This window comes from Vigna unguiculata, chromosome 5, assembly GCF_004118075.2.
Source record: "Vigna unguiculata cultivar IT97K-499-35 chromosome 5, ASM411807v1, whole genome shotgun sequence".
Taxonomy (NCBI): domain Eukaryota; kingdom Viridiplantae; phylum Streptophyta; class Magnoliopsida; order Fabales; family Fabaceae; genus Vigna; species Vigna unguiculata.
The window spans coordinates 37556972-37629060 of record NC_040283.1 but is presented as its reverse complement, the minus strand read 5'-3'; the positions used below and the strand labels follow the sequence as shown (position 1 = coordinate 37629060).

The 72089-nt window shown below is 29.9% G+C and overlaps 5 protein-coding genes across 5 annotated transcripts; 1 reads left to right on the top strand and 4 right to left on the bottom strand.

Annotated features, from left to right (window-relative positions):
• The first annotated feature begins 626 nt into the window (after positions 1–626).
• LOC114185388 (dynein light chain 1, cytoplasmic-like) lies at positions 627–2035 on the top strand. The gene is made up of 2 exons (XM_028073085.1): positions 627–1140; positions 1479–2035. The coding sequence occupies exons 1-2, from the start codon at positions 853–855 to the stop codon at positions 1641–1643; spliced, it is 453 nt and encodes a 150-aa protein (XP_027928886.1). The 5' UTR covers positions 627–852; the 3' UTR covers positions 1644–2035.
• Positions 2036–2889: 854 nt separating this feature from the next.
• Positions 2890–9871, bottom strand: LOC114185387 (terminal nucleotidyltransferase 4A). Its single transcript, XM_028073083.1, has 13 exons — positions 9420–9871; positions 8863–8975; positions 8712–8768; positions 8524–8619; positions 8346–8416; positions 7714–7756; positions 6623–6703; positions 6481–6540; positions 6221–6271; positions 5875–5972; positions 5726–5774; positions 4490–4534; positions 2890–3829 (listed from the first exon to the last, which is right to left on the bottom strand). Exons 1-13 carry the CDS (start codon positions 9766–9768, stop codon positions 3377–3379), a joined length of 1566 nt encoding a protein of 521 aa, XP_027928884.1. The 5' UTR covers positions 9769–9871; the 3' UTR covers positions 2890–3376.
• A 14240-nt stretch (positions 9872–24111) lies between these two features.
• Positions 24112–26778, bottom strand: LOC114184684. The gene has a single exon (XM_028071998.1). It carries the CDS (start codon positions 26776–26778, stop codon positions 24112–24114), a length of 2667 nt encoding a protein of 888 aa, XP_027927799.1.
• Positions 26779–34194: 7416 nt separating this feature from the next.
• LOC114182992 lies at positions 34195–37349 on the bottom strand. The gene has a single exon (XM_028069806.1). The coding sequence runs from the start codon at positions 37157–37159 to the stop codon at positions 34403–34405; it is 2757 nt and encodes a 918-aa protein (XP_027925607.1). The 5' UTR covers positions 37160–37349; the 3' UTR covers positions 34195–34402.
• Positions 37350–40071: 2722 nt separating this feature from the next.
• LOC114185266 (probable ubiquitin-conjugating enzyme E2 25) lies at positions 40072–46023 on the bottom strand. The gene is made up of 8 exons (XM_028072893.1): positions 45880–46023; positions 45616–45720; positions 43429–43563; positions 42160–43329; positions 42019–42082; positions 41553–41692; positions 41140–41451; positions 40072–40607 (listed from the first exon to the last, which is right to left on the bottom strand). The coding sequence occupies exons 2-8, from the start codon at positions 45682–45684 to the stop codon at positions 40293–40295; spliced, it is 2205 nt and encodes a 734-aa protein (XP_027928694.1). The 5' UTR covers positions 45685–45720; positions 45880–46023; the 3' UTR covers positions 40072–40292.
• Positions 46024–72089: the final 26066 nt, after the last annotated feature.

The following is a 72089-nucleotide window of genomic DNA, read 5'->3' as shown; positions in this document are numbered from 1 at the left end:
TTTATATGTAATATAAGACATTTTTATATTAAGTGTAACAGTCATATTAAACAATTTAATACTATTAATCAATTAAAATTTCATTTAATATAAATTTTAAGTCTAAATAAATTTTTAATCCTATAAATTATTTTTTATTTTGTTTCTTAATTTTGTTCGTTTATTTATTAATTCCTTTAAAATTAAGGATTATTATTTTTATCCTAATTTTATGTGACACTAACAAACTAACGAAAAGCTTACATCATCCGCGTTATAATTTCCGCCTAATACCTGTTAAGTATATATTCTTTTAACTTTTAATCATCTTTTAGTTATGTTTATAAATTTCTTTTACTTCAACAAAATATTTTCAATTTTCAGTTTTAAAAAACATTGAATTATATTTATTTTACTATTGCTACACTTTTCAACTATGCAAATTACAGTCTGCTTTTTTAGCAGTGAGACATATCAAGGGAAAGAAAGAAACAGAGTTGCAGGTAAATGAGCTCAGTCACTCACCTAACCCTTCTTCCTTCTTTTTCTTCTTTCTTCTGCCACCATTCTAAACCTAAAACCCAACAAACCCAATTCTTCAACCTTTTCTCATTTAATTGATAAAAAGATGAAAACTTTAGAGAATAAGAAAAACATAGTTCAAAAGGGTCATGTGATTTTGAATGTCTTGGAACTGTGTGTGATCACTTTCTAATGGTACAAAAAATGCATGATATTCTCATTGTCATGTCCTACACATTTACCTAGTCAAAGTTGAAAGTTGAAAAAGCCTTACAGTACCATATGAATCAAACACAACCCACTTCTTCTCCACCTTGTCTTTGACTTGCCCTACCAACCCACTTCACATTAATGCAAAACCACTCTTCTTCTTCTTCTCTGATGCATTCCATCACCATGGAAGAACAACAACATCAACAACAACCAAAGCTCATCAAAGATCATGGCTTTAAGGAGAACCCTTCTCAAACCATCATGAGACTGGCTTCACTTGCCATCGGCTTCAACGTGAGGTTGAAATCATCTGATATGCCTGCCCACATGCAGGAACATGCTCTTCGTCACACCAGATCACTCCTTTCTCTTTCAACTCCTTCTCCAAAGCTCTCTAACACCCTCATAGCTAGAGCTCTCAAAAAGGTACACTGCAACCTTTTGGAAAACACTTACCGTGCACCCTTTTTAGGTGATTTCAACATACTCAGATATTAACGACGTCTTTGATTCTTTGTTTTGAAACGTGGTTTTCAGAAACTAATGGTTGTAATTAACTTCCATATATACTTCTTATTCTGAACATGTTTTCAGACATTTTCTACATTGCATGGAATTCCATTCTTGGTTTGAACCTTATTTCTCTCTTATATGTAACCTTCTTCGGTATAAATTTCTATAGGGTGTGTGAATAAACATTCATAATTGAATCTTTGTCTTACTGAATTAAGTTGTTTGCTCTTAATATTTTGCTTCAATTTCAGGAGTTTGATACAAAGTATGGACTAGCCTGGCATTGTGTGATAGGGAAGAGTTTCGGGTCCTTTGTGAGTCACACTGGTGGAGGGTTCATCTACTTCTCAATTGACACACTTTCTGTTCTTCTTTTCAAAACTGAGGTTCATTTGGTCAGACAACCTCCTCCTTAATTTTGTGTACTTTTGGTTAAAATTCCTTAAAAGTATTTCTTGTATCAATGACAACTCAGGTTGAGTCTTTAAGAGGTTAATGAATGAATAACTCTGACTAACGGCTGCATAACATGTTACCATGTTCTTCTAAAGGTTGACAAGTTCTTGTGAAACACCAGACACAGTGAAACTTCTGTGCATGCATGTGAAGAAGTTGTGTTAATGGACTGCTTAAGGAAGCTGAGATTGGTCATATTTGATGTGGTTTCCTTAATTGTTTATTCCTGTTTCTTTTTTAGAAGCCTGCAAATGAACAGTGTTTTTGGCATGCTGTCTAGTAGTCGTAGTAGCAGAACAATTTATCCTTGTTAATTAAAAGTTGGTGAACTTTTCCCACTATTGATTTCATTTATTTCACTTGTCCCCATTTCTACTTTCCCACTATTTTCACCCCCTATGAATTCAGAAGACTGTTTTGGTTCCGGGGTTCATGATTTCTGACTTATGTTTACCTTTTATTCTGCTTGTTTCCTGACAGAAGAATTCTTGTAATATACTGCTTGAATTCAGATTGCTATATACTTTTATTTCTTTTAAAAGAAATTAAATTGTATCTGTTCATGATAATAAGAGAAATAGTAAGAAGATTGTGCCGTTAATTAACAATTTTTTTAAAATAATCCACATGATTCAGACTTGCAATAAAAACGATTTTCATATTAAAACCAGATCCTCTGTATTTCCTATTAGCACAACTTTTTTGACTTGACTTGTCGTTTGCTCTTTGCAGCAAGCATTCACACTTTACTTTTGCATCATGACAAAACTATAAAAAAACTTCTTTCCTTAAGAAACTGGCATTAAATATGGGTAGACAGATGATGCGTCTTGCTTAATACTTTCTAACTTTATTATTAAAGTTATTCAACTAAAAGAAAATAAATCATAAAAATTTGTTGGCCACACTTTATATTTTTAAGAAGCCCCATTTCATACTGACTGAAAAAGAAAAAATTATGCAGTTTTATAACATAAAGACCACCTTTTTTTAATTGTTTAAAATTATGTGCAAGTAATTTTAAACTTTTAAAAGTATTTGGCATTTAACGACATATCATGCAGTAAAATATTGATTTTGATCGTACTGCGAAAGAGGCTCCAACAAGACAAATTAATTATGTAGATCATTATGAAATAGAATAGAATACAGCACGAAACTATAAAAACAAGCTAAATTATTGCATTCATTTTGAACAAAACCATATGGCATACTCTGCTCAAGTATTTCTTTCATTGTCAGATTGGTTACATAGCTTCTTTAACAAAAACTGGACAGACAACATAGGAATAAATCTAATAACATAAGATTAATACTGTTATTAATCCCTCCCAAAATTTTAAAGTTTATCCCCAGTTCCTAAAACAAGTTTCACACCTATATTTAAAAAAAAAAAAAAAACTAAATTTAATCTCTAACACTAACGCTCCTCTCACAATTTAGGATAAATTTTTTGCTATTTCAAAAAATACAGACATTGAAACCAATGATCTAATGGGGGAAAATATTCAAAATTAAAAAATGATAATTGGCCGGGTGGAAGGAATAGAGCTCGCATCTTGGGTCCGTGACAACATTGGACTCAAATTTGCTTTAACTCTGATGATGCCTTTGTTCCTTCATTTTCAAACACTGATCATGTTACAATCCCCAACCATTTTGTAAGAAACCTCACAGCAACTTGGCCTCTGGCCTAAGAACCGTTGTCTCCTAGTTGAGATTTTCTCTTTCTTCTCTTTTTTTTATCCTTCTCTTTTCTAGATTCATTCTCCTCATTCCCTTTTATCTGAATACTATCATTTTCCTTTAGCTTCTTACTGGAATTCTTTGAACCAGATTTTCTCTTCTTTGTTGAACGTGAGCTAGGCTCTGCACTAGCGTCGCCTCCTCGTGGTAGTGGTTCTTCTTCATAATCTAACTGCCAATTGCATAACATATCCTGTTCTCCATACTGTTGTTGTAATGGCTCGCCAGCACCAGGAAGCAACTTATCAAAAGTCACATCCCCGTTCAAGCCACCTTTACGCCCCAGCAAAACAGGATCTGGTCTAATTATAGTCCCCAGAATGCTCCTGTTCGGTCCTAAGCCCATGATTATCTTGGGATTTGTCAAATTTTTAAATGCCATTGAAAAAGCTGACCTAATCTGAGGAAAAAGAATAAAAATTTAATTTTAGTCACTTACAGATAAACACCAAAAGTAACGAATAGATAACACATATTATTATTACTAGATTTAATTGTAACTTTTATCCATAATTATAGCCCATTAGCTATTAGCATCTCCCCATAACCTTTAACTTCAATTGTCCCCCAATTTAGTGTTTAAACACGTTCAAGTATTTGTTTAGCTTTTTTTAAGAAAATAGTTGCTTGAGTTTAGAGGTTGTCAAAGGAAAGACATAAAAGGACTTTATTGGCTTAAATGGAAAATTTGGCAGACTTGTTTGGAGTAAAAATTATTACGGGACCAAAATTACAAAACACCATATGAAAAGAACAATCAAGCATCATCACCAAAACAAAAGGGGTGAATAATATGGTCTACCCTTCTAATCAAACCTTCAATGCAAACCAAACTTTAAGCAGTAAGTCAAATTTTCTACATAGCAGAGACAAGTATGCTTAAGTGCCTGAACATAGTTCCAGTAGATGACAAATTATTGACCATTGTATTTCAATTTAAACCAAGAATAAACATGTATACACCATGCACTTGCGTTGTTTCTCAACACTTTTAAGATGGAAGAACATCTTTCTAAAACTATTATCATAAATATAATTTACAATGAAAGAGTAAACAGACCTGGAAATAATTAAAGGAGTTCTTCCCAATGTCATTTTCTGGTGCCTGATTCAGCCAAAAAACACTATCAATCAACTAAAGGAATGATAATAGTTTGTCTAATATATACATAAAAAAGTAGTGTCAATATAATATATAAATGCATATGTAAAAATAATATGAAAGCGATTTAAAAAAGAAAACCAAAAAGACAGACTTCGATTTTCTAAGACAATATATTCAACTCCTGCATAGATATTTTATAGTTCACTACCTAATTATGATTAGGTCCTTTAGCATTTTAGATCGCAAATATCTCCAATTTCCACTTTTTATATACTCCATAAAATATTCAGCAGTTGTTCCAAAAAAGCAGGCAAGTAAGGACTCTGGAAATGGAAATAGTAACTCAAAATATTCTTTGTTTGAAATATTAGAAAGACCATATAAATAGAGACAAAATACTGTAAAAGAATGCAACGTAGAGAGCCTTATATGACTAAAGGAAGATTATCAAATATGCTCCCGTGTAGATAGAGAACCAAGAGATGGGAAGCTAGAGAATAAAACTCCACTAAATAACTGGCCAAAGCAACAAACAAACCCATTTCATTCCCACCCTTTAGTGAAAACTATCTTAGGTTCAGAAATTCAACTATAGTGTATTTAGATAACACAAGAATCGATTTTAATCCATAAAATCATGGTCATGGAAATGGAAATAGTAACTCAATATTCTATTTTGAAATATTAGAAAGACCATATAAATAGAGACAAAATACTATAAAAGAATGCAACCTAGAGAGCATTATATGACTAAAGGAAGATTATCAAATATACTCCCATGTAGATAGAGAACCAGAGATGGAAAGCTAGAGAATAAAACTCCACTAAATAACTGGCCAAAGCAACAAACAAACCCATTTCATCCCCACCCTTTAGTGAAAAAGATCCTAGGTCCAGAAATTCAACTATTGTGTATTTAGATAACACAAGAATCAATTTTAATCCACAAAATTATGGTCACACCATGAAAACAAAGAAGCAACTATTTGTTCCTGCATGAAAAATTGGTCGATCATCTCTCACTATAAAGCCAGTCTAAACACACTACTTATCTCATAACTGATAAATACAAACATAAGCAGTAAGGTCATGAAAAATCTATCATGTACAGTCTACATTCTTGCTTCATTTAATTGACTATAGAGACCCACACATTCATTGTACAAAATCAAAAGGGAGTTCAAATAAAACCTGAGGATCCTCAATGGAAATAAGACTTGGCCGTGATTTGTTTAAAAACCTGAGATGACAATGGGAAAAGTTCAATGACCTATAGGATAAATTATACAGCATAATTAAAAATAACGTTACTTCACAAATATACCCAAATTCTTTATTACCCTTTACTACTTTTCAAAAAAAAAGTGCCTGTCCCATTACAGGACACACCAACATCTGATGTGTTCAATTTGCGTCCATAGAAATCAAAAAACTGCACCTGATTTCAAAATGAAAAGAAAAATAACACTATCAGAATGGCAAATTGATATATTTCTTAATTCATCCTATAAAGGAAACATTTATAAAAAACAAAGGCACACAGCACACAATTATTGTGCATGTTTCTCTTCTTTAAACTGCTAAATTGCACAGAACACTCGCCAATAATGAATAAGAACCCATATAACAGCCCTGGAACCAGAAAAACAGATGCAAAACGATACTTCCGAATCAGAAGATACGCACCAAAAGGACTCCCAGGTTGTGCTCTGCAGAAGCTTGGCTCAGGCGAAGATTCTGAAGCAAACAAGTGTCACAAACTTAGACCATGATATTGGCAAAAAAGTTCCGGGTGTTTGCAAATATTAGAAAGAAAAGAGTGAATTTATTTCTTTATTATTTCTCATGATGCAGAGGTGGACTATATTCTGAGTAGGGAAAACCTCATCATGCTGCAAGCCAGTGCATAACTGTGAATTTTTAAAGCATATTCAAGAACCACTAACCCGCAACATTGCCATCAGCATGGCAAGAAGGGCATACGAGCCAATCCCACCAGAATATACCTGCAAACTTAGCAAGAATCTCAATAAGGCATACTGGAATCAGAACATTACAAGAAATATACATATTATAGAAAACTGTTACCTCGTTTAGCTCTCTTTGCTGCAGAAATACTTTCAAAATCAAACACAGGGGCCTTAGAGGTGGCCACTTAAGTACAGCTTCCTACAAAATGAACATTACAACCATGAACAAGAATACACATAATGTTCCACCCAATACAGCACACTTAGTTGTATATGTTATGTTTTGCATTCTTCTTTCTTGCATTAAAAAAGGTGCAACTAACAAAAAATAAATAAAAAACTTCATAGTGCAGCTGGCATTCTGTGATGTTTCTTTTGGTGACCTTTCACAAGCTCCTCCCTAGAATTTTACTTACCAAGGTAGTATGGATATTATATCAGTGAAATATGATATATTGAGAACAAGGGATCCCATTCCAAAATTTGAAACCAAAATAATACAATATTGAATCCAAAGACTTCCAAGCAGGAATGCTCTAGAAAAGCAAAGCAATTTCCTTTAGCAGAAGCATTGCAAATCAAGTAAGACTGACAAACTATTAATTTCATCCCAAACCACCATTCGATATTATTAACCTTTAGGCATAGAACTCACCAATTTCCATGAAATCCCTCCATAGACAGGAGAACGACCTTATAGTATAATACTATCATACCCGAATTCTTTCTGGGATTTCTATCAGACAGATAATTAACAACGACATTAATAACAAGGTCCAATATATAGCTTTAACCAATATCCATGTAAGAATCAAATACAATCATTTACTTTCTTGTTAAGTTGATTCGCAAAAGCCTAATTATATAAATTTATGTTCACATTTCCATTTATGTTCAATTTTTTAGATGGCACTGCCATGGAAGAATGGTGTAGTAAATTTTCACCATCTGCCATGAACAATTTGCGAACAGAAGCCCATATGTGGCACATTTGGCTACAACGACATGTTTATATGGCATGATTTTGGCATTCTACCATTAACAACACTGCTTATGTTCAACATTTGTAATGATTCCGTTTATGTAAAGGTCAAATAATATATTATGCAATTGGCATCAGGTATAAATTTAAAAACAAAACAGCATCACAAATCAAAATAAATAAAAAAATACATAGTGAATCAAGTGGTGGGAAATAATAAAACAAACCTGAATATACTCAGCCGCTTTGGGTCCATTGTCAATGTCAAAACTGAAATAAAGCATAATTCCTAGGTGGATAAATGAAATTCAAAAAAACATGATACTGAAATAGTTTTAGTTCTTTTACACACAATATCACAATATTAAACAACATGACAACTCTAGCTATGTGAGAACCATGGATCAATCTATAGTATAAACAAATTGACTATACTCAATATAATGTCGTCGTGACTACTTACAGTAGGTAGCAAGTGCTAATGATGTGGTTGGGTGCTAAACGTATAGATATTTAACAACTTATTAAGAAAAATGAATGCATGAAGGAAAAACTACAAGGGTCTTATCATGGAAATGCATGTACCACAGTAAATTAAACAGAATCTTCAAATATGAGAGTGATAGATAAATCTGCAGTAGTTTTGATCAGCTATTTGATTCAACTATAGAAAATCCATAATAAAGATTTAAAATATGCAAACATATTCAAGTCAAACAATTCATCCAATATCGTATAATAAAGTGGGACAAGCAAACTTAAGTACACATCATGCAGACACACGAATATCATAAAATCATATCTTGACAAAAAAGTCAAGAAGAAAAATGATGAGAAACCAAGTAGCTTAAAGTCGAACCTTATATCAAATGCAAGACCACTCTTCTTCTCAACAAATTTAATAATTGGTACCCGCGCCTTTCCAATGACCTGGCAGAAGATTCAAAAGCAAAATACTAAACACTCAAAAATTTTTACAACGTTGATTAATTTTTCCTGTCAAGAAAAGTACAGATATTTAAGCATCACAGGCAGACCTGAATCTTTTTAGCCATGTTCCTTTGGGATAAGGCTTTAGAAATTGCATTCAGTCCAATCTGTGGATTTGGCAAGCCTGATTTCAGAATCACAACCTGCATTCAAAGAATTTGGCCATAATGCATCAACTATTCAGATGCACCGATTCAGGAGAAAAATTTATTATCAGTACATCAACCTTACTTACGTCAATATCACTGGTGGGAAGATACAGCCCTGTCCTGAAAGACCCAAACACTTCCACCTGAGAATAACAGAAAAAGAAGACAAAAGAAACCTCGTTGAAACATAAAACTCAACAACAAAATGGTTCAATGCAATAAATAAAATGTTTCTACCTGGCAATGAGGCCATATATGTTTTATAACTCCAAACACGGATTCTATTGCCATGTCCCGTGCAGCTTTCTCTTCAACAGTTGGTGACAAAAACTCACAAAAATCCACTATCTCTGCACAACAAGCACCGCAAAATAAAAAACAAATTCCAAAACCATATATAACAGTAAGAGTGGTGTCTGATTTCTTGCTGGAAATGATGGAAATTGATTTTGACAATAGTCTAAGTCGATTTTATAAATATATAGACATTGAAAAATTGATTTTACTAGACCGATCAAATTTAGCTTTCCCATTGGACTGCTTCATAGCAAACTTGCTCTCAAAATAAAGGAAAAAGACATAAACCACTTCACTTGAAAATCAATTCTGGAAACCAATTCTACAAAATCAGTTCTGCAGAGCACATCCAAACACCTTAAAACTCCACTCTATCTTTCCCTAACCGGTTCTACAAAGGACCAGATAAATATAGTTCCCTATGTGTCGTTTGAGCTGTTCTTCAATTAAAATTAAAGAATTACGTCTGAGTGAAAACGCAGAAATGAATGTTTTACCTTTATGCAGTTGAAGCATAGGACTTTTAAATTTGCCATTCCCGCCGAACCAGACGCTCTCGAGCTTCGCCTCGGGCACAGGAGTGGGCGTCTTCGGTTCGGGCACTGCAGCGAGCGGCTGTGGGAGGGAGACGCCGCCGTAGGCCTCCGAAGCAACGTCGAGGGAGAAGAAATCAACGGTGGTCGTCGAGGGAGAGGCGCGTTGGGGAGTGTCGACTGAAATCTCGTTGCGAAATACGGAATAGGATTCGCCGTTGTCGGGAAATGGGGAATCGGCGGCTGATAGAGCGAGGGGACTGAGAGTGTCGTACACGAAGGTTTTGGGAATATTCAGTGATTGCTCCTCCATTGAAAACCAAGAAGGTGGAACAGTGAAGAACAGGAAGATGAAAAGGGATAATATGAATTGAAATTAGGGTTCTGATTAGGGTTTATGTCTGACGCACACAGAGACAGAGATTTTACTTCTAATGGAAGAAAAAATTATAGTAAAAGATTAATTTTTATATATTTAAAATTTTTGTCTGATTCCTTTATTTTATTTTATTTTTTACGAAAAAACTGTTTGAATAATTTATATTGTAACACCTCAATTTATAAATAGAGATTAAAAAAGTGATAATCTATAGATATGAAAAAAACATTAATAGGCTCTTTATTAATTAATTAATATTAAATAATAGTCTTTTTTCCAACCATAGTAAAATTACAATTTTAACTTTTCTTAATAATTAATATAGGTCCTTCTTACAGGTATTTTTGCTTTTTTTTTTTAGATTTTATAATTTTAAATAAAACAAAATTAATAAAATATTTTAATCTTTTAAAATATTTGACAGTTGAAAATTTTCAAAACTAAATTAAATATGAATACAAAGTTTCATTTGCTAGAATATAAAGTTTGTTTCACTCGTAAAAATATCTATTATGAATTACTAGTATATTATTAAGTTTACTATTTTATATGCACTTATGTTTATATATTATAACAATAATAATAAAGTTATATATATATATATATATATATATATATATATATACTTATATTTGTTTCGATCACAATTTAATATTTAATTTAAAACTTAATATTTTATAAATTTATCATAATAGATTTTCAATTAATTTAACATAATATGTATAAATCAATTAACATTCATGTAAATACATATATATATATATATATATATATATATATATATATATATATATATATATATAATCTAATCTAATAAAAGTACAAATTAAAGTTAACAATAATAACTAGGAATTTTGAAATTGAACAAAAATCAATTACGTCTATAGAATAAAATTGAATTTTGAAAAAAAAATATTCAATATATATATATATATATATATATATATATATATATATATATATATATATATATATATATATATCATGATAAAATATTTACAAATTTAATGATGTAATTTGATCGCTTATTACCTGGTTTAATGTATGCTAAAATCTTTATAAATTAATTTAGTTGTAGTTTTTATATTTAATAAAAATAAAAATAAATGTTAAAAAACCTAAAACAAAGTAGTTTTATATTTATCCAATTTCTTTTATAAAAAATTACACATGTATTTATTTGATTAGAAATGTTGGAAATCAAATCCTTAAAAAATTAATAATCCAAAATATTAAAATCGATCATATTTAAATTTATTTAGATTTAAATTTTTTGTTCGCCATATAATAGTCTGGCTTGCCATGAGATATGATATTTTGGAATAAATATAAATAAAATTGAACTAACAACAATTATATAAATATTATTATATTATCTACTGATCCAAAGAGATATATGTGTTAAGAAGAAATTAATGTGTCTAAATTGAATTATAATTATATGGTTTAAATACAATTTTATTCTTTATTTTTGTTTATTTTATTTAATTTAATTTTTTTCATATGTTTGATAAGGTTTTAAATTTTGTTAATTTTGTTTAATTTGAATTTTTTTAATAATGATTTAAATTATTAACAGAAGGTGATTAGTGTTATGTATAATGTGTCATTTCATATTTTTTTAGTTTTTGTAATTTAATTTTTAATTTTTTAAATTATTTTGGTAATTAAAAAAAAGTTATTTATGTCTCAAATCAATTTTGTGCCACCTAACAGTATCAATGTTACATGTCAAGTCATTATCAGTTGACGTGTCAATCAATACAAGTGTCACATGTCTTATATTTAACTTAATCCAAATTTTCATTAATTTTATTTAATTTAATTTTGATTTTTGTTAATTTTATTTAATTCAGTCACAATTAATTAGAAGGAAATTTTTCGTTATCTTTAAAATTGGAAGAAAAATATTTCATTTTTTTAATTAGATGGAAAAATCTTCATTATTTTTAAAACTAAAGGAAAGTTTTTTGTTATTTTTAAAATTAGATGAAACATTCTTCATAATTTTTTAAATTAGAAGGAAAATTCTTCATTATTTTAAAAATTAGAAGGAAAAATCTTTACTATTTTTAAATTAGATGAAAATTTATAATTTATTTTTAAAATTTTAAGGAAAATTCTTCATTATTTCTAAAATTAGATGAAAGAAAATCTTCATTGATCACACAAAAAAAAGTCATAGAAGAGTACTAAAATCTATTTGAAGTAGAAAAGATTTACAAAAAAGAAAAGCTTCTACCTTGTTTGTATTCTTGAATTAAATCATTAATCTAACAGAAAACCTTCGTTCATGACAGAAAGAAAAAGAAGCCAACCTTTGTATTCTTCAAACAGTACTTCCAAAGAGGAAATTATAGAAATTATATATGGTAGAAAAAGAAATAAAAAGCTTGTATCTTTTTTGTGTTCTTTAAACCTTTATTCATATGAAAAGATTCTACTTTTGTATGGAAGACAAAAAAATTATACCTTTGTTGTCTTCTTCAAGCAATTCATGCATCTGAAAGAAAATCTTCATTATTATCATCCTCTAGACGTAGCAAAAAAGACACACATAAGTACTTAAATTTGATAGAATCAGAAAACATGACAAAAAAATTGTACCTTTGTTGTCTCAAACAAATGAAAGATCTAGCAAAAAATCTTCATGACAAAAAAAACATACAAAAGAAGAACTTACATATGGTAGAAGAAGAACATACAAAAGTACTTACATACATTAGGGAGAAGAAGAAGGAAAGATTGTAGAGAAGAAAAAAAAACTTTTACCTTCAACAAAGAAAAGATTGAGTCGATGATTGAATGATAAAGGAAGTGAGACGGAGTGTAAGAGGAAGAAAGAGATATTGATTTTGAAATTGTGCTTGAATGATGAGAAATAGGTGGTTTTGTATATTAATCATTGATTTATTTTGTTGATCTCCAAAATTATAAAGCATTGACACATCAACGTTTTAACTGATTGTGGCAAAAGAAATTTGAACTCTTGTTTTGCAAAAATATTATTTTATTAGAAAGTTGTCTTTTCTTAAATTCTCAATAATAACTGTATATAGTATTAGATTATCCGAGATTTTAATAAATCTTTTAATAAACCCCACTAAAAATTTAGAATTTTGTAGTGATATAAGCTCGTTATAATTAAAACATGTTTTATAACTAGTTATGTATTTCAAATTATTAGTCGATTATTCGCATTTAAAAAGTTATTATCTGTAAAAATACACTCTTTATATATTTTTATAACTATTAATCAAATAAATTATCGCGTGTTTTTTTTAAAAACCTTTTCTACCCTTATAAACATAATTAAAGGGGTTTATGTTTTGTAATTATACTAATGAAAATTTAGACACAAACATACATGTGTTTTCGCTAACATATATTAAATTGTTTATATATATGTAGGACAACATGTATATATTTATTCTATATACACCTTTTGAATACGTTTTCTTTTTTTATATTTCTCTATATTAAATATATATATATATATATATATATATATATATATATATATATATATATATATATATATATATATATATATATATATATATATCCTATGTTTCGATATACATGAAATTATCTTTCATATATATTTATGGTTTGGTTATTGAAATAAGAAATAATGCAATCATGAGAAAAAGGATATAATATCTTGTTAGGTTTTTGTTGGCTATGCAAAATAAATAACTAATGCACGAACCTTCTTTCACACTCCTCGATGTCAAATTCCACTAAATTCTAGTTTTAAAATCACAATAACAATACCTGTTTTACCAAATTTGCCACCCACTTTTTCCTTCACAAACGGTCAATGCATACACACATGCCATGCCAACCACAATCCGTGTTTTACCAAAACAACATGCAGAATTAGAACGCACACACCATGCATTATCGATACACGTAACAATTCTTTGTCACACATATAAAACATTACACATGTTCTCATCATTCTCATTGACACACACTTCAATCATCGTATTCACCAAAACCAGAAACATGTCTGAGTTCACAGAAATGTTCCCCTTGGCCCAACAATTCGATGGTTTGGTGCACACGAGTGTGTATTCCATCACTTTTGATCTTCCAACGTTGACCATTCTTTTATTTGTACTGACATCGTTGTTTTTCATCGTACACCATATTATGAATGGAATGTTCTTCTGGGTAATGGAAATAGGGCCAAACGAACATGATCTTGAAGAGGGAAACAATTTTCATGGTTGGACATTGCCACCTTTGGTGAACTATGGAATGCATGGTGGGGCAATAAGTTGTGGGGAATGTGCCATTTGCTTGGAAGAGTTTCAACCCAATGAGTTATGTCAAGTTTTTCCTGTGTGCAAACACATTTTTCATTCGGATTGCATCAATCACTGGTTGCAGAGGAAATTAAATTGTCCCATGTGTCGTAGTTGTATACATACAGATAATTTGTAGTGGTTGTGAAAAGTTTGTATAATTTGGTTTTGGTATTTTTGTTATAGAAAAAAATTTAGATATTTTTATATTTGAGAAATAAAAAAGTATCAAAAAAATTAAGGCCATTGCTTCTATGTCCCTTATTTAAAGCATGTTTTAAATGTATTTTTTTGTATATATAATAAATAATTAAAGATAAATAGATAAATAAGTTGCTGTGTAGAGTGATTTCACACGTGTACAATGAATGGAGGCACATGAGAAGGATTTCAACACATACTTAAGGAGTCATACACAAACAAACGATAAAGATTAATTAGTAGATAAATTTTATCAAAATTTCACTTTAATAACATGATTATTTAAAGGAACATAATTGTGGCATTCTAATGGTTGGTAGGACTTATAAAGTCAATGTTTACTGGTTTTAAAAATATTTCAACATGAAAAAAAAATCCGTGCCAATAACTAAATTTCTTGTAAAATGAAAGAGAGAAAAAAAAGGTTAGATTATTTTATGTCAGGCTGGCTCAAGGATTTCACACAAATTTGTTTACTACTAATATTTTTCTATTAACTTAATTATAAAATTATGTTTAAGAAAAAAAATGTTTCAAATTTTTTTCTACTAATACACCTTTATTAAATTAATTATAAAATTATATTTAAGAAAAAGAAGGCCTCAAAAAAATATTTTATTATTAATATAGTTCTATTAAATTGATTATAAGTTTATGTTTGAGAATAAAATTTAAGTAAATTATTATTAGTGTTAGTTAATTTTTATTGGTATTAAAAATAATAATTAATGAGTTAAAACATTTATATAGTAAATTATAATTTTGTGTGCGAAAAAGAGAATGATTTATTATTTTTATTCTGTTATCATCAATTTAGATTCTATTCTTTTCTTTTATTTTTATGTGACTTGTCTTGTATCTTCTTACTTCATTCTCTTCTAAGAGTTATTTTTTGTAGAGTTTCGACAGATTACATTTCTTGAATCTCATATTGTCCGTGTGTACTAATTTATTCATCCTCATTTCTGGTTAGTATGTTTTTTCTTTCTATTTGTGTTGTTGTTGTTTTTACTTTGTTTTGGTTGTATTAGAATTTGAAATTTGAAATATGTTTATTTGCTTAGTTTTATTTTTGGGTACTTTTCGATTTACGAGTTTCAAGAAATCTCTTGCATATATCTTAACAAGGGACTTTAATTTTTCTACAAAACTATTAATTAGATTATGATTTAGTCTTTTGGTGGAAAATATATTAGTTGAAACATAATTCAAGGTTGGGTTTTCTGTAGAAAGATAATTCAAGTTTAGGGGGAAAAAGTACTTATTATCGGGTTGAGAAGAGCAATATATTTTTTAATTATTTTTATTAATGATTAATCTTAATATAAACTCTGCAAGTTTCTGAAAGAGTTGAAATTTAAGAAAGAACGAAAAACTTGAGACTTCAAGATACTATAACTCTACTATTGAGTTTACTTTCTGGACAACAAGAACTAGATTTTATTTTTTAACTCATTCGTTTTATATACCTATCTTGAGTAGTGTTTTATATATTATAAATTTTTATTTCATATAAAAATATATAGATATTTCAACTAAAAAATTTGAATCACACTATTCAAAAACTCAAAAGAAGAGAATAATTGAGGCTTTAATTGTATCACAAAAAGGAGCTACGATAAATTTATAAAAATAGATAAAAAGAATGAATTAGAAAATATAAGTGGGTCAACAATGCCTCAAGAAAGATTAAATAGATTAACCTTATTATCTATTGAAAACGAAATGTTAAATTAAATTAATTATGACAATATAATAAATAATTTTGAATAAAAAAATTCAAAAAATAAATTTTAAATAAAAGGCTTATTTTTAAAATTTGCTTTAGGTCTCACAAACTCTTGAGCCATCCCTAGATATAAGAGAAAAAACTATTAAAATTAGGTTAAATCATTTCAGAGGTCTCCCTTTTTGTAACGAAATCTCAAGTAGATTCCTCCATTTTTATTTGACTCAATTGAGTCCCATTTTGGAAGATTTGTTGCAATCAAGTCCTTTTTGTTAGTAGCACATTATCGGTGTTAACTATGTGTCATGTGTCAACACGTGTTTTTTTTTAATTTTTAATTTTTTAATTTTTATAATTTAAAAAAAATAAAATTGTCACGTTTCAATCTGACATTGTGCCATGTGTCAGAGACAGTGTGATGTGACAGTGACAGTTCCACCGTGTCACTATTGGATGTAAAAAGTCTCAATGTAGTCCCTGTATTTGTTATTTTGTCTCAATTTGGTCCCAATTATTTTTAAACGGAATCAATTTCATTCCTATATTAAATCTAATTTTTATATAAATTTTACAATGATATTTTTATTATAATTGATATTTTTAAAAAATTAAGTTTATTTAAATGCATATTTTGCACTGATATTTATTTAAATTTTGTTTTAAATATTTATATATCTATAATTTATAGATAAATGTTAGAATTGCTTTAAAAATAAAAACTTTATAAATTCAAATATAAAATTTTAAAATAATTTTATAACAATTTAAAATAAATATATTTATTTAAAATTTTACAATTCAATTTATAAATTTGTTATTTTTAAACCAATTCTAACATTTGTCTATAAATTATTGATATATAAATATTTGAAACAGTATTTAAATAAAGTTCAATACAAAATATACATTTAAATAAACTTAATTTTGTTAAAAATATCAATTATAATAAAAATACAATTGTAAAATTTATATAAAAATCAAATTTGATATAGGGATGAAATTGATTCAGTTTTAAAAAAAATTGAGACCAAATTGAGACAAAATAACAAATACAAAAACTACATTGAGACTCTTCACAACCAATAGTGACACGTGACATTGTCACTGCCACATCACATTGTTTGTTATGTGAAACAATGTCAAATTGACATGTGACAATCTTTATTTTTTAAAACTATTAAAAAAATAAAAAAATAATCAAAAAACCACGTGTTGACACGTGACACATAATTAACATTGTTACCGTACTACTAACAAAAAGAACCTGATTGCAACGAATTTTTCAAAATAGGGACTCAATTGAGTCAAATAAAAATGGGGGACTTACTTGAGATTTTGCTACAAAAATAGAGACCTCTAGAATAATTTAACCTTAAAATTATTAGTCCAAAATTTATGTCAAAGTTTAAGTAAAAAGAGAAAGATGAATAAGATATAAAAAATATGTTTAATTAGTCGGATGATCTCCACTTTGGTAAAGATGTATCTATTTGGTTCATGCTTTTAAAAACGTTTAAATTGCATTTCAACTTTTGAAAAAGTGTATCAATTACTTTTTTTTTAAAATTACTAACGACATTAGCGATATGACACGTGCCAATATGTGTTTTTTTTTATTTTTTAATTTCGTTTTGAAAAAAAAAATTGTCACATGTCAAGACCATGGTGTGACATGTGACACTGTCAGTGTCACTTGGTAAGACAATGTCACGTGTCGATGTCACATGGTAAGACAATGCCACGTGTTAGTATCACACGGTAAGACAATGTCATGTGTCAGTGTCAGTGTCTTAATTTGAATTTAACCCCCCATATATGTCTCTTTGATTCAATTAGTCTCACATATGTCTTTTTTATTCAATTTAGTTCCAATTTTTTTTCTTTAAAATAGAGCAATATTGTTTGTCTCTTAAATTTGAGACCAAACTTATTATTTATATAAATGTTATACTGATATTTTTTTTATTGAAAATGAGATACACAATTAAGTACTAATATTTATATTAAAATTTAGTGGTAAAAGTCATTATTAACAAAACATGGGTTAACAATTAAGAAAAAATGTAATATGTTAAAATGTAAATTTCAAAATTAAGTACTAATATTTATATAAAAATTTAGTGGTAGAAGTTATGATTAACAAAACATTGGTTAACAATTAAGGAAAATGTAATATGTTAGTAATTTTCAATAAATAAATATCAGTATTACATTTATATAAATTATAAATTCGATCTTAAATTTGAGAGAGAGAGAATATTGCTCCATTTAAAAAATGGACTAAATTGAATAAAAAAACATATGTGGAGACTAGATTGAATAAAAAAGACATATGTGGAGACTAAATTGAAATACTTGGTAATGATACCGACAGTGGGCATTGTTTTGTCATGTGACATTGACAATGTCACGTGTCAACCTAACAGGTGACAATTTTTTTTTTAAATTAAAAGTAAAAAAAATAAAAGAGTCACATATTAACACGTGCACATAACACCATATTTTTTTAAAGAACCTAATTGAGACATTTTTTCAAAAATTGGAACGTAATTAAAAAGTTTTAAAAAAAATGGAGAATAAATTGACATATCTCCACAAAAGTAAGAACCATCCGACTTATTAAATTGAAAAAATAAGACAACATATTAAAATCTTGGACTGAATATGACATTTTTTTTCTTATATAAATTTACATACTACATAAAGAATTTTTCTTATCCAGTTTTTTATTTTCCATGTCAAGTTTATTAAAATTGTAACTTTTGTTTATTTGCTTTTCAATTTGCAATAAAATATTTTCTTTTACACCTTATTGAATACAAGAAAAAAGAAAACAAGAAAAAAAATGATTTTTTTTAAAGTTCCTAGAGTTAAAAAAAGGGGTTAAGAAGAAGACATGAGTTGCAAAACAAAAATTATATAAGCTTTTATAAGTTAAAGGATGGTTTAAGAAGAAGACGCAAGATACAAGACAAAAAATATATAGTTTTAGAAGTGTTGATTTTCAAATAAAATTGAAAGTTTTATTGGTATCATTTTCAATTAAATTGAAGTTTTATTTTAATATTATGCATTGACCTTTATCGATAATATATCAACTAAAATACCAGAATAAGGTTTTAACTTTAATTTGAAAAAAAAATGAAAAGTTTGTCAAATTTTCAAGTATATTCTATTTTCAAACCATTAGTTGGAATAACAATACTATAGATGATTTACCCAAGTAAATGTCAAAAAACAACTAATACTTAAACTTGTTACCACCATAGCAAATATGGTGTAATAATGTCACAATATTCTATGTGAAAAGTTGTCAATCTAACCATATACGTCATAAAAATTTCTATTAAAAACCAATCATCTTTGCCAGATAATAATTTTCTAAAATAATGATTTCATGTAAATTCGAACATCTATGTTTGGTATATTTACAACAAATTTAATACGTCATGTTCCAATTATTCATCTTATTTTTTCAACAAAACTCAAGACATTTGACATTCAACTCACAATGCAACTTTCGTAAACAAAACAAAGTTTTTTTCTCAAATCATGGAGATGATTACCGTTTCTCAAGATCTTTCACCTGAACCTTCTTGGGATCCTCTTACCATGTCATATGTTACTGCCAATGCTTCCAATTTGATTCTAATATTGTTCTTCTGTCTTTTAGTGGTAACCATATTTTCTACAATAGTTGTTCTTCTCCTACTAAAATCATGCGAAATTGTATCAGATATTCTTCTTGAAACACTTGAGGATGATGTTGAAGATGGAAGAATAACTTTGGTAGTTGAGTCTTTTCTGAATTACCAAGATTCTTTGACTCAAATAAGTCATAGTAGAGAAAGATTTCAACCATATTCTCAAGCATTTGGGGTGAGATCAATCAACAAAGGTTCGTCAATGAAACTGCCACAAATTATGATCTATGGACAAAATCAAAATGAGTTGAGTCCATTTTGTAATAATTGTGTCATATGCTTGGAGGGTTTCATCACAGGGGAGTCTTGTCAAATTCTTTCACCTTGCAATCACTTGTTTCATTCTTACTGCATAAAGAATTGGTTGAAAGACAATGACACTTGCCCGATTTGTCGAAGTGTTTATTATAAATATGATAACTTACGAAGTGGATGATGTAAGTTTTGTAGCAAAAAACATTGATAATATAAACATATTCAATTATTTCCTTTCATTGAGATATTTCATCATTGTTTATATTTTCTATTAAGTACTCATTACGTTATTCATCTTATTGTCGAATGCTAACAAAAACCAAACCAAATTAATTTTGAATTGTATTCAATTGAATAGAAAACCTTAAGAAAATTTTCCTTAGTCAATTCTCACAATATAGAATCAATATATAATACAATTGAGAACCTAACAAAGAGCGGATTTTTATTAAAACAATATATTTGCAATACTTGAATTTTGAATTTCTTTTCCACTTATAGCAAAGAAGCTCACCTGACAAGCAAACAAAATTTTCAACAAAAAAATTAAATGAAAAATCAAATTTTAAAACTTAAAATAAAACGTAAACCCTCCCACCCCATCACTCATGCAGGAAATTCTTTTCATTTCTTCTCGGTCTTTTCCTCCCACCCTTTGTCTCACACAATGCTCACACACAACATTCTTTTCTCTCAACACAACATCTTCTTCACTCCAACGCTTCTTCGTCAATGCTTCTTCTGTACAAGTTTTTTTTTCTCTTTTTTCTTCTACACGATGTATGTATTTTTTTTATGGTTTTTGTTTTCTAATGAAAGTTTCGATTTTTAATGAATGAACACATTCATTTACTTCTTTTCTTTTGCTTTTATCTAGGTAAAGATTGTTTTGATTTATAACTTTTGTTTCTTTATGATCAATGAACTCTTGAACAAAGATCAAAGATTTAAGAGTTCTGAAAAGTCACAGTCAAGTCTCTCAACCACAAAACTTTGAGTTCAAGAATCACCATGGTATGTATTTTTTGATATTTTTTGTTTTGTGATCAAAGCTTCGATTTTTACTCAAGTATCAATTGTTTTCTTCTTTCTCACCGATCTCACTGAACAAGTTCATATTTAAGAGCTCTTGAAGGCCACAAAAAAGTCTCTTAAGCATAAAACTTACAACATGATTTTGCCTTTTCTGTTCAAGAATCATATTGCATGTATTTTCCCTTTTTCGTGTTTTCTTATCAAAGTTTTGATTTTTACCTAACTCTCGGTTGTTTTCTTCTTTCTCACATAACATATTAATATTTTTTTTTAACTTTGGTTTTGTTTAGACGAATGAAATGGTGGACAAGATCAAATATTTAAGAGCTCTTGAAGGTCACAAACAAGTCTCTCAAATACAAAACTTGCAACATGATTTCGTCTTTTCTGTTCAAGAATCACAATTGTATGTATTTTTCCATTTTTTGTGTGTTTTCTTATCAAAGTTTTGATTTTTACCCAACTCTCGATTTTTGTCTTCTTTCTCACGTAACATATTCATCTTTTTTTTTTAACTTTGGTTTTGTTTATATGAATGAAATGGTGGACAAGATCAAAGATTTAAGAGTTCTTGAAAGCCACACACAAGTCTCTCAAGCACAAAACTTGCAACATGATTTCGTCTTTTCTATTCAAGAATCACAATTGTATGTATTTTTCCACTTTTTTGTGTGTTTTCTTATCAAAGTTTCGATTTTTATCCAACTCTCAGTTGTTTTCTTTTTTCTCGCTTAAGTTTCTTTTTTTTTAACTTTGGTTTTGTTTAGACAAATGAAATGGTGGACAAGATCAAAGATTTAAGAGCTCTTGAAGGCCACTGACAAGTCTCTCAAGCACAAAACTTGTAACATGATTTCGTCTTCTATTCAAGAATTACAATTGTATGTATTTTTCCTTTTTTTTTTGTATTCTTATCAAAGTTTTGGTTTTTACCCAACTCTGGGTTGTTTTCTTCTTTCTCACCTAACATGTTCATCTCACAAACTATAGTTAAACCCACGTCACAATCACAAACGCATTCCAATATACTTTACTTTTTCCTACATATTAATTGGACAAGCACATGTTCTTTTTGTTTTCCTTTCTCATTAATAATATTATATTCTTATTCTTCATTCATCGGTTTCCATGTTCATTGTAGATCATCTATTTAAGTAAGTTCTTTTTTACTACTCTTTTCCTAAGCATTTAGAAGTTTGCGCAAAGGATGTGATATGGTAAATTGTTCTATTACTTTTTCAGAGGTCTTGACTGACTTTTTGAACTTTAATTCATAAAAAAATAAAGCTCTTTTAATGTTTTTGAACATTTGTCACATATTTTTCCCCTTTCAATAAAGCTTAAACATTAATTTAAAAAATAATTTTGATAACATAGACATAAGTGTATTATTACAAAATGAAAATTATAAATTCTTAGAACTTTTAAAGATATAAAAATCATTAATAATTTCAATTTCAATATTTTCTTTCTAAATTAAGATACATATTTCCAAATTTGAAATTCAAAATATAAAGTAATAAAGTTTGAATTTGAAATTCTAAATCGTAAAAAACTATAAAAATATGGTAACAAAGTTTAAATTTAAAATTTAAAATCCAAAAAACTGTGAAAAAATGACTCCAATAGAGTAGTCCACCAGATGTCTAACCTTTGTGTTTTTGTAGAGTCTATTCTTTATATTTTTCTGCATGGTCTACATTTTTTAGTCTTCGATAGTTTACTATTTATATTTCGATAGTTTACTATTTATATTTTGTTTCCATCGTTTAATATTTGTAATTTTAAAGAATATACTATTTACATTCATATGCAAGATCTATCATTTGTAGCTTTATATCGTCCACCCTTCACATTTTTTGTATCGTCTAACTTTTATATTTTTATAGGATTTACTCAACAATTTTTATATCGTTCATTATTTTTATTATTAGAGAATCTACTATTACCTTTTTCTACATTTTCTATTTAGTATTTTATTTAAAGTTGAATTTAGTTTCTTAATTTTGTTTAACTAAATCTTAATATTTTATTTAAAATTATTATTTACAATACATTTTGTTAAAAATATATATAAATAACTTTAAAAAAATATTATAGAATCAATTAAAATATTATTATTTAATTTTATAAATAACTAAAAAGTTAAGTGACAAAAGTTCCATTAAACAAGTTTCACCTCAAACAGTGAAAAAACCTGACACTGGATACGACGAAAAAGAGAATTTTCTTTGTTTAAATTCAATTACTACTAAGTAATTTTATTTTTTTTTGTTTTTAATGTTCTTTTTTGGTAAATATCGAACCATTTTGTCCTTGAGTTGGTGGAATCTTTACAAATTTTTCTCGCTACATTTAGTTTCAATGTGTCTCTTTCTCACGTTCATATTGATGTGTTTTTCATTCTTTTATGACAAGCTTGGCTTTTTGTACATTCAAAATCTTTTAACTTTTGTTTGGTTTGACTTTAAAAAATTGTTGGTTTTTAAGCAGAAAACTTATTTTAACAGAATACCAAATGTAATAGAAAATTCAAATATTTCAAACCTTAACAAATTAGATAATAACATCCTTAAGTCTAATCAGAAAAAACAAGATCGATGTCCTTACTTCAATAACATCCTTAACATTAGAAATATAACTAACAAATTCCTAAAAACTAAATCACCCATTTTGAAGCTACAAATATTCAGGCATACTTTGATAAAGTCTTAGGAATCAAATTTTCCATAATCTGAAAAACATTATCTACAGAATCAATATGATCAAAGTCTTCACCTACTTAAAAACTGTGTTTTTGATTTAAGTTTCTCAGCACACAAGACTTCGATTAATCAGACACATGGCAAGCCCTTTACTGTAACAAAATTTATTTTGCATACACTATATATATATATATATATATATATATATATATATATATGTATATATATTGCTATAGCACATTTTGATAGATAAAATATATGGAAGTATGAATGGCTTAATCTTGATTCCTCACGATTAGACCATTTTCATTTGGGTGTCAAAAAGTGCATATTTTTTACAAGATGGTGGTCTCTACTTCAACTTCTGATTCAGCAACCACAGGCACCTTTTCATAAACCTGAGACCCTTTGAGTTTCTGAGGCAGAACACAGTGAGCACCAAAACGTTGCTGCAAGAAGATAATGATAGCAAAAGCAATACCTCCCAATGGAATGGCAATGTCCCAAGAAGTGGAGTAAAAATCTGCACTTGGATTTGCATATATGTATGATCCATTATCTAGTTGACCATAGTTATGAGCCCTGTAAAGATCATAGGCATGTGGCAACAGCCTCACAAAAGTAGTTCCAAAGTAAAAAGAACATGAAAGAACATTCTCCCTCATGTTAGAGAACAAATTAAGAATGATTTGTGGCAAGAGAAAGCCATCCAGCACCAAACCACCATAAGATTTCAAGTTCTCCCAGTGTTGGTTCTTAGACTTCAACAGCAATGCAATCAATAAGCCAGAAGCGTACAAGGGTAGAGTGACATAACCAGCTTTCCTCTCTGCAATCCAGAGGCCTTTATTGCTTTCATCACTCTTTCTTGATGACCAAGTTAGTTGAAGGAGTCGGAATTGCAACAAGAAAGCTGCCATGGTGATTAGCCTCACAGCTATTTCATTCACTTCAAGCCACCCAACAGTTCCAAACACAAAGTTCTTGTTGCTAGGATTTTGAGCAAGAAGTGCTTCAAAGTTCAGAACAAGGGGTACCATGTGGCCTAAAGTAAGCATTGCCATCATAACAAGTGAGAGCAAAGGAAGCACATTTGTGTGTTTCTTCACATGGTATATCTGCAATCCCACAAAAACACATGCTAGAGTGGTAGATATCAGAACCATGATGGTCTCCATATCCATTCTCCAAACTACCTTTTCAGCTGCTTCAGTGTAGAATGCAGCTGAAGATAACTCCAAAGGTTTGAAGTAAAGAGGATCTGAATTTTTCCGTGTGCTTTCAATGCTTCCCTTGATGAAGATTCCATTTTTTGCATCCAATGGTGGTAACTGAAACTTCACTACAATGTCACAATCCATAGAATGAGCTATTGGTATGAGAGAGTTTGAGATAAGACCACGACAACCTACCATACACAAGGTTCCTGCTCCAGCATCATAAACTCCTTCAGCAGAAATCATCACGGACAAAGAGGACTCATTAAGCAGGGACTTGGAGACATTGGTTGAATTAAACCATAGTGAGATTTTGTAGCTAATATTAAACAGGCCACCAGTACTATTGAGTTTTACCTCATGAACCGTGGAGTTTGAGATACTGTTACCCCAGGAAGAGACATCATCACCAACAGAAAAGGGGGATGAATAACCCCATGCTACTCTTTTGTTGGACTCACTAACTGCCATGTCAAATCTCAAGTCAGAAGAATAGACATTTGGATATCTGTTCCCCTTGTTCTTCACAGGCTTCTGTGTTGGGCACGACTTCTTTACTTTTTCCAGTTGGCTATATTCATATGTAGCTTGAAAAATTCCCAGCCTACCATTCTCTCCATTGTTAAATGCTATCTTCTTGAAATAACTTGTATCTTGAGCACTCTTGTTAGTCCAAATTTGGCCAACTATGGTGCTAGTGCTCTTGATTGACCAAGTTGAGGGGAATCTCAAGCTTAGTCTTGTTGAGCAATCACCCACTTGAGAACCAGCCATGGATGGTGCCTTGGCCATGATTTTACAAGCCACTACACACAGCATGCGTTTCTTCTCATCCCACCATCCTTCCCCTACCAACGTAGTTTTGGGGTTGAAAATTTTGCCAACCCAATAATCACTGGTATTCAAAAACCTCACCATAACTCGCAGCCTGTATTTGTTGTTAGCAAGAGAACACTCAATCCCTTTCAAAGACATTAGAGATGGCACTTGACCAGAACTCTCACTTAAAGGAGTGCAGTTCTTTGAAGAATTGCACTCAGGAGAGAACTCTAATTGAAGCCCTCTAATTTCCCTTGAAAGGGGAAATGAGCAAAAACTCAAGGAGTTAAATGAAAAATCACCCTTTGCAGAAGCATCAATCCCTGAAGAGAATTCCTTGGCAACTTCTGTGGAATCCAAGGTATAACTGTAATTCCCTTTTGGAAACATGAGCACAGAAATGGGTTCAAAGTAGCTCTCATCGTTTTGAGAACTCAAGCTCACCAAACTTCCACTAACCAAGCTGGTGATAGTGCTTACATTGAACACATGATCAAGGTTAAACACAACATCCAGATTAAGATGCTTACCTTCCTTGGAATAACCACTCCCAGTCCCTACCATGCAAACCTTCCCTGAAGACTCAGACCAGAACCCTTCAAGCTTGAAGCTTACATGCCTTCTATGGTAGCGATGTTGACCCCCATGCCTTAATCTGTCACCATAACTGAAGTTCCCTACATGGTAAGTTATGACGGAGGCGAGTGATACAGAGGCTTCAACTTTGAACAAGTCAGAGAACTCGGTGGCACGCACGTTAAGTGGTTGTAGGGTCAAGTATTGGTACGAGGATGTTCCACCATCGATGATGCCATCACCTCCTGTGAAGTAACCTGTGTTATGATCATCGAAAGGGAAAGAGTTTCGGGTGAGTTCAGTGGCAGTTGACTCTGGAACTATGGAACCACAGTGGTCTTTGTATGATGGGAGTGAAGCAAAGGAGAAGACATGGTTTAAGGAAGACATGGTAAGAAGAAAGAAAAGAGTGAAAACAAGAGAATCCATGAACATGATCAAAGGTAGAGGAACAAAACAGAAATTTCGTTTCGTTTTGTGTTGTGTTACATGTAACAAGATAAATTGTTCCTTAATTAGTTCGGTTGTTCTTTTGGTTCTAAATCAAAGAACACTCTATAACCATGTAAAACCAGCCTTGACCATTATACACTATAAACTGTAAAAAAAAATTGTTCAGTAGCAAGAATTACTGTTCTAATAAAAGGATAATGATACAATACCCCGTTTTTTTGACCCCCAAAGTTACCCGCCTACGTGGCAGTTAATATTTTAATATTTTTTAAGCAGACGGGAAATGGAGACAGCGGTTTGGGAAAGTTAGTGTGAAGTGCACGCGCTTTGATTGGACAAACTTTTTAAAAAAACACATTGGGCATTCTATTTTCCCTTGTTTCTTCCCCTCAACTTTCTTCTTCCCGTCAACTTTCTTCTTCTCCTCAACTTTCTTCTTCGAGCAGAGACGCAGAAAGGCATTTCAATCGCAAGGCTTTGTCTTCCCAAAAAAGCTATTGTTCCATAAAGGTTGGTGTTGTGGGTCACAGTGGAAGCGGATAGCGGAGGTGTGGAGAGTGGTTTGGGTTGTTGGAGGCGGCAGCTTCCGCGAAAAGTGGTGGGTACCGTTCGATTCATTGGTTGGGCGCTCTCTTGTTGGCGTATTTGTTGGTTGATTAAGGTCATTGACAGAACGAAGATTTCTTCGATAGGTTATCGTGGAAAACCCCTTTTCGAAGATTTAATGTGGTTTTTTTTTACTTAGCATGTTGTGCCATTTTGCCATTAGAATTGATAACTGCAGTGAAACCCCAAAATGTGCGTATAGGGTTCTTTTGGTTTATCTACTCGTCCATTGTTAATATTGATGGTTTTGTCAGGGTTGGGATGATCCATATGTCCCTTGCACACATGAAGGTGTTCTGAAGTGGAAATACCCTATAATGCACTGTGTTCATTTCGTCTGTGAGGTTGTCCAAGTATTTGTTCCGAAGTTCAAAATTTAAATTAGTTGATTTGGTGTTATATTCTTTTGTAATATGACAATTTGTTGATGATGCCTTTGTTGGATTGTTGATTCCCGTCATATGAAGTAATTAGCCATATGAAGTAATTTCTCCAATTGGACATGTGAAGTTTATTTTTGATTCCCGTCATAACAGGTTGTTGTATTTGTGAAGTAATTTATGATTCCTTGATTTGTGAAGTGTATTTTTTGTTGAATTTGTTTTGTTGTGATTCCTTATTGTATTATTATTAAATTTTTATAGGTTGTTGATAAATCATGGCTGGAAAGAGTAGGAAAGATAAAGTTTTAGAACAGGAACGAGTAAGTGTTTTGGGTATGTTATTAAATTGTGAATCGGACAAGAAGCCATCTTTTGAAGTGCAGTGTGTGGACACTCCAATTCAACCTAATGGGTAACTTCTAACATTTTGTGTGTTCAATGAGTGTAATTTAGCACTGCTTAATGATGTCTGAATATTGTGTTGTATTTCATTTCGCAGTCATGACTGTGGGGTCCTAGTATTGAAATTCATAGAGATGTGGGATGGTGTTAGTCAATTTAATGGCAAAGCCCTGCCTGACTACACTATTGTAAGTTGACCGTTATAATATGTTTTATTATTTATTGTTTTTCTTTGAAGATTACAGTTGGTAACATTGTGTTGATGTTGTTTTTAGGAGGAGCTGCAATTAATTAGGCAGAAATTCGTGTGTGATTGGATTTTAAATGAAGATAATGTCCTTCGCGATGAAGTTATTCAGCACTACGATCTGCTGTTGAAGAAATAGCTACTGTGAATGTAGAAATTATAATTCCATCACAAGATTTTTGAGACAATTTTACATAGGGATAGTTAGATTGAGGTAGACAAAGTCAATTATGTTGCCACAATTGTATATATTGTTTAATCATTTGTTCGAGTTAATATGTAGTTTGTACATTGACAGATACATTCATGATGACATGGTAATATAAACATCAATATACTTTAATTTGGGAAGGCAATTGTGCTATTTTCGATTGTATTAGTAAACTTCCAGTACAGCCTGTACAAAAACACAAATTACGTAATGATAGACTAGAAAAACAGTTGCAGTAGTTCGTGTACAAAAACTACAACGTAAAAAGGCACTTATGGAGTCAGAAAAGGACACTTAAATCTCCAACCAGAAAACTTTATTTTTAATTCAATCTTCAATTTGAAATACTTAAAGAAGTTTTATGGTGATGGTTGATGGTGATGGAGATATTTATATGGCCTTTGGATTGTGTCCAAAACACAAATTATGTAATGATAGACTAGAAAAACAGTTGCAGTACTTCCTGTACAGAAACTACAACGTAAAAAGGCACTTATGGAGTCAGGAAAGGACACTTAAATCTCTAACAAGAAAACTTTATTTTTAATTCAATGTTAAATTTCAAACACTTAAAGAAGTTTTATGGTGATGGTTGATGGTGATGGAGATATTTATATGGCCTTTGGATTGTGTCTAAAACACAAATTATGTAATGATAGACTAGAAAAATAGTTGCAGTAGTTCTTGTACAAAAACTACAACGTAAAAAGGCACTTATGGAGTCAGGAAAGGACACTTAAATCTCCAACCATAAAACTTTATTTTTAATTCAATGTTAAATTTCAAATACTTAAAGAAGTTTTATGGTGATGGTTGATGGTGATGGAGATATTTATATGGCCTTTGGATTGTGTCCAAAACACAAATTATGTAATGATAGACTAGAAAAACAGTTGCAGTACTTCCTGTACAGAAACTACAACGTAAAAAGGCACTTATGGAGTCAGGAAAGGACACTTAAATCTCTAACAAGAAAACTTTATTTTTAATTCAATGTTAAATTTCAAATACTTAAAGAAGTTTTATGGTGATGGTTGATGGTGATGGAGATATTTGTATGGCCTTTGGATTGTGTCCAAAACACAAATTATGTAATGATAAACTAGAAAAACAGTTGCAGTACTTGCTGTACAGAAACTACAACGTAAAAAGGCACTTATGGAGTCAGAAAAGGACACTTAAATCTCCAACCAGAAAACTTTATTTTTAATTCAATGTTAAATTTCAAATACTTAAAGAAGTTTTATGGTGATGGTTGATGGTGATGGAGATATTTATATGGCCTTTGGATTGTGTCCAAAACACAAATTATGTAATGATAGACTAGAAAAACAGTTGCAGTACTTCCTGTACAGAAACTACAACGTAAAAAGGCACTTATGGAGTCAGAAAAGGACACTTAAATCTCCAACCAGAAAACTTTATTTTTAATTCAATGTTAAATTTCAAATACTTAAAGAAGTTTTATGGTGATGGTTGATGGTGATGGAGATATTTGTATGGCCTTTGGATTGTGTCCAAAACACAAATTATGTAATGATAGACTAGAAAAACAGTTGCAGTACTTCCTGTACAAAAACTACAACGTAAAAAGACACTTATGGAATCAAGAAAGGACACTTAAATCTCCAACCTGTAAACTTTATTTTTAATTCAATGTTAAATGTCAAATACTTAAAGAAGTTTTATGGTGATGGTTGATGGTGATGGAGATATTTATATGGCCTTTGGATTGTGTCCAAAACACAAATTATGTAATGATAGACTAGAAAAACAGTTGCAGTACTTCCTGTACAGAAACTACAACGTAAAAAGGCACTTATGAAGTCAGAAAAGGACACTTAAATCTCCAATCAGAAAACTTTATTTTTAATTCAATGTTAAATTTCAAATACTTAAAGAAGTTTTATGGTGATGGTTGATGGTGATGGAGATATTTATATGGCCTTTGGATTGTGTCCAAAACAAAAATTATGTAATGATAGACTAGAAAAATAGTTGCAGTACTTCCTGTACAAAAACTACAACGTAAAAAGGCACTTATGGAGTCAAGAAAGGACACCTAAATCTCCAACCAGAAAACTTTATTTTTAATTCAATGTTAAATTTAAAATACTTATTGAAGTTGTTTGTTGATGATTGATGGTGATGGAATTATTTTGACAGCCTTTGGATTATGTCCAAACCATATTTCACGATATTATACAGTTTTAAACCAGTTGCAGTGCTGGGTGTACAAAAACGGAAACGTAGAAAGGCACTTATGGAATCAGACAAGGACACTTAAATCTCCAACCAGAAAACTTTATTTTTAATTCAATGTTCAATTTGAAATACTTAATGAAGTTTTATGATGATTGATGGTGATGGAAATACTTGTATGGCCTTTGGATTGTGTACAAATTTATCATTATGTAATGATAGACTAGAAAAACAGTTGCAGTACTTCCTGTACAAAAATTACAACGTAAAAAGGCACTTATGGAGTCACAAGAGGACACTTAAATCTCGAACCAGAAAACTTTATTTTTAATTCAATCTTCAATTTCAAATACTTATTGAAGTTTTTTGCTGATGATTGATGGTGATGGAATTATTTGGACGGCCTTTGGATTATGTCCAAACCATATTTCACGTAATTATACAGTTTAAAAGCAGTTGCAGTACTGTGTGTACAAAACGTAAAACGTAAAAAGGCACTTATGGACTAACAAAAGGACACTTGATTATCGAACTCAAAAAGTTGGTTTTTAAAAAAATGTTGATGAACAACAAACATATTGAATCCAATATAGGCAAATCCTGCACGAATTACACAATTCTGGTTTTGTTGCTCATTGCAAAAAACATCAAATGTCATTCACAAACAACAACCACAAAGCTGAGAATGTGTTTGTCAATGTCATCGGAGTTGAATGTGGAGTGTCATATCCACCAAAAAATGTGATATTCATTAAACTTACAACCTGCAAAAAAATAGATTTTGTTAAGTTGAGGAACAATTTGGGGAACAACTCATCAAAATGCCATTTCAATCATCGAACAAGAAAATACGATAATGGGGTTTCATTTCCGGAAAAACATCACAAAAATAGTGGTCTCATTTGGGGAAGAACATCATAAAAATAGGGGTTTGTAATCGGATAGTAAAACATACCAGAGCACCCTTTGATTTGCAGAACAAGAACACTTCAAAGTAGGGCTTCCAATTCGACGCACGAAGCTATGGCAACAATCCGCACTCTCGCCGCACTCTCGCCGCACTCAAGCCGCACTCTCGCCGCACTCTCGCCTTTAGTTTAAACCGCAAGTGAAAGTTCTGTTTTTCTAACTTTTCCTTTTTCCTCTCTTGCGCGTGTATCACAACCTCACAATTCACTGCAACTTCTCTCACGCGTTTCTGGTCCCATTTCCTTAAAAATTATTAAAATATTAAGTGCCACGTAGGCGGGTAACTTTGGGGGTAAAAAAAGGGGCATTCTATCATTATCCCTAATAAAAAGACTAAAATTTGAAACAAAACAAAAAAATATATATATATATATAAAGTCACCCAAGTTTTCTTCTTTTTGTTTGACAAAAGTTCTAGGAAGTTTCTTAGTGTGGACTTTGGAAGTAACGTATTAAGTGGTGATAATGGCTTGAATGGATCCACTTTGGCAGTCTTCTTTGAAAGACTTATTGTAGCATTCATGATCAATGAAGATTATTTATTTTCATTTAAGAGGGTAGATTCCCACTTGATTTTTACTACTTTTAAAAGAGAGTTTGGGTGGAACTATAAACTCTTGTCAAAAGATTAATGATGTATGAATCTCTTGAAATAGATAATAATCATGTAAATTATTTTAAGTAATTTATTAACTAAAATTTATTAAAAATTATAAACTTTTTATGAATCTTATATATATATATATTTTTTTCTGAAAAAACCTTTCTCGTAATTTTATAATTTTTAATAAAAATTAGTTGCTGGCCATTTTTTATAATTATTAATTTTTTGATGCCGCACCATTCCATTATATGTTGTCTCACTCACCATAAGTGCCTTTTTTGTGCTCAAGCATTGAATTTTCTAAGACCCTCTTAAACCACTATTAATTGATCCATCCTTTTATTTTAAGCATAATTTTCTCTCTCTTTAGTCATGTTTGGAGTAAAAAACAAGTATATTTTTTTAACCCGTTACTTCCTAAAAAAAATTAATTAATACGAATTCTTGTAAAGTTTAATTCCATACTTTAACTGTGTTTTGTTTTTTTGTTAAACCTCTATATTTCATTAGAGGGCTCATTATTCATTATATAATCCACTTATCGACTTTAATTTAATAATATTATGTGATAGAGAATACTAGAAAAATCCTAATTTTGTGTTAACTAGTAATAATATTAAAATATAATACATAAATAACGATAATCTTTATATTTTAAATTATTTTTTAAGATTAGGTTTGAACTTATATGAGTGGATAAGATGGAAAAGTTTTGTTACAAATGTTTTGTGACAAACAAAGGTGTTGCCGGCAATTTCAATAGGTGACAATGAAGTGATGATGTTATTGGTTTTCTTTCACAATATAATATAATATTTATTTGTGGAAATATAGACAAGGAATAGTGTTCTACGTCAACCCCACAAAGACTTCGAACAAGTCGTTGCACTTGTTTGAGTAAATCTTCTACGAGAATAAGATTTTTTTTTTTTTATAAATTTAAATTAATTTATGCTTCTCCTTTATCACCTTTTTAAAATTTTATCTTTTTTAATTTAGGCATAGTGTAATTTCAATTTATAGAACAATCATTTTATTTTTGCAAAAATTCAAATGAAAAAATTGGCTTAGTATACTTTTAATCTAATCCAAAAAAGGCTCACATGTTGCTATAATATATTTTAGAGCTAAATATTTTTATTTTTCTATTGCATAAAGTATTTAAAAAATAAAGAAAATTATTGAGAAAAAAAATAGTGTTGCGTATTTTGATGGTTGAATTTATTTTCATTATTATAATAAAAATTAACTTTTTACATATTTTTCTACTTCTTTTGGATGATTAAAGATGGAACTTTTATCAGTTTTTTCTATTTCTTATTTTTATCCATCAAAAACAAACTATTTTTTTCATCTTAACTATACTGTATATTTCACCTTTTTTTTATTTCTTTTCCCATGTTTTTATCCCTTATCCAAATTGTGTATCTGGTACAAAAGAAATGAAAACATTTCGCTAATAAATATGCATTCGATCAAATAATTATCAGCAAGACCAATTCATAAATGGTGGACTCAACATTATAAATTTGTTTACAAATTTTCACGATGACCAAAATTCAAAACTTACGAGGCAAGAATCTGGCATCTTAAATATTTATATATATAATTTTATTTTTTTTATGTATTCTTCAACATTCATTCAGATAACACTACACTAAGATGAACTTTCCCTAAACAGAGTATCCAATGCTTTTAAAATATGATCCATAGATTCATCAGTAACCAATTCCATAATCAACAAAAGCACTTTAACTCGTATAATTTCAAAATATAAGTACAATGGCACAAGTCATGTTACAAACTTACCAAAAACAAACAAACAAACAAGAACAAAATATTACAGAAACTACACACAATACAAGTTCATAACTAGTTAAAAGTTTGAAATACATGAACATTGAACAGAACTTCTTGAGAGTGATCATAGGGGCATTTTACTTGTTGGTTGTCTCTACTTCTGCTTCTGAATCAGTAACTACAGGCACCTTCTGATACACCCTTTTGAATCTCTGAGGCAAAACATAATGAGCACCAAAACGTTGCTGCAAGAAGATAATAACAGCAAAGAAAAACCCTCCCAATGGAATGGCAATATCCCAAGCGGTTGAGTAAAAGTCTTCACTTGGATCTGCATAGTAGTATGATCCATTACCAAGAGGATCATCAGTGTGAGTCCTGTAAAGATCATAAGCATGGGGCAACAATCTCACAAAAGTAGTTCCAAAGTAAAAGGAGCATGAAAGAACATTGCCACTCATGTTTGAAAACAGGTTAAGAATGATTTGTGGCAAGAGAAAACCATCCAAAACAAAACCACCATAAGATTTGATGTTCTCCCATGATGAAGGTTGGTTGTACATAGGAACATACACAGAATCCTTGTCTCCATTCTTCTTCAACTTCAACAAGAATGCAACAAGAAACCCTGCTGCATACAAAAGTAATGTAACATAAGCAGTGTTCCTCTCAGCAATCTTGCTTTCAGCACTCTTTTTTGCTGACCATGTGAGATACAGGAGCCTGAATTGCAACAAGAAAGCCACCATGGTGACAAGCCTCACACTCACTTCATTCACTTCAAGCCATGGATTGTTTCCAAATATCCACCTTCTGTTGTTGTTGGGATTTTGAGTGAGAAGAGCTTCAAAGTTCAGAACAAGAGGTACCATGTGACCCAAAGTGAGAATTGACATCATAATCAGTGAGATGAAGGGGAGCACATTTGGTTCTCTCTTCACCTTGTAGAGTTGCAACCCCACAAAAACACATGCAAGAGTTGTAGATATCAGAGCCATGATCACTTCCATGTCCATTCTCCAAAGATTTCTCCTTGCTGCTTGCCTGTAGTATGAAACTGCTGATATGTCTAAACGCTTGAAGTAAAGAGGATCAGATTCTTTGCGCATGCTTTCAATACTTCCCTTGATGTAGCTTCTATCACTTGAGTCCAATGGTGGGAACTGAATATTCAGAAGAATGTCACAGTCCGTAGAATGAGCCACTGGTGTCTCATTTTTTGGGTTAAGTTCACGACAACCTACCATACACAAGGTTCCTGCTCCAGCATCATAAACTCCTTCTGCATTGATCTTCACTCTCTCAGAGGACAAGTTAAACACAGAATTCTTGTTAACTGAAGGAGTCAACACGGAGAGGCTTATCTTGTAGCTGATGTTAAACAAGCTACCGTTGTTGATGTCAATGGTTCCATCAGGAACTTCATTTGAGATTATGAAAGATTCAGATGTATATTGGGAAAACTCAGAGATTTCATCATCAACAGCTATGGGTTCTGAATAACCCCAAGCTACTCTTTTCTTGGACTCTTTAACTGACATATCAAATCTCATGTTATAAGAATAGGCCTCTGGGTATCTTTTCCCCTTGTCATTAGGCTTATGTGTTGGCCTTGGACATGATTTGTTAACCCTTTCTAGCTCGCTAAACTCGTACTTTAAGCCATGAATTCCCACCCCACGACCGTCATCATTCCTAAATGTTACCATCTTGAAATATCCTGAATCAATTGCACTCTTATTGCTCCAAATTTGGCCCACTATGGTGCTGGTGTTTTTTATTGACCAAATTGAGGGGAATCTCAATCTTAGTCTTACTGAGCAATCACCCACATGAGTTTCAACCAAGGATGATGACTTGCCCATGAAATGGCAAGCAACTACACTCAACATGTTGTTCTTCTCATCCCACCATCCTTCCCCTACTAACATAGTTTTGGGATCAAAACTCTGGTTAATCAGATAATAATTAATATCTTGAAATTCCACCAGAACCCTTAATCTATGTTTCTTAGTAGTCTGAGAACACCCAATGGTTGTCAAAGACATTAGAGGTGGAAGTTTACCAGAACTCCCACTTATGCTGCAATTCTTAGAATCATGGCACTCAAGAGAGTACTGTAATTGGAGATTTCTGAGCACCCAAGTGATGGGAGACTTACAAAAACTCAATGAATCTAAATTCAATGCTAATCCTTGATCAGCATCAGCATCACTCCCATCAGAAAACTCATTGACAACTTCTGCAGAATCCAGAGTATAATTGTATTTTTCATTTGGAAGCATCAACACAGAAATGGGTTCGAAGGAATTATCATCACCCTTTTCAGAACTCAAATTCTCCAAGCTTCCACTGACCAAGGTAGTGATATTGCTTACATTGAACACATCATTGAGCTTAAAAACAGCATTCACGTTGAGAGAGTCACCTTTTTTGGAGTAACCACTGCCAATCCCCACCATGCAGACCTTCCCTGAAGGTTCATGCCAAAACCCTTCAAGCTTGAAGCTTACGTAACCTTTACGGTAACGCCGTTGACCCACATAGTATGAACCGTCACTGAATGTGTTGGCGCTTCTAAAAGACACGGTGCCTTGAAGCTTGAAAAGGTTTGGATTTTGAGTCGCACGTGTGCTCCTTTTTGAGAGGTGAAAGGAGAAACTGTTCCAAGAAGCACCAACATCAATGATGGTATCACCTCCTTTGTAGAAACCGTAGTGATGATCAGAAAGAGGGAAAGGATTGTTGCTGAGTTTGGTGGTGGGGGTGGAGTGGGGAACTGTGGAAGCACAGTGGTCTTGGTAAGATGGTGGTGAGGCAAAGGAGGGAACAAGGTTGAAGGAGAAGAAAGTGAAAAGAGAAAAGAGAATGGTGAGAAGAGAATCCATGAACATGAGAAGATGAACTATAGTTTGGTTATTATGAAGGGTAGAGAAAGTGAGAAACAAAGCAACAATTCACAGTACATTTATAGTATCTATTTGCACTGGTAGTCTATGAAGCTCGGATAGACATGGATAAAACACACACACACGGAAATACAGCTAAATAATTGAGAAAACATAGGACATACGATACAGTTTTAAACTTTTAATTAACACATTGTTCGTTAACACAAAATAAAAAAAATTTATTTATTTATCTAACATTTAAAAAGTAAAAAGTAATGATCATATAAATTATTTTTCTTATTTTTTAAACATAATAGGAACTTAGGTAATAAGTTTACTGATATATGTTTTGTATGCATATCAATATTCGATATGTATCGTAGAGATGACACATGATTTATGAGGCGTGTTTGGGCCTCATAGTACATGAAAAAAAAAAAAAAAAACTGATTTCAAACATTAACATCACACTGTTTCTTCCCATTGAATACAAATTGCAAATCTTATCTTAGATTTTGTAATAATCACAAAATAGTTTATAATAATGAGAAATTTGATGGATGCATGTGAAGAAAACAACCGTCAACTAAAAACAAAATAAAGTAAAAGTAATTCGTTTGAAAAGTCTACTTTTTTTTTTCCAATTATTTGTTGTTAATTAAATAAAGATTTTGTTAAGGTATGGGGTTAATTAAAATATATAAAATCGTAATGGAGTTCTTAGTTATAATTTGAACTATACTTTGTATTAGAAATCTTAAATAAGTTTAAATCATGCTGAGTAGAAACAATGGAGTAAAAAAAAAATTAAATTTATATATGAAAAAAAAAAAGACTTAAACAGCCTATTTATTTTACAGCATGAATGGTTTATTTTGCACAAGCATTAAAGTGCACGAATTTTAAACGCATATTAAATATATAACATCTTATGAATGTCAAACAAATTAGATAACATCTCACAGTCGCATAAGATAAGACTAATATAAAATTTATACTCATTATATTTATAAAATTTAAATTAACTCAAAATTATTAGAATTTTCACTGTTGAAAGTCAATATTCAAAATTAACATGATATATATTATTGAGATGCATAAAAATAACACTTTTTTTTTCTTTTTTTAATTTCTTTTATTTAATATCATTCTCTTCATCCACAACCACAAGTAACAAGTCGTTGCGTGCTTAAGTCGTTACCAATCTGTATAATTATAGCGGAAACCAAAGAAAACGTCTTAAGGAAGACTTTGTGGACACAGTCAACACAAAAACCTATAAAATGAAACGTTTTAATACGAGAACCAGAAAAATAAATAATAACAATAATTTGTTTAATTTATGAATAAAAATTGTTGCATGATCATTTTTAAAAGCTGAATAATTTTAAAAACAGAGTTTAAGTTTAAGTTGTTTCAAAAATTAACCATTTATGTATAATTATGTGACTTAACTTTATTTTTCTTATTTTCGTATGAAATTTTTTTTTTCCATTACATATACCTCATGTTTCAATCACTAAATTGTCCAGTTATAATACATCTTTAATACCATTTTTCTCTAAATCAATTAAATTAAATCAAATTAAATGTTTACTTGTTTGAAGTGACCATGCTATACAAATTAATCTCTTTTTTTTTCATCAACGACTTTATAATGTATAGAATGAAATCAAATCAACCCATTATTTAAAAAGTTTCATTACTAGAATAATCTTTAATAGTATAATGTAATTAGAAGTTGTTTTTATGATTTTTTTTAAGTGAGTTTACTCTAAAACCAAACAGGGAAAAATATCATATAAACTTTTATAGGTTATAAAAATATATGATAGGGCTAAAATGATATGAAATATAATTAAAATGTATTACAATACATAAAATTTATATTACCATTGACCAGTCAAACAAGAAGAGGTTGAGAAATGATGGGCCTGAAAGTAGCCCAATAAGCTGTGAAGTAGCAAACACGGGAATGCTGTGTCCCCTCAACTTGGAAAAAGAGGTCAATTGGACCAAACTTTGGGGGCAGAAGGGCCCACCGACGGATCTTCTAAGCCATAACTAGGCTAGGATAGAATCAAAAATAAAAAATAATAACAAAATTTTAATAAATAGTAAAAATAAAAAAAAGAAGAGAAAGAAAGTGATATTGAGATGGAAGAAAAATAGTGAAAATAAAAAGATTGTATATATTTATCTATAATTAATAAATATCGGTATAAATAAATATCAGTCCAAAATTAACATTTTTCAATTGTGTTAAAAAATATTTCTTTGTATTTTTCTCTTATCTTTCTTTTTCAGTCTCTTTCCTTCTTTAAAAATAAACATGCTATTAATCAAATGGTCCAAGATTCTAAAAAAAAATTCTTTCTTATTTCTAAGGGGAAAAGTATCGTTTCTTTCTGTCTTCATAAAGAAACACCTCATCAATCAAATAGTTTAAGATTCCACAAATTCTCTTAGTTGTAGTTGGAAAAGTGTAAAACAAGATATTAAGAGTATTATTTTTCAAAATGAGTTCAACTAATACCAGCTACTTTCAACTTCCAAAGGTGTTAGTCACAAACTTGTGGAGCCTACACTTTGAAGGATCCTTCTTTGCAATAAAGCAGCGGTGAAGAAGACTAAAACTTCCCTATCATTGACAAACTTTATTTGGAAAAATGGTTCATTACACTCATGTGCTTATAGATACCCTAAAGAGAAAAAAAAAAAGATAAAAAGAGATAGATATCCATAAAACAAAGGTGATACAAAATATTCAAAAACGATCAAATTTGCTGTAAAAACAACCCTGTTCTACAAAAGTAGAGCTCTTATAACAAATTTGCTAACCCTTTTGCTCAATATGAATGAAACAAAACAAAGCATAACAAGCAAACAAGGTTTAGAATAATATGATCAGGTTATTATTATGTCATACTAGCATGGCATTATATTTTTATTTGCAATTATATACAATTATGAGCAGAGATTGTTCTATGTTCATGAAAACAAGAGCAGATAACAATAGTAAAAGTATTTAACATCAAACAGAAAAGTGTCATTAGGTGATATAGAAGTGCTAAGAAGTTTCGGGGTGTGTATCAATGAATCCTCAAAATTTGGTTTATCCAAGAGAATGTTCAGTTCAGGTTGCAGCCTTAAGCAACACCCCTCCTGATGGCTTTTTCACTGGTACTGTTGGTGGTGGTGGTGGTGGTAGAGTAAGGAATTTCTCAATGTCCTTTGCTCCAGTTTGAGCAAACTCTTTGACAAGCATGTTCATATATCCAGCTAAAGACTGCTTGAAGTTCTGTGAGCAGCTTCTGTCTCCCTCATCAACGTCCTGAACTCCTCCTTTCACCAAACACCCAACTTGAGCACCTTCCATGTATGCCTTACATGCCACCAGAATATCACTAGCTCTGCTGCAGAAATGCCCCTTGACAAAATCCTCAAAATTCTGAAACCAAATATAATAAATAACATTCAGCATTTGAGTTTTCAGTTCCAAATCATAGAAAAATAAAAACATGCTTGAGAGAACAGAACAATCATTCAAATTGTGTGTGTGTGTGTTACAGCTCTTGCTATATTCTTCATTCAAATGATTCCCACTTTCCAAAGATGATTATGTTGATAGGACAAAGGATGCATCATTAAAGCTCAACAAAGTACAAGAACATGTTGAAAAAGGTAAGAAGATACTAGTGGCTCTCAGGGATGGGAAAATTGTGTATTCACTGAGATCAGCCCTATTTGATCCCCCAAATTCAGGATTTTTATCCTAAAGGGATTGATGAAAAACTCATCCAAAAGCATGACTTACTTTTATTTCTCTTTTAACATGGGATACCCCCAGTTGAGATACAGAAACTAATCTCTAGAAATACTGAAATGTATTCAAGATACTAAGCTCTCATAAAGCACATTTTGGTACAAGGCCTGGTGTGGACAAAGGGTTAAAAAAATTGAACCATGAGTTGAAAGCAAACCTTTGGAGGCCTTCGAATCATATACATCATTGTCCTCAATGATAGAATGAATGTGTCCTCATTATACTGAAAGGACATCTTTTCACCACTAGCTGAACCACTCATGCGTTCATATCCAGGTTCATTAAAGTAAGGCTTTGTATTCAGAATTAGACCCTGAATGGAGACCAGAACCTGTAGAATCGTTGAAGTGCCCGGAAGCCACTTCTCATTTTTGCTGCCACTCCAGGTGTTCAGCAGACTAAGGCATACTTTGCCACAATGATACAAATTTGGGTTGAGCCTTAGACCTCCAGAGTGGTAATGCACTTGCTGCAATGAAACATGCCCCTTGTGTCAGACTTTATACGATAAGAATGAACAATAAAAAACATTGGTCGGTCCGGTCAGATACAGTATTCGCAACCACATACCGGTGGTACATTGGGATAGCCACTGGGAAAGAAAACATCAAAAAAGAATAGGCCATCATGATATGGAGTCCCTTCAGCTCCAATAATCACAGCCCTCAGAAGATCCATGTTTGACTCGTGCACTCTGACAAATATTGAATCTGTAGGGGACAAGCGGAAAAGAATAAGAAGTAAGAGATCTAGTATAATGCCAGTGGCAGGTAGCACATTATGGTATTCAGATCACTTTATAGTTATTTCTACTACCAATTTCAGAACAAGTATCTGGACTTCTAAGAAAAAGGTTAATAAGTAAGCACTATTCTATAAGAGTAAATCATAAATTAGCCATGAAAATGCTGAATGAAGTTTATTCAGAAAAAGCTCTATCAAAAAATGTAATAATGCTCAAAAAGAATTGAAGACTAAATTGGATTAGGCAAAATAGTACAGCAATTTTGAAGCAGGAGTACTGAAACAAACTCACCTGGCAAATCCTTCTGCAAAATCTTCCACTCGTCCTGGATTTTTTTAGCCCAATTCTTGGGAGGCTGTTCAAGAAATATGTTCAACATAAACCCAAATAATTAAGAACAGAACTGAAACAAAGAGCACTTCAAAAATTTACCTGTTTCGTTGAAGAACTGTTACGGACGAAGTAATGATCTGAAGTGTCCTCAACAGTGTCAAATTGTTTAAAACTTCGAAATTTCCTCATAATTTCATCTTTGGCTTCATCTGAAATTGTAACAATAGGGCTATCCACTGCTTTTCCATTAAATCCATCTCCAGCAAAATTGGGAACCGAGTTATTAAAACCATGCTCAGTTTGGGTAACAAAAGGATCAAATGGATAATAAATATTATTAGAAACATTTTTTTGAGGAGTAGAAAATGATTTATAATTTTGAGAAATATTCCACCAAGATTTTCCTGGATCTGTTCCCAAAGTATGCGATGATCCATGTTGTCCAATGAAATTTGAATGGGAGGAAACACTACTGCCATCTGCCATCATAGCAGTTCCATGTTGTCCAATGAAATTTGAATGGGAGGAAACACTACTTCCATCTGCCATCATAGCAGTTTTAAATTTCCCCCCATTTGATGGCTGACCAGCATGTGGCTGCTTATCAGCCACCATTGAGTCAAATAAACTAAGGTATGCCGAAGAAGACTTCTTTTTGCTATGGAAAGACCCTGACAACCAGTGAGACTTAGATGATTCTACTCCAACTGAAGCATTTGAAGTACGTCCTCTGGGTTTTGAAGTAGCTGATTTCTTCTTAGAAGGGCCAGATTGAGAAAAAAATTGAGAAGTTCCAGAGGAGTAAGCAACATCCTCCATTTTTATTTGAGTGTCAGTACCACCCATTAAAGCTGCTTGAATTTTAGAGTTAAATGGATCTAATGACATAGAAGGCTGGGAAGAGGATGTCATGGAACTTAATGCAGCATTTGATTGCATATGATCCCAAGGAGAAAACATACTATTTTCAGTCTTCTTAAAACCTAAATCATATCCTAGTGGCAACCAAGTAAACGGTGCTTCAATTCCAGGAGGTATATCCACATGATCAAAATGTTTCTGTAATAATGTATAATCATCTGCATCCATATAGTCTTCCGCCGACAAAATACCAACGTAGTCATCATCATCATATGATAGATCAGAGCCATGACCATCAACACTGATTACATTATTTGACACTGAAGGGGGATTATTAGAAGACGCAATCCCACCAACTGATCCAAATTTTGCCGCATCAGGCACTGGAAAAGGATAATCAGACATATTCTGAAAAGGGTTTCAAGTAACATGTTAGAGTCGTCTTCATGTTGGAAAAGATACAGCCCATCTGATGCAAGAAATAACAAAAATAAATCTTATACAAACCACAACTTGGAGATCACCATGAACAGCATCAATTGTCTTCCCTTTGTTACTATTATTAACTTTTTCACCAATTATCATTACATCGTCAGAATCATCATCATCATTGTCAATGTCAATCACGTCATGCAAAAAGACCTAGAAAGTAAAAGTCAAGTATTATATGTCAGTAAGCAAACATACACTCAAACGTTCATGAAGCACAAACTACAATATGAGAACAGAAAAATATATCAAAGAAAATATTGGTGCTCGTTCAATTTTCAAACAGAACATGGCAAAACAATCCTCCTCTTATATTACTCTAAATTATACAGAAGAGTTGCCACTGGTATTCTTCCCTTTGATATTGGATCCTGATTTCTGAAGGTACTGGTATCTTCATAAAAACAGAGATTACACATGAAATCTCCTTAAACAAAATTTCCTCTATATCCTGAAAACCAATACAAACATTCTAAACTGAAATCCTCCTTTCATTTTTCTTTATTAGTCCAAAAACTTCACCCATTAGAAAAAGGTTTGTGTCTCAAAAATAAAGGGGACATTTATATAAAAAATCAAGGCAAACAAGGGTGTTTTAGTCAAAAACATATTATAGTGGATAAGATAATAAAAGAAAATGCTCGAGTAAAAAACCAAAACCTCAAACAGCAGAGAAAAAGGTAAAATGAATCTATACTATTATAGAAAGGGATTCCTAAATAAGTGTCCATTTACTTTTCCTAAAATCACTTTAGCTCATGTGTACTACAATTACAATAAGGTACTGTGTTATGTTTATCACAATGACTCAACAGTTACCCACATTTATAGCTTGAATGGCAGAATCACATTAGATTTACAAAAGGTTATTGGCAGAATAATAGAAAAATTACTGCATCTAAACTTCTCAAGAAAAATAAAAATAGTACTATCTAAGTCACAAACTGATTGATCCCACAATTTCTTATGAGCAGGGACTAAGGTAGGAACATTTCCTTTGCAACAGACTTGCACATAAATAACAAAAATATAGTAGAACTTGACATGTTAATCCTATCTAATGCACGTATGACAGAAAAACAGTAAACAAAAATCAAATTCAGCACTCTAGGAGAAACCAGCAGAACAGTAGTGATGATCATAAAATCCTATTAGGATGCATATATAAGCTCTACTATCTCAATTAAAGCATCTAACAATGAGAGACTACCGTTTTAATCAAAGTTCCTAATCAATTAGGAGAGGTGATTTATTTATCTACTGCTCACTCAATCAAATTGGTCTATTCTTAAAGGCAGTTGCAATTTAGACATAGAAAGAGAAAGATAAATAAACTGATAGACCAACACAAATTTGTTTAGTCTATCCAACCTGTCTGAACAAAAATCAGTAAAATCACCTTTAATCTTTCCATGGTTTGAGAAAATAGACCGGAAAATGTATTAGACACAGTTCAAATTTGCATTAGCCACTGCCAAGTTCCCTCACAACAAAGCTCACATAACCTTATTATTATCCGTCTAAATCATACCAAAAAATTATCATCTGCAATTTACATGCACAATACACATATTGCCATAATAGAACATCCTGAGAAGAAAAAACTGTGTCATTTGGAAGTTTCTCAATCAAATGATCATCTATACTTAGGTCACAGGGAGAAGAAAATGTTATAATTTGACTTAAGTTACAAAAAGATTTAAACAGAAATCATTACCAACATATTACCAAAAGGCTATTTATAGCATATCCTCTTACTATTCCAAGGAATACAACAAAAGACTCTAAATTCCAATCCCTTGGGGTAACAATAACGTGATCATCAAATGAAGACCCAAAAGGCAAAGAAGAAGATAAGAGAAATACACAATCCATAACAGAGGAAAAAATTACAATGTCAGAATGCACACGTCACTACTAAACCCGTCCCCTTCCAATAAATAACAAACCGCACATGCAGCAACAAACACGAAAAGGTTGCCTCAACAACAGCAAAAACAGTTACTCTATGGCAGAAAATGGGGAAATATTGTTCATGAGAACTACACAGAAACAAAAATTAAAAAAAAAAAAAAACACAGATCATAGCAGAAAAGTGAAGACCCATATAAATAATTTTCAGAAAAATAAAAACTTTAAACAAATTGAAGACCCCCATCAGGAGAAACACAAGTAATTAAATTTGAATCGGTGGCAGCAGCTTGCCTTGTTGTTGAGATAAAACTTTGAAGGGTGGTGAATTGGGGGAGGAATCTCGAAGACGTCAGGGTCCATAGTGCTATCTTAATGTTAAACTGAATGATCCTTTACCTATTTGTTTGAAGGAAGAGAGAAAGAGTGAGTAAGGGAAGAGTGAAGGGTCTTGGATGCAGGTGTTATATACTGTTATGATGAAGAAACACAGAGAAAGAAAGTGTGTGAATGTTAAAAATAAAAGAGAATTAGAAAGACAAAGAGACAGAGCCTAACCTTAGTGTTGTGCGTGGGACACACGTCAGATGAAACCAAAATTCAAAGGGCTTATTTGGATATTTGGGCACACTTCTAAGGGTTAATCCTACTCTTGGATAGAGTGTGTTTTGGAAGACAACGGGTTTCCACAGAGTGAGTGAGATAAAACATGAAATAAGGTTGTTTGCTAAATCATTTATAGCTATATAAAATGTGGGATCTAAACGTTTTTTATTTATTTTAAAATTAAGAATTATAACAAGTATATTACTTTTCTTCTATAAAAGAAAGAAATATATTATTTTTCTTCTATAAAAGAAATTTATTACTTTTGGAAATAGTTTTTCTAAAATGATTCCATTTTCTTAATAAATATCTAATTTGTTTTTTTAAACAGAAAGAGTAACAATTTGAAGCTGGATCAATTATTGAAAACTGAAATATTTGAGATATTTTATAAATTGTTAAAAGCATAATCATTACGGAATAAGATAAATATTTAGTTTTAGAAAAGTATTATATTTGTATATATTTATATTGGTCTTGAAATTATAAAAGTTTTAAAATTACAATTCATTAATTGTCTTAGTTCAAAATTAGAACAAATAACATAATTTAATTTATAATGTTAAAAAAAATTAGGAAACAGAAATGAAAAGTAATTCAAATGACAACATTGTACACTTTTGTTCAGTGTTTACTCTCAAGAAGTTTTTTTCTTTTTCTTTTTTGATTTTTGAACTTTTTCTTTAATAAAAAAAATACCATTATTTTGTGTTTAGCCTATTAAACATATCATTACTTGAGGTTGTGATAAAAACATGCAAAAAAATTATAAAGTTACTAAGATGCCAATAGTTCAATCTTCATGTATTTTGTGATAAACAAAATATGAGAGAGAGAAAAAAAAAACAAATAAACTTTTTAATTGAAGAAACCAAGATAAAAAAAAAAACTAATTGTAAAATTATTCAAATCTTGAGTTTATGGTAAATTTTGAAAAAAACAAATAGGAGAGAAAAAAAATTGCATTGAAGAGAACATGATAAACAAATTATAAAATTAACAAAGTTCTAAGAGTTGAATTGTTATGTAAAAAATCTAATCATATTGTTTATTTTCAATATATAATATTTATACGTTTAATTTTCAAACTAAGAATTGTTGGAAGATAAAAGGAATAAATTGAAACATCACAACTTAATAGATAACTATAAGAAATTCATATAGTAGTTTGAAATAAAGACATCAAACTGAGTTATTTTTAATCTCAATCAGACTTGATATGGGTTCAAGAATGATTGGTTTAGCAAAATTTTAGTTTTATTTTTTTAATTTATAATTATTATTTGGTTATTATTTTGTATATATTTCATAATTTTAATTTTATGTTTTACAATATAATTATTTGTTAAATTTTTAAAAATTAACTATTACTTTTACATTACATGTTTCTTATAAACCTTTCTATCTTCTTTCCTCCTTTCTTCCCTTATTCATCAACATTTATTTTCTCATCTTTCTCCATTCATCTCATTTTTGTTTTTAATAAATATAAATTTCTTTGGTATATTAATTTAATAACATTACAATATCATCACCTAAAATATAATATCATGCATATTTAAAAATGTCTAAATTTAAGAGGTTGTGATTAGAATGGGATTCATCTTTAGTTTGTTAAGTTTTTTCTTCTCAAACAACAATATCTTGGAGTATCCGAGAAAGATGACGTAGATGTTAGTAATATTTATATATATTTAGTAAATATATACTACTAATATTTAGTCATAAATGTTATGTTGATAAGTTAATTAATTTAGGTTTGAAAAATATAACTCCCTATAAATGGTACCATGTTATTTCTAAGGTTATTAGCTTGAATTTCTTTCATAGAATGTACCAATTACCCATGTTTTGGTTAGTTCGGGTTTTTCATGTATTTTATATATGAACGAGCCATAAAGAGACTTAAATGTATCATTAATCACGACAATTATATTCATAATGGCGTTTTCAGTTATATTATGCGAATTATATTATCGTCATGTCCTTGCATTGATGATGTGTTTATTTGTCATTACTTTATAATAGTTTGATACAACAATCATCACCACTACAAATTCTGATATTATATGGGAATTTTCTTGCAAATTTGTTAAAAAAATTTGCAAGAGAAGACTTTTTTTCAGAATTTTAATTGGCAGTAATTCCTTCATGGACAATTAGTTCCTACAAAGTTATAAAATTCGCAAATATTTCCTACAAAATTTTTTGCGAGTTTATACAAAATATTTTACAACAAAATTGACAGCAATTTCTTGCAATTTTTTTTTTCATAACAAAATTTATAAGTATTTTCTATAAAAAAAAATTCAAAACAAAATTGACAAGAATCATGATCTTTTTTAGTAGTGCATATGGTCTCAGAGATCCTATAAAAGATGTATTAGGAAGTATATACTCTCAAAAATTCACTCACTATCTAATACAACGTAGTTAAAATTGAGATTATAATTAGGATCGTGAGGGGTTTACATAATCGTAAATCATGAGATCGTAACACGGATGGTAGATTTTACTTTTTTATAATATATATATATATATATATATATATATATATATATATATATATATATATATATATATATATATATAATTGTTTGATTTTACTAGGACTAGAAATTAATTCAATTTTATTCTTTGAAATTTTAAATAACATGTATGAAAATAATTAATGTAATAAAATATAAAAATGCAAAAAGGATTAAAATAAAATAACAAAAAAAAAATCAAAAGAAGTGATTTGTTGTTGGTCTTCATAAATAGCATTAATATATATTTCTTTAACAAGAAATAATAAATAGTAACGATATAATTAATAAGCACTAAATGTTATTATGCTTTGGGTGTATACAAAATTGTGGCTGCAAAATTGAAAACTTACGATTGTATTAAATTTTAATTGAGAAGTGTTGTGATATGTTGCACCTGGATTTAATTGTATTAAATTTTTATTGAGAAATGAATTTTAATTGTATTAAAATTTAATTTAATCAGGTGAAAGGTGGTTCTTTGACTGACAATTATAGCTATGTAAATTTTTAATTATTCACCAAAGAACATGAATAGGTTGTGCAACAAAAATTTTATAACAAACGACAATTTACACGATTTTGTTCAACAATCCTACCAATCCTACTGTATTATGATTATGCATGGGATATGACTTGTAAATACTACATAAAATCGTAACGTCTTACGATTTTACAATATAAATCTCGATTTTAACTATCTTGCTCTCATACACATGCACACATCTCAAACTCTCTTACTAAGTTGAGCGTTGAGAAGTCTTTTGCAGGTGTATTGAAAATGACGATTTCATAACTAAAATTTTAATTTTTTTTTATTGTTGTAACCGGTTACTCAAGTGTTATGTCTTTGAATCGTTTTGTGTTTTTAAAATGTCTTGATTTTTGTAAGGTGGGAAGTCCACCAAAAGGATAGTTTCATAATTTAAGTCTTTGATAATTTAAGACTTTTATTTATTTATTTTACAAACTTAATTTATTTATTTATTTTAATTCTAAACCACTTTTTCAAAATTTTAAATAAATATTAACATAATTGAAATAGTAACAAATGACCCACACATATTTATTAAATATATTCAATAAGTTAGTTGATCCTTCTTATTGAGTCTTTTGGATTTAGGATTTAGGGAATGACTATGTGGTTACATCAAAATTTTAAATGTCATTATTTTGTTTAAATTTACTATTTATTTATTGATTCATTCATTTATTGGTTATTTATTATTTATATTTATATTTATTGTAATCCTTGTTTAAAATTTTTCAACAACTTTTCAGATTATAAATCTTCAGTTCATCATTCAATTGCACAGAAGGATTGTATCCTTATTTTAAATTTTAAATTTTAAATTTATATTTTAAATAAATAAGATAATTTAAATAATAATAAATCACACATACACATATATTTATTAAATGTAATGTTACCTAAAACATATAAATTTCTAAACTTGCAAACCATAAAAGTCGTCATTTTTGGATTTCAATATCATATAAAAATAATACTCAAAATAAAAATCAAAATAAGAATTATATTGAATTGAAATATTCAAATATATACAACATTCACACATACAAATATATTTATTAAATATAATGTTACCTGAAACATATAAATTTCTAAACTTGCGAACCATAAAAGTCATCATTTTTTAATTTCAATATCATATCAAAATTATACCCAAAATAAAAATCAAAATAAGAATTGGTAATATTTTTCATATTTTCACACCATGTTATAAATAAGTATATTAAAAATAAAAAACCATACAATATTTCATTTTCTAAAATGATGTTATAAACCATTGTAAAGTGTTTTTTTAAATAACTTTCGAAATTAGTTTATTGAAAACCAAGATGTTCTCTACTTATTAATTCGGAGAGTGAGAAATTTTTTTAATATATAAAATAATAAAGTTTGGATTTAAAATTTGAAATCGTAACGACAATAAAAAAAATTAACATTTAAAATATAAAACATATACAAAAATTTAAAGTCTGTTTAATAAATATAAAGTAATAAAAATTTTGAATTTCAAATTCTAAATTGGAAAAAACTATAAAAATATGGTAACAAAGTTTAAATTTAAAATTTAAAATACAAGCGAACTGTGAAAAAAAGACTCAATAGACGAATCCATCATATGTCAAATCTTTGTATTTTTTCAGAGTCTATTCTTTATATTCTTTTGCATGGTTTACATTTTGTAGTTTTGATCGTTTACTATTTATATTTTGCTTGCATTCTCTAACATTTGTATTTTTAAAGAGTCTACTATTTATATTTATATGCACAGTCTAGGTCTTTGATTTGTAGTTTTATATCATCTACTGATCATATTTTTGTATTGTCTAACTTTTGTATTTTTATAAGGTCTATTCATATTGTTCATCATTTTTATTATTAAAAATTCTACTATTACATTTGTCTACATTGTTTACTCAATATTTTATTTAAAATATAATTTGATTTATTAATTTTGATTGACTAAATCTTAATATACTATTTAAAATAATTATATACAATACATTTTGTTATATATATATATATATAAATAACTTAAATACATTTTTATCATAAAATTAGTTAAAAGATTATTGTTTAATTTTATAAAATAAAATATTTATATTAAATTTAATTATACTTTATAATTTCAAATTAATTTAATAAATATACTATAATTTTAAATTTTTAAACTCTTAGGCTCAGTGCAACAAAAGTGGATTGTATCGATTTTTTTTATAGTAGTGGAATTGAAGTATTTAACTAATTATCCAAATATTATTATAATAATAGTAGTTGAAAATTAAACTATCAACATATATAACAACGAGTAACAAAAAAATAAATTAAGCATCTAAACTATTCAAATATTATTGAACAGTATTATAGCACTTCAAAAAAATCAAATTAAGAACCTATATAATTAAAAATAATAAATTATTTAATAAAAAACTTATAAAAAATGGTAAAATAGTGATAAAGTGTTATTGTTGGTGGGTCACATATCAACCCATCTTCAACTTGGTTCAAACCGGTTTAACTTGTGGGTTAAATGTGTCAGATTCATTTTAACCCACATTAGTGTAAACACAGATACCGTTGAGCGTATGTATACACATTTTTTAAATATGTATGATATTATATTGTAGGTGATGATATTATAATGTTATTAAATTAACATAAAAAATACATTTATATTTATTAAAAACAAAATGAAATGAATGGACAAAAGATGACAAAATAAATGTTGATGAATAAGGAAAGAAAGAAGGAGAGAAGATAGAAAGGTTTATAAAAACATGTAGGAGTAATGATTAATTTTTAAAATTTAACAAGTAATTATATTTTAAAGGGTAAAATTAGAATTATGAAATGTGGATACAAAAGAGAGTCCTCTTTATATTCTAAATTGCAAAAACAAAATATTCATATGTGAGTCAACTCACTAATCCACCAACTTGTGATGGATCAGGTTAGATTAGAAATTTTTTGACTCAACTTAAAGTGAGTCGCGTTGAGCTAGCCTTTTGTTCAGTTCAACCTGTGGTGAGCCAACCCATGTAAGTCGGGTTGACTCACTTTGACTTCCATAGTTATAAAATGGTTTAATTAATCGTAAGGTACCCAGTTTAGTACTAGAGTGTCAAATTGGTACCCGCTTTTAAAAAATGTCAATTGCATCCCAACTTTTGAAAATTGCTTCAATTAGGTCCCTTTCAGACAGAGTTGACTAACGCCGTTAGTCAACGTGCCACGTGTCAATTTGTGGTTTTTTTGATTTTTAAAAAAAAAATTAATTTTTTTTAATTTTTTAATTTTTTTTAAATTTTTTTAAAAAAAAATAAAAATGCCACGTGTCAAGTCCCTGTGTGTGACACGTGGCATTGTCAGTGTCACGTGGCATTGTAATGCCACGTGTCAGTGTCACTATCAAATGCCATTGTGATGATTTCGATTTAGTCCCCATTTATGTTTTTTCGTTTCAATTTAGTACCTACTTATGTGTATTTGATTCAATTTTGACCTAATAATTTTTAATAATTAAAATATTTTTTAATAAAATTAAAAGTAATTAAGTATAAAAGTTTAAAAAAAATTAAGTATTTGATATTTATATTAAAATTTAGTGGTAAAAGTCATTTTAGTACTTATAAATAGCATAACATTCATACAAATAATAAATTTGGTCTGAAATTGAGAGAAACATTATAAATATTAGTACTTAATTTTGTAAAAATATTTATACTTAATTATTTTTAATCTTATAAAAAATGGATTACAAAAATATTTTAATTATTAAAAAAAAATTGGGACAAAATTGAATCAGATACACATACTTAGGTACTAAATTGAAACAAAAAGACATATGTGGGGACCAAATCGAAATCAACACAATGACATCTAATAGTGACACTGACACGTGGCATTACAATGCCACGTGGCACTGACAATGCCACGTGTCACTGACAATGCCACGTGTCACACACAGGGACTTGACACGTGGCATTTTTATTTTTTTAAAAAAAAATTTAAAAAAAAATTTAAAATTAAAAAAAAAATTAATTTTTTTTTAAAAAAAATCAAAAAAACCACAGATTGACACGTGGCACGTTGACTAACGGCGTTAGTCAACTCTGTCTGAAAGGGACCTAATTGAAGCAATTTTCAAAAGTTGGGATGCAATTGACACTTTTTTAAAAGCGGGTACCAATTTGACACTCTAGTACCAAACTGGGTACCTTACGATTAATTAAACCTTATAAAATATAGATAATTATAGTGTAATTGTAGGGATTGTATATATTAATTATAGATACTTCCTCTTGTATATATTTCTATTATTCCTTTCAATAAAATACAACACATAATCCCTTTTATTTGTTTTCTTTACATGGTATCAAAGTAAGGATGATCCTTTGCTCAATCATTTCTTTTTATCTTTTTCCTATCCTTGTTTCCATGGCTAACGATGGAAAAGAACCACATTTCAATAGTTCGTATTCTTTCCATTATTCTAACCATCCCGAAATGGTCCTTGTTTCAAAACCTCTAGATGGAGATGACTTTTTGACTTAGCGTAAGCCATGGTCATCTCTTTAAAATGCAAAATCCAAATTCGGTTTTGTTGATGGAACTCTCAAGGCACCCTCTGTGGAAGACAAACCAGAAGAATATGCATCATGGAAAAAATTGCAACGACATGGTATTATCTTGGATCTTTAATTCTTTGACACCTGATATTATAGATAGTGTTATTTTATATGATACTGCTCACGAAGTTTGGGAAGATCTTCAAAATTGCTTCTCTCAAAGTCATGCACCACATATTTTTCAGATTGAGAGAGACATTACTTGCTTGACTCAAGATCAAATGATAGTCGCAACCTATTACACAAAGTTAAAGAAATTATGGGATGAGTTAGGCTCCTATAGTAATACAACCTGCACTTGTGAAGTAGACAATAAAAGGCACAAATTGATGCAGTTTATTATGGGATTGAATGACTCTTATAATGCTATTTGTGGTCAAATTCTCTTAATGAATCCCTGCTTGGTGTTACACAGGCTTATTCTTCCATCATTCAAGAAGAAAAACAACGACATTTGAGTACCACACGTGACACAATAGAAGCTTTAGCCATGATTGTTCAAAAGAATAAACCAATAGCTCTTGTTGTTCGGCACAAACAAGGTCCTCCTTCTCGTTTTAATTCATCTAATCGAAATTCACGACATTGTTCTTATTGTGATAGAGATCATTATACAAAAGAAACATGTTGGAAGCTACACGGTTATCCTTCTGAACACCCAAGGCATGGAGTCACCCAGAATGCTTATTCTAAGCCCAATGGAAATAGTCAATTTTCAATAAATAATGTCACATCGACTCCAGTGATGCAACAATTGCAATCCACAATGGATTAACCGAACTACAACTTCAACAGATGTTGTCTATTATGCAGGGTAATGCATCATCTTTGTCAGCTAATCCTAAGGTCAACAACGCCAATGTTCCTTCAGGTTCGTCACCATCCAAACTTATAATTGATAGTGGGGCCACTAATCACATTATTTCTTCACCAACCTTGCTTTTCAACATAAAAGAAAACACTTCTTTACCACCAATTGTTATGCCAAATGGTAATCAAGCCCCTATTATCTCTATTGGAACTATACCTTTAAGTCAATTGTTTCTTTAACAAATGTGCTTGGGGTACCATCTTGCACAATACATTTGATGTCAGTAAGTCGGGTCACAAGAGATTTAAATTGTTCAGTAACTTTTTTTCCTTGTAGGTGTATTTTACTAGATTTGATGACGAGAATGACAATTGGTTTAGGTAAACAACAAGGTGGACTCTATTACATGGTTGTAATGACATTAGATAAGTCACACAATCCCATTCCATCACTCGCAGCCCATGTCACCAAGTCATCTCCTCCTTCAAACACTTCTACTACCTTGTGGCATCGACGACTAGAACATCCATCTCCATCTAGATTAGATTTCATGGCTAAAACTTTGTTAAACCTCTCTTTAGAGTCAAATACAATTTGTGATATTTGTACTATAGCAAAACAGACATGCCATCTATGCGAGATTTTTTTACACAACAAGGAACAACTTACCAACATTCTTGCACTTACACACCACAACAAAACAGAGTTGTCGAGCGTAAACATAGACATATCCTTGAGTCATCACACACTCTTCGTTTTCAAGCCCAGCTTCCCTTACACTTTTGGGCAGAATGTGTTTCCACTGCTATACATATTATTAATAGGTTGCTTACGCCTCTTCTATCACGTCAGACACCTTTTGAGCGCCTATATGGTAAAATCCCTTTTTATTCACACATTCAAGTTTTTGGATGTCTTGCTTATGCTACTAATGTTCATGTTTCTCATAAGTTTGCTCCTCGTGCCCAAAAATGTGTTTTTCTTTGTTATCCTCTTGGCCAAAAGGCTTACAAGTTATATGATCTCAAAACTCACCAAGTCTTCACTAGTCGTGATGTTATCTTCCATTAGGATATTTTTTCGTATGAATCTATTGACACTTCTTTCACCACCATAGACCCTATCATACCTAATATTGTCCCAAATAAGCCTATGTCTACGACTCTTCCATACACTCCACCACCACCACCTAAAGAAAACATAATTGTGCCTCCCACTAATTCCCCACCTGTGGTTCCCTTGCGTCGTTCTCAACGATCTCATGGTCCTCCTGCAACTTTACGAGATTATATTTGCAATCAGGTAATGTCCGCTGGCCCATTGTCATCCTCTTAATCTTTTCCAAATAAAGGTACATGATATCCTCTCTGCAATTTTATCTCTTATGATCGTTATACCCCTCAACATCAGTCCTTTATTACTAATGATATTGAACCTACATGTTATGAAAAAGTTGTTTCTCACACTCATTGGCAAGAGGCAATGCAATATGAATTGGCTGCTTTGGAGGCCAATAATACTTGGTCTATTACAACTCTTCCTCTTGGAAAGAAGGTTATTAGTTGTCGTTAGGTGTTTAAAATCAAACGCAAATATGATGATTCTCTTGGACGATATAAGACACGTCTTATTGCAAAGGGATATACACAACTAGAAGGTATCGATTATCATGACAATTTTTCACCTACTACTAAAATGGTCATAGTCTGTTGTTTATTAGCTTTGGCTGCTGCTCAATATTAGTCTCTTCATCAACTTGATGTCCATAACCTTTTTCTTCATGGTGATCTTTTCGAAAAAATCTATATGTCCCTTCCTTTAGGATTTCAACGACAGGGGAAGAATCTTGTGTGTCGCCTCTAAAAATCCTTATAAGGATTAAAACAAGCTTCTCATCAATGGTTTGCCAAATTCTCTACAGTTATTCAGCTTGCTGGTTTTATTCAATCAAAAGCATATTACTCATTGTTTACATGTACAAAAGGCAAGTCATTTACAACTTTGTTAATTTATGTCGATGATATTCTCATAATTGGTAATGACCCTATTGCAATATCTAGTCTTAAACAATTTCTACACAATCATTTTCGGATAAAAGATTTGGGTGATCTTAATTTTTTCCTAGGTATTGAGGTCTCTCGTTCTAAAAAAGTTATTTTCATATCACAAAGAAAATACATTTTGGAAATTATCAAAGATGGTGGGTACCTTGGAACTAAGCCCGTGGATTTTCCCATGGAACAAAATACAAAGCTTTCCGATGAAGGGGAATTATTAAAGGACCCATCAATATATAGGCGAGTTGTTTGTCGCTTAACTTATTTGACAATTACTCATGCACATACTAAGCAAATTCATGCATGCTCCATGCAAGCCTCATATGAAAGCTGCAATGTGTGTGCTACGATATTTAAAGAATAATCCACATCAAAGTCTATTTTGCTTTTACAAAATGATGTATCTTTCCGTGCTTTTTGTGACTCAGATTAGCGAGGTTGTCTTGTATCCCGAAAATCAACTACATGTTATTGTAATTTTTTTTGGATCCTCCCTCATCTCTTGGCAAACAAAGAGGCAGAAGACAATTTCTCTATCCTCAACAAAATTTGAATACAGAGCATTGACAGGTACTTATTGTGAGTTGACTTGGTTATGATCATTGTTGAAAGATTCACGGATATTGTATCCTAAATCGACATTGTTGTATTGTGACAATAAAGTTGCCTTACACATTGCAGCTAACCCAGTATTTCATGAAAGAACTAGACACATAGAGATAGATTGCCACTTCATTCATGATAAGATTCAAGATGGTTCAGTTGCAACAAAATATGTACCTTCCACTGAACAACTTGCTTATGTGTTCACTAAACCACTGGAAAAGAGGCTTTCTCTACCATGAAGTGCAAGTTGGGAGTTCTTGATATTCACTCTCCAACTTGAGGGGGAGTGTTAGAAATTAAATCATGAGAAAAATATTTTAATTATTAAAATAGTTGAATTACAGGAACAATTTGCACGTTTTTGCATTATTATAGGAATAATAGCGTAACTCTTGGGATTATATATATTAATTATAGATACTCTCTCTTGTATATATTTATGTTATTCCTTTCAATAAAATACAACATAGAATCTCTTTTATTTGCTTTCTTTACAAATATATTCTAATCTCAAGTCCGTTGACTAACATTGCTAGGGTTAATTATCGCATTCCCGAGATATTGTCTGTGTTGGAGTTTGGAACTTTGTCACAGTTTTGTCCTTAGAAGGCATTTCAGAGGGTGGAAGGAGTATTTAAACTGCCTTTGACATCAAATCCTAAGCAATTTGAGACTAGAATGACAACATCCAAGAGACTGTTATAGGACTCGACAAGGACTTAAATAGGGGAAGATCCACTTGAAAAAGACTTCTCAACGCTCAACTTAGTAAGAGAGTTTGAGATGTGTGAATGTGTATAAGAGCAAGGTAGTCAAAATCGATATTTAAATCGTAAAATCATAAGATGTTACGATTTTATATAGTATTTATGAGTCATATCCCATGCATAATCGTAATACAATATGATCGGTAGGATTGTTGAACAAAATCGTAAAATCATGTAAATCGTCGTTTTCTTATGAAATTTTTGTTGCACAACCTATGCATGTTCTTTGGTGAATAATTAAAAGTTTACATAGTTATAATTGTTAGTCAAAGAACCACCTTTCACCTGATTAAATTAAATATTAATACAATTAAAATTCATTTCTCAGTAAAAAATTAATACAATTAAATCCAGGTGCAACATATCACAACACTTCTCAATTAAAATTTAATACAATCATAATTTTTCAATTTTTCGACCACAATTTTGTATATTCCAAAAACATAATAACTAGTGTTTATTAATTATAATGTTACTATTTATTATTTCTTGTTAAAGAAATATATATTAATGCTATTTATGAAGACAGACAACAAATTACTTCTTTTGATTTATTTTCCTTTTTTATTTTATTTTAATTCTTTTTGTATTCTTATATTTTATTACGATCATTATTTTCATACATGTTATTTGAAATTTCAAAGGATAAAATTGAATTAATTTCTACTCCTAGTAAAATCGAACAATTATATATATATATATATATATATATATATATATATATTTATATATATATATATATTATAAAAAGTAAAATCTACCATCCGTGTTAAACGATCTACGATTGTATAAACTCCTCAAGATCATAATTATAATCTTGATTTTAACTACATTGTATAAGAGAGTATGAGTGAGTGAGTGAGTTTTTGAGAGAGTATATACTTACTGGAATATATCTTGTATAGGGTCTATGAGACCATATGATTGTTGTATCAACATATTATAAAATAATGACAAATAAACACATCATCAATGTGAGGACATGACGACAATATAACTGAAAACACCATTATGAATAACATTGTCGTGCTTAATGACACATTTAAGTCTCTTTATGGCTCAATCATGTACAAAATACGTGAAAAACCTATACTACCCAAAACATAGGTAATTCGTACATGCTATGAAAGAAATTCAAGCTAATATAACCTTAGACATAACATGGTACGATACATAGAGATTTATATTTTCCAAACCTAAATTAATCAACTTATGAACATAACATGTATGACTAAATATTTTAATTTTATATATATATATATATATATATATATATATATAGTGGCGAATCTTGACTAACATTGTTGGGGGTGCTCAAATAATATATTCAAAATTTATACATTTCATTATTGTCACTAACACAACAAAAAATGAAGTATACGAAAAAAATTGAGAGACATAAATACCAAAAATGATTTATCAATATACCTATTTAAATAATCTATTCCTTTATTCTTCATCAATATACCTATTTAAAAAAAATAATACTAACAAATGATTTATCATAATCTAATAAAAAATTGAGAGACATAAATACCAAAAGAAAATTCAATGATAATCAAACCACACTTAAAATTCAATTATAAAAAACACAGTACAATCATTTTTTCTTCTATGTTGATAAAATAAAAAATTAATATAAAAGAGGCTCATTAAATAAATTATTAAACTAATATTTCACTATCAAGTAAGACAAAAGAGAATTACCTTCTTCTTTATTTCTTCGAATGGAAGAGAACTTGAGAGATGAAAGCAAAAATAATTGATCTTTTTCTCTTCCGAAAGAAAAGAAAATAGGTAAGAATGGAAGATGAGAACAATTTGTAAGAAATTCAAGACATAGACATATAAAAGAGGCTCATTAAATAAATTATTCAATTAATATTTCACTATCAAGTGAGACGAAAGAATTACCTTCTTCTTTTCTTCCTCGAGGATGGAAGAGAATAAAGGAGAAATAAGAGAAAAAATAATAGATCTTTTTCTTTTCAGAAACAAAAGAAAATGAGAATGAAATATGAAAACAATTTATGAAAAACACAATCTATAATGAAAACAAATAATAAAAAATATCTTGATAAATCTTTTTAATCTTTATTCTTTATTATATTTGATTTTATATTTTATTATTTATTAGTATTAAGTATTATGTTTATAAAAGAAATAAAATATTTAATTTAATATTTATAACAAAATAAAATCAAAATACCTAATATTTATAATATAAAAAAAATCAAAATATCTATTGTAAAAAAAAATTTAAAATTTTTGGGGCGGCCAAGGCCCCTCCCTGCACCCATGATGATCCACCGCTGTATATATATACTAAATATATATAAATATTACTAACATCTACGTCATCTTTCTTAGATACTCCAAGGCATTGTTGTTTGAGAAGAAAAAACTTAACAAACTAAAGATGAATCACATTAACAAACTAAACATGATCTATGACATATATAGCCCCATAAATTTAACATAAAAAGAATTTTGTATATAAAAAAAATGAGTAAACATTATAATATATTTCATTTTAAATATTGTAAATGAATTTGGTTGATAAAATAGTTTTTTATGTTTAGTAAAGTAATTTTCTTTTAGCTTATTTTAATAAGATGTTTATATTAGTGTTTTGAAATAACTTATCTGAATTTAACTTACATTTGTCATTTTATCTTTTAAAATAATAAAAAAAATTAGGCTTAAATAATGGTTTGGTCCTAGTTTTTGTTTTGTTTTTTCAATTTGGTCCTATTTTTGTTTTTTTTTAATTTGATTCTAATATTTGTCAATTTTAATCAATTTGGTCATTTTCGCTGACACCGTTAAAATAGTTAACGGACGATGAATAGTAACTGTCACGTGTCATTTTGTAATTTTTTAAAAATATTTTTATTCAAAAAAATGTGTACACGTGTCAAGCTCATATCATGTCACGTGTCATTTTGTGATTTTTTTAATTTTTTTAAATTTAATTTTTTTTAAAGTTCATTTTTTTTTAATTAAAAAAATTCCACTTGTCAAGCCAATATCATACCACGTGTCAGGGTCAGCTTTTAATAACACCATTAATTTAAAATTTTAAGAGGCAAAGCAAAATTAAATGCCAATCTTGGTGTTGAACATAAATTCTACAGGGAACTTTGAACTTTTTCCCTATTGTGTTTTATATTCTGCATATCATTTGATCTTTTTGAACAAGCTAGAAAGGAAAAGTAAAAACAAGGCTAAGAAAGATTAAAAGGGAAGCCCTTGTTCAACAAGTGAGATGGTTAATCAAATAGACAGATACTACAAGAAAATGCTTTATTAGTAACCAAAAGTTATTAGTTACTATAGTAACCAATTTAGATACCAATTTACAAAGTAAAATATTATTGGTAACCAAAATTGTCACTATTATGAATAAAAAATTATAATTTGTCACTAAATTGGTCTTTAAAATTAGCTATCATGGTTTTTGCTACCAAAAGAAATTGATCATTAAAAAATAGTTACCTAGGTTTTTGCTACCAAAATGACTTGGTTTCTAAATTGGTCTATTTAATTAATGACCAATTATAATTTTTCATTTATAATAGTGACTATTTTAGTAACCAATAATTTTGAATTTTGTAAATTGGTATCTAAATTGGTCACTATAATGACTAACAACTTTTAGTCACTAAAATTGGTTACTAATGAAACATTTTCTTGTAGTGAGAGGAGATGGCATAATCATCATTTGAGGTTTTGGTTGGTTGACCTGGTGCTTTAAGGAGATTGTGTCATGCACCTCCTACAAGAACAGTAACAACTAAACTTGCATTTTTTAACCTTATTCTTCACATTTATTTTCAGGAAAAGATCATGAATATCCCTAAGTTCACCTTGACACATTTTATGTAGTTTGTGTAGACAAAGGAAATTGGAATAAGGAGGCTTTGAATCCTTGACTCACACTTAAAAGACATAACTAGCCAGTACTGAAGCTGGCCAAACAAGTCAAGGATTTGAACCAGAAACACAATTTGTCAGTACTGAAGTTGACCATCAATTTGTTAGTATTGAAGTTGACCAAGCAGTCAAAGAACTAATTCCATGAGAGAGGAAGGGGATGTTGATGCCTCTAAATTTAAAGATGATGAGTTCTTTATCAAGGTGGTTTGGTCTAGTAGCCAATCAGAAGATCTGGATCCAAAGAAAGATTGAAACCGCCAAAAATAGACTTTTTTATTTTTGCACATTTAAATTTTGCACTTTAATTTTAGTGTTTAAATTTTGTGTTAGATTAGTTATTTGATAGTTAATATGCATGCTTTTAGATAATTAAGTTTCGGATGTAAAAATCTTTTTGGATGGTTGGATTAGGAACTAAGCACAAAAAGAAAAACAAACTCTTGAAACTATTTTGAAAAATTGAGATTACAAGAAAGGAAAGAATGAAGAACCAATAGTGCTTAATAGAAATTGATGCATTGTAGGTCAGTTCTTAATTAAAGGTTGACACAAGAAAGTGTATCTAACCTTGTGAGATGAGTGAGCCAAACACTTTATGCAAGAATGAGAGAAATCCCCTAAGTGATTGAGCTACGAGTTTTGTGTCAAATTTCTCATGACTATTAAGCATGATTGGCGTAGAAATGATAAACAACCACCCTGCTTGATTTTGAATGAAAAATACCCTTTTTTGAACCTTAGCCTTAAACACGCACCTAAGCCTAGAATGTAGGAAATCAAGCCCTTCTTACTGAGAACGATATAATGAATGTGTGTGTGCCATGAAAGGATTGGTGAGTTGTGAAATGGAAAAAGGAATAAAGTTGGGGTATGTTGAAAGCATATTCAAAAATGCAAAGGAAAATGAAAATTACAGCAAAAATGAAATTGAATTGGGACACTCCAAATTGAAATGATTAATCAAAATAAGTCAAATAGAGGTGTACCTAAAAGGAATGAAAAGAAAAATGAATTGGGTTGCAGTAGAAGAGAAAAACAAAAGAAAAAGATGGTTGAAACAAGTTAGGACTCATGGCACTTACACATTGGTGATAATCATTTTTAGTAGTGAGTCTTGCTTGTCTTGAAAAACAAAATTCTTTGATAGCCCAGCCACGTTACATGCCAAAAAGACCTTAGTGATCTTTGTCAATCATGTGTACATAGCTGCTGGAATGAAAATACAAAGTCAAGTGGACAATTCTAATGGGTGCTAAGAGAGCAAACACTTTGACCACTTGGGAGGATGCAATTCTACACTTAAACAGAAAATCATTTGAGAGAACCTATGTTTGATCTTTAGCTATCAAAACTGAATTGCATTTGTGTCAAACTTATTACATTGGTTCCAATTCAAGTACTTGATTGCATTTCTCTTAACCTTTTTTGTGAATTGCAAGTTAAAATTCCTAAACCAACCATGACCAAATCTTTTTGAAACCATTCTGTAGAATTGTTTAAGCTTTGCTTGGGGACAAGCAAAGAGTTAAAGTTGAGGCATGTGATAAGTGTCTAGTTTTAGTAAAATTGCATATCATTTAAACACTTATTTTGCATGATTTGAACATAAATCTTAGAAAAACAACCCCATTTACCTTTAATTACTGAATGAGGAGTAGAGAAGTTATAAAAAGTGGAAATTGATATGTTTGTGCTATTTTTGCATGTTAAATAAAGGAAGTTGTAACTAATGCGACTAAGCGGCCGAAATGAGGTTAAGCGCCACAAGTGGTTAAGGAAACCTTCATGAGGAGGAAATATCTAGAATAGCCCGAGCCCAAAATATGCAGCTTAAGCCCTAAGAAAGGTGGTTTGGAAAGATCTAGAATGTCACATCTATGGCTCAAGCGCCAAAGGTGGAGCTCAAGTCGCACACTATTTTTCTATAAAAACAACACATGCCTTTATCATTTGTATGTTGGTTTTGGGAACTGATATAGTAGTCAAATTCTAGATTCTTAGGCACTTATTATAATATCTTTAGAAGAGAACCACGGGAGGAAGGGATCGGCTCCATGCGCTTATTGTAAACATCATTATAAGCAGTTGACTTCTTCCTAGTTGGGATTCGGTAAACTCTCTATATTACACTTTATGTGATATATTATGTTCTTATTTTATGTGTTGGTTACTTGATTTGTATTTCACTCCGTGGTGATTTGGCCAATCATCATACCTCATCGGCACTAGATGTAGAGATATCTGATTTAATGTTTAGATCCAATCAAGTCTCCTGAACCTACTAAACATGGATATGCGGGATCAATTGGTTTAAAAAGTCTTGTTCTCAAAGCAAGGGTTCCTCCACCTGAATTGGAAAATCCTATGTTTGGCACTCTTAGGTTCTAATGCACAGACATGTGGTTTGATCTACAAGTAAGCGTACTTCCAAGAACACTAAAATAAAGAACATAACTTATAAGAATAAAGAGTAGTGCAATTGAGTAAAAGAAGTCAAGTTCAATCCTAACATCTTAACCATCATCACTTATATTTATTATTATTAATACTTATATTTAAAACTATCAAACCTTTATTATTTTACTATTACAAACTTGAATGAATCATAGATTACTATTTTATCAAACAAAATTCATGTATGCAATCTTATTTGCTACAATTGACCATTGCACTTGTTAGAAAAGTTGATCCCAGGTCACAACAAGTATCCCTTTATATATCCATATCCACGTATATGAAAATTTCATATCAAAGATGAAATAAATACTTGTCATCTTTATTTTTAAATTATTATGTTATTATTACACTTTTTATTATTATTGATTTATTGTTGTTTTTTTTTCTTTTGATAGTATTCATTTATTTTAGTGGGAAACTATAATAATTTCTTATTATAATAAAGAATAAAATTTTACATTTACTTGAAATTTAATTTATTTAAAATATATATTATAGAAAATACAAGTCCAATAATTAAACGTGTCTTTATTTACTATTCTATAACTTTAAAGTAGTTAGTTAAGTAACTTTATTATATATATATATATATATATATATATTCTCCATTCTTCAATTATTTTTAATTTTTAGTTAGCTTTCAACTTGAACATAACTTAAATTATCTTGTTTTCATGTTACAACAATATGACTTTATATTTCAGAATTTAATGCTCTTTTTCTAAATGGTTTTGGAAATATATAATTAAAATCTAAAAGGTGGTAAAATTGAATTTCTGTATTTTCTCCATTCAAAAAGATAAATTAATTAATTGTTGTACAAGTCAAACTAAGTCTTTTTAATAATATATCATAAAGAAAAAATAATTATTTTATATAAATAAATTTTTTGTTCATATTCATAATTTAAATTGAAAACTATTACAAGTTGTTAAACTTACAAGTCATATTTATTTTTGGTTAAATTGAAAACTTGTAAACCGAAATTTACCTAACAATTTTTTTAATCATTTTTTTAGATTATTTAAACAACAATATAAAAAAATAAAATTAAATATAATAAATATTGTATACTCTTTTTTAATCAAAATGATCCTTATTTTGTTTTTATTAACTGATTTTGAATGTGAGAGAGACACATTTCTTCACCATAGATTATGTCGAAGTAGGACGCTACTAATGACAGAAACAGACACCATTTCTAATTTATTTACTACTTTACCACTTAGCTTTCATATTTTAGAAACTCCACTTTTCTCACAAAACTAACTTCCATTTCTTTTCTTTTTTTATAAATTTATTATATTATTAAGGGATTGAGTCAACAAAATAATCTTTGAACATGTTTTCTCATATGATAATCTTTTGAGAATAAAACTATTTTGATATATCTAATTTGCCCAAAAAATAAAAAAGAAAACTAATTTCTATTCTAATCTTTTTGCCAATTACAATATACAAAACTTAGGGCTCAATTATCAACTTCGTTGTGAATATTATTTGTTGTTATTATACTAAATTTATGCAAAGTTTGAGATTAGTTTTATGGGAAATAGTTAGTTTTCTATGATTTTTTTCTAACCGCTCAATTTAATAGCCTAAACAAAGAAGTTTTCTTTTTTTTTTTTTTTAGTTTTTCTTAAATACTAATTTGTTATGAAATAAAACGAATAACAAAGAGAATAATAGATAATAGAGAAGAGAAGAAACAATAGAGAATAGAGAATGAGAGAATAGAGAGCAACTCATCTATGTATTATTATTGATAGGAAGAGTCCTATTTATAGATACAATATGTAATCCATAAAGGAAACAAATCAACTTAGTTAATACAAATATTTACCATAAGGAGTAATGAATCATATGAGTAAATGTATCAAATCAATGAACAATCATTAATTCATAACACTCCCCCTTGAGTGTCCATTGATAAAGAATGTGCCTCATTAAAACCTTACTAGAAAAAACCCTTTAGGATAAAAAAAAACTAATGAAGGAAAAAGAGTACAACATTATGTATTCTTTAATACAATATTGTTCATCACATATTCTATTTCTCCCCGTCATGTAAATTTACATCATTAAGGTGACAGAGTCCGAATTTGTGAGTCATTTGCTCAAAAGTTTTTCTTGGCATAAACTTTACAAATAGACTTGTCATATTTTCAGATGAACGAATTTTTGGATATCTATATCATCCTTTCAATTGAACAATACACTATTGTCTTCATATATGGTTGTTGATTCCATCTTTCTCGAGGTTAGTCACAAGTTTCTTGCACATGTTGAATTATAAACCTTAACCAAACATATTCACAACTTTCCTCGTAATTTTGTATGATTAGACGATGTTGCTACTATGGTTTGTTTCATATACCTTCATGAAACCATTGTGCTACCACATCTATACAAACATCTTGTTTGTGATCAACCATTGTGACATTGTAAGAATATGTAAAATAACATGCATATCCATAACCCATTGGTCTGAATCTGAATCATTTGGATGGAATAAGCTCATATTCGTAATACCCTTAAAGTAACGAAGTATATGTTTTACTCCAAACCATTTTCTTCTTGTAGTTGAAGAACTATATCTTGCTTAACAAATTTATAGCAAATGCAATATTAGATCGAGTATAATTTGCAAGATACATTAGTGTTTCTATGACACTAAGATATGGTGCTTCTAGACCAAGAAGATCTTCATCATTTTCTTGAGGTCTAAGAAGAGTCTTTATCAACATCTAACGACCTCACAACTATTGGAGTGCATAATGGACATGACTTGTCGATTTAGAACATTTTAAGCACCTTATAAACCTAACAAGTGGTATTAGAGCCGATGGTTAATGCCGGCTCAGACGAGTGCAGTACCAGTATGGTCCTAGTATCGAAAGTCTTCCTGGCAAGAGTCCCAGATAAGGATTCCAGGTAAAGCGTGTCCCGTTAAGAAAGAACGGCGGTACAGAAAAGGACAGAAAAGGAGTACTCGTGGTTGGGCAACTTCCGCTGGAGGGGGAGTGTACCAATGTGGTTGAAGGGACTCACCCTTGAGGGGGAGATTGTTAGGAATTCAAGTGTGAGTCTAAGTCCCACATTGACCAGAAATGAGAAAGTAGAGCACCATATAAGGATCAAGGCCCATAAACCCATCGCCTTAAGGTTTTGGGTTGAGAGTGGTGTCAGTGTCTTATGTGGTTAGGCTCAGATCTCATTGGTGTTGTTCTCCCTAGTGAAACCCCCTCTGTAAAACTTGACAAATTTCTAATTTCAAATAAGACTTTGCCCTTCAAAGATCATTCATCTCAAATTATTTCTTTGAGTAATCAATTGCCTTTGTGAGCTCATTAGGAATTCCAACGATGTTTATGTCATCTACATAAACAATAATTATGGCAAATTCATTATTTGGATCTTTTCATATAAATACAAGAACAAATAGGATCATTTTTATATTCTTCTTTTAATAAGTACTCAATAAGACGGTTATGCCACACACGTCTTGATTTCTTTAATCAATAAAAGAGCATGTTCAATTTTATTGAATAACCCTCTTTAGAGTTTGTCTTGTTGGACAAATAAAATCCTTCAGGGATTTTCAAATAAATATGATTCTCAAAAGAACCGTAGAATAGGTTGTAATATCATCCATTAGATGTAAATGCAAACCTTGTTGTGCAACTAGGATAATCGAATATTGCAATGTTGTTGCATCCAATACTAGTGAACATGTTTTTTCATTAATCAATACAAGGTTTTGTGAACAACCTTGAGCAACCAATTATGCTTTGTATCTAACAATTTCATCATTTTTAATTTGATTTTTGCGCAAAAATCCATATGTACCCAACGGGTTTCATAACTTTAGGTGTGCGAACTATATGTTCAAAAACCTTTCATTTAGCAAACAAATATAATTATGCTTCTTTGCATATTTTCATTTTTGGCCAATCTTTTCTTTGCCGACAATCTTCAATGATCATTGGTTATTGATGTTCATTGTCATTCATAGCATTCATCGCTATGTTATAAGTAAAAGTTTCGTCAATGTTAACTTCATTTTGGTTCCATATTATATGATTGATGATATAATTTATTGAGATCTCATCATTTTCAACCATTTCAGGTACCTGAGGTTCTTATGGAACCAAACCATTAATTATGTCAAATGAATCTTTTTGGATTTTAACCTTTTCGATTAGGTCCTTTTGCATTTTAGCTCCCTTTCTCATTCAAGAGTTTTTATATTTGGAACCAATAGGTCTATCACGCTTCAAACGTCTCCACATGAGTTTTTCAACCCTTTTTTTTTCGCATCATAACAACTGATCATGTCAAACAAGGCAATCATTTTGATTTGTAAACTTCTGGTTTACTATGACATACATTTTAATTGTACTAATAAACTTGTAGTACAAACTATAAGAGAATGTTGATAATTTCTCCAACACACTTTCTTTTTCAACTCAATCTAGAGATATAAAGATATTTCATAGCTTTTTCATTGTTTGTCTCAATATAATATCCATTTAGACAAATGTCATTGAAACTTAATAAGTTTCTATTCAACTTCTTGGTAGAAGTATAATAGCTCTTCTAGAGTCTTCAAATATATTTGTAGTACTATAAATAATACTAACATTGATGTCTCGCATTATCAAACAAGAGAAAAATTTATTACTCTTGAGAATTGTATAAGTTATTGCACTATCAATAAGACACATATCTTTTGGTACTAGTGCAAACATTCATTTTTCATATAAACGTAAATATCAATATGAGATTTTTTTTTTAACACTCTCATAATCAATGAGGTGATTAATGCTTCCATTTTCTTTAGCAAAGAAAATAACAATATCAAGATGAGTAGCATCCATATGGCCATAATCAGAATCACCATTTTTATAAGCAAAGTGTGTTTCTATGTTCTTCTCATTATTTGTAAGATGTTTTGGTGTACAATAAGTACAACTCAAATGGCCTTTACCATCGTAATGGTAATAAATACTTTCATCTTTTTGTCAATATTTTCACATTTTCCTTTTCCTTTTTTTTTCACATTATTGTGCCACTTCTGGTGACAAAATGTGTCTTTGAAATTTTCTTTATAATCATGTCCATAATCAAGATCACGATCACGATCATGAAAATATAAATAAAATGTTGCTGCATTCACTTCTGGGAATGGAGCAGAACCAATTTGGACAGCTTTCATGATTTTCTATCAAAAGCTCATTGCTTTTTTCAGTCATACAAAGGCATGAAATAAATTCATAATATTGATTGCTGCATTCACTTCTGGGAATGGAGCAGATTAGGCAGATCTCATGATTTTTCATCAAAAGCTTTATTGCTTTGTCCAGCCAGCCATACATAGGCATGAAATAAATTCATAATATTTGTGAATCCTTTTTCACAATATTTTTGTCGCATGAGCAAATTAGTTGCTTAGATGCTTTATTTCTTGATTTAATAGTATCCAATTATCCATTGCATCTAAATGCATTTCAAAATTTAAAATCCAATATAAGGAATTCTTCCTTGCAATATCAAGGGTCACAAATCCTTTGCAATGTTTCGCGTGTTTAGAACTAACACATAAAATAATAATATTAATAATAATCATCGTCATAATAAAAATAAATAATAAGACGGAGATGAAAATTGATAAGGTCAAACAATTCTTATCACAAGAGGAAGAATATAAGGTAAAATTATAAATTGAGAAAGGATTAGAAAGAGCCTGGATTGAGACACGCAGAGCCCTGTCATTAGAGAGAAAAAGCTTTCACTAGTCCTCAGCTGGTTGGAACATCGTGCTGATAACGTGTTATGAAATAAAACGACGAATAACAAAGAGAATAATAGATAGTAGAGAAGAAACAATAGAGAATAGAGAATGAGAGAATAGGGACCAACTCATCTATGTATTATTATTGATAGAAAGAGTCATATTTATAGATACAATATGTAATCCATAAAGGAAACAAATCAACTTAGTTAATACAAATATTTATCATAAAGAGTAATGAATCATATGAGTAAATGTATCAAATCAATGGACAATCATTAATTCATAACATAATTCAAGTTTTTAAAAATTGTTAGAAAAATGAGATTTAAATTTTTTACGGACCTGATTTTCAGGGATAAAAGTTAAGAGAATAAAAATAATATTTTATTTCACATATTAGAAGGAGTTTAATTAAGTTTTAAATTTTTTATAAATTTGGTTATTTTTAATTGAGCGCTTATTACTTTCGTTTTATGAGTACTCAAAATTTGTATATTTATTAATTAAGTTTTTATTTTTATTTTTTTCATTAATTTAGTATCATAATTATGTTATCTTATTTTATCATCTTTATTAATTATCTCCTCATATTTAGAGATGACAAATAAATCCGTCCCCGTGGGTATTGCCCGAACTCGTCCCCGTTTTGACGGGGAATCCCCGCATTGACTGGGTATGGGTATGGGTATGGGTATGGGGAATCCCCGACTTTTTCAATTGGGTATGGGGATGGGTATGGGGATGTACGTATCCCCGCCATAATACCCGTCCCCGCCATATCTCCATCTCCATTTAAATTATTAAAATATTCATAATTAATTAAGTAACTATATATATATATATATATATATATATATATATATATATATATATACTTGCTATTTTTTATTTCTTTTAATTATTTGGTTTGTCATGAAACTCATTTGCATATCTAATATATTTTTTATCTTATCATAACTTTTATGTAATTATGTTAAAATGATTTATGTTAATTAAAATTTTTTTATGCCTCACATTTGAATATTTCTATTATTTTTTAATATTTTTATTTATTATATATTTTCCTTTCACATGAGAATGTTTATACTATCAATTTAAGGTAATATAAAAAAAATTATTTACTTATTATTATTAATTTTTGTTTAATTTGAAGAACTCTTTTGTTTCATTAAAATAATTTTCATTATTTTTCAACTATTGAGTATATATGTTGATATTTGAAAAGTTTTCTTAGTTCTCTAAGGTATTTTTCATCTTATCATACCTTAATTATACATTTGATTTTCTTTGTGCGATTTCTTTCGATAGTCTCTCAAATTATTTCTAAAACACACATTTGTTAATTTTTTAATATTTTTATTTATTGTTTATTTTCATCATGTAGAATAATATTTCGATATATTCTATCTAATTATTTTTTATTTTATAACTCATTATTAATCATACTATAATTTTTTCACTTTAAATTATGTTTGAAGTGGTTAAAATTATATATATATATATATATATATATATATAATGATATTTGGGAATAATATATGATAATTCACTACAAAAAAAATGAAATAGTGACCGATTTAGTCAATAACCCATATGAATCACTATTTTCCGTCATTGGTGGTAGTAGTTGATTTATTGACTGAATAAGTGATTAAATTAGTTATTGAATCGGTACTTGATTTAGTGACCAATTTAATTACTAATTTATTTGTAATTTAGTGACAAATTTTTTGGGCACTAATGATATTTCTATTTAATTTTAACCACTTCAAACATAATTTAATAATTTGTTCTCTAAGGTATTTTTCATCTTATCATACCTTAATTATACGTTTAATTTCCTTTGTGTGATTTCTTTCGATAGTCTCTCAAATTATTTCTAAAACACACATTTGTTAGTTTTTTAATATTTTTATTTATTGTTTATTTTCATCATGTAGAATAATATTTCAATATATTCTATCTAATTATTTTTTATTTTATAACTCATTATTAATCATACTGTACTTTTTTTACTTTAAATTATGTTTGAAGTGGTTAAAA

Excerpts from the sequence above, each read along its gene's own strand:
- LOC114185388 (XM_028073085.1), top strand. The coding sequence starts at position 853 with ATGCAAAACCACTCTTCTTCTTCTTCTCTGATGCATTCCATCACCATG. Across the intron at positions 1,141-1,478 it reads TAGCTAGAGCTCTCAAAAAG|GAGTTTGATACAAAGTATGG; the intron begins GTACACTGCAAC and ends CTTCAATTTCAG.
- LOC114185387 (XM_028073083.1), bottom strand. The coding sequence starts at position 9,768 with ATGGAGGAGCAATCACTGAATATTCCCAAAACCTTCGTGTACGACACT. Across the intron at positions 8,620-8,711 it reads TTCCCACCAGTGATATTGAC|GTTGTGATTCTGAAATCAGG; the intron begins GTAAGTAAGGTT and ends CTTTGAATGCAG. Across the intron at positions 6,272-6,480 it reads TGCTGATGGCAATGTTGCGG|AATCTTCGCCTGAGCCAAGC; the intron begins GTTAGTGGTTCT and ends TGTTTGCTTCAG.
- LOC114184684 (XM_028071998.1), bottom strand. The coding sequence starts at position 26,778 with ATGTCTTCCTTAAACCATGTCTTCTCCTTTGCTTCACTCCCATCATAC.
- LOC114182992 (XM_028069806.1), bottom strand. The coding sequence starts at position 37,159 with ATGTTCATGGATTCTCTTCTCACCATTCTCTTTTCTCTTTTCACTTTC.
- LOC114185266 (XM_028072893.1), bottom strand. The coding sequence starts at position 45,684 with ATGGACCCTGACGTCTTCGAGATTCCTCCCCCAATTCACCACCCTTCA. Across the intron at positions 41,452-41,552 it reads GCTATCCCAATGTACCACCG|CAAGTGCATTACCACTCTGG; the intron begins GTATGTGGTTGC and ends GTTTCATTGCAG. Across the intron at positions 40,608-41,139 it reads TGATTCGAAGGCCTCCAAAG|AATTTTGAGGATTTTGTCAA; the intron begins GTTTGCTTTCAA and ends ATTTGGTTTCAG.